The sequence below is a fragment of the Manihot esculenta genome, chromosome 18 (genome assembly GCF_001659605.2).
Source record: "Manihot esculenta cultivar AM560-2 chromosome 18, M.esculenta_v8, whole genome shotgun sequence".
Taxonomy (NCBI): domain Eukaryota; kingdom Viridiplantae; phylum Streptophyta; class Magnoliopsida; order Malpighiales; family Euphorbiaceae; genus Manihot; species Manihot esculenta.
In genome coordinates, this window is record NC_035178.2 from 15,299,864 (window position 1) to 15,371,952 (window position 72,089).

The 72,089-nt window shown below is 35.0% G+C and overlaps 2 protein-coding genes across 2 annotated transcripts; both read left to right on the top strand.

Annotated features, from left to right (window-relative positions):
- Nucleotides 1–8,490: 8,490 nt before the first annotated feature.
- Nucleotides 8,491–17,647, top strand: LOC122722369 (probable LRR receptor-like serine/threonine-protein kinase At3g47570). Its single transcript, XM_043952980.1, has 4 exons — nucleotides 8,491–10,753; nucleotides 15,652–16,261; nucleotides 16,369–16,798; nucleotides 17,534–17,647. Exons 1-4 carry the CDS (start codon nucleotides 8,675–8,677, stop codon nucleotides 17,553–17,555), a joined length of 3,141 nt encoding a protein of 1,046 aa, XP_043808915.1. The 5' UTR covers nucleotides 8,491–8,674; the 3' UTR covers nucleotides 17,556–17,647.
- Nucleotides 17,648–27,518: 9,871 nt separating this feature from the next.
- Nucleotides 27,519–29,214, top strand: LOC110606245 (receptor kinase-like protein Xa21). Its single transcript, XM_021744997.1, has 5 exons — nucleotides 27,519–27,636; nucleotides 27,765–27,840; nucleotides 27,972–28,159; nucleotides 28,524–28,682; nucleotides 28,742–29,214. The coding sequence occupies exons 1-5, from the start codon at nucleotides 27,519–27,521 to the stop codon at nucleotides 29,212–29,214; spliced, it is 1,014 nt and encodes a 337-aa protein (XP_021600689.1).
- Nucleotides 29,215–72,089: the final 42,875 nt, after the last annotated feature.

Sequence of the window (72,089 nt, forward strand, 5' to 3'; positions counted from 1 at the left end):
GCTGGGAAGAGGTAGGAGAGAAGGCTCTTGCAGGGCCAGAGTTAGTAGAGATTACCCGTAGAGTAGTGCCCATGATCAGAGAGAGAATCAGAACAGCGCAGAGCAGACAGAAAAGTTATGCAGACGTTCGCAGAAAGCAGTTAGAGTTCCAGGAGGGTAATTGGGTATTGCTGAAAGTGTCTCCAATGAAGGAAGTGGTTCGTTTTGGGAAGAAGGGTAAGTTAGCTCCACGATACATTGGACCCTTTGAGATTTTGCAGAGGATCGGAAATGTGTCGTATAAGCTGGATTTACCTGCTTCTATGGAGAGAATTCACCCGGTATTTCATGTTTCTATGCTACGGCAGTTTGTGTCAGATCCGAATTAGGTTCTGAATGAGCCTGAGGTGGAGATTCTTACAGATCTCACCTATATAGAGCAGCCAGTGCGGATTCTGGACACACAGATCAGACAGCTAAGGAACAAAGAGATTCTGATGGTGAAAGTCCTGTGGAACCACCATAATCTAGAAGAGTGCACCTGGGAGATGCGAGAGTCGATGCTCCAGCAGTATCCATATTTGTTTTGAGGTTAGTTTCCTCCTTTTTATGTGTTGTTATTTTTTTTAGGATCATTCGAGGACGAATGTTCTTAAGGGGGGGAGAATGTAATACCCGGCTAGAGTCCGGCATCGGAATTCTACTTTCCGATGGAGTTTCGGATGTCGGACGTCTCTAGAAGGGTTAGAGTTATGTTTTTCTGAAATGTTTTGGTACGTTTCATAGGTTTAAAGTATAAGGAAATGAGTTTTTGAGTGAAATGAACCAAGGCAGAAAAGCCAGGTTCGGCCGCCGAAGTTGAGGTTCGGCCGCCGAACATGCATGGCTTTCGGTTTCACGTGTGGCCACTGAAGGTGGTCTGGCCAGCCACCTATAAATGGCCCTCAGTCGGTTGAAGCGGTAAGAGCACCGTTTCTTTCACTTGCTGAGGTGAAACTCTGTCCTTTGTGAGTATTTCTTCATATTTTCATGAAATCATGCAAAGATTTGATTAGTTTTTATGTTATTTTGAAGGTTTTGAGCTTTAACCACAAAGTTGTGCATGTGGAGAGTTTGAAGAAGAGTTGCTTCAAAACTCCACGTTAGGATCATTCATCTACTTGTTTTCAAAAGGTAAGTGAAGATCCTGAGCTTGTTTTGATGTTTTCTGAAGGTTTTATGGGGTTTATGGAGAGAGGTGCATGAATAGGGTTATGTGTGAGGTTTTGATGATTTTATGCATAGAGCTTGTTTCTGTGTTGTTTGTGTTGTGTTTTTGGGGTTTTAAGGTAGTTTCTGACCCCTTTGAGCATATACATGAGTGTATGCAAGTGGAAGTATTGAGGTGTTTGAGGTGAAGTGAGTTTTGTGCATTGGGCGAGAGGCAGGGCAAGTTTCTGCCCTGCTGATAAACTCAGGTTCGGCAGCCGAAGGTGCATTCGGCCGCCGAACCCCTGAGGAGGTGTGAGGAGGTGGCTTCGGCTGCCCAAGCTTGCCCCCGAGCTTTTGGACTTTCGGCTCTGGAGGGAAGTTCGGCCGCCGAAGGTGCCGCCGAAGGTTAGAGACTTTCATCTCTGGAGTGCCTTTTGGCCTCCGAAACTTGCCCCCGAAAGGGTTCGGCAGCCGAAAGTGGAAGTTCGACCGCCGAAGGTGCTTGAGTTTCGTCTCTGGAGAGGACTTTCGGCCGCCGAACCTGCCGCCGAAAGTGTTCTATCCAGCTTTCCTTTGCATGTTTTGCATGGATGTTAGAGTGAGTTTAAGGGGATTCTTGGGGGGTGTCATAGAGTTGTTCATACGCTAGTTTGGTCCCTCATGTGAATCCATCTGTATAGGTACAGACCAGAGGAACCAGAGAGAGCAGCAGTGAGTTCTGCTCCAGTGTTTTTAGAGCCTGCAGAGTCAGTCCAGTTAGCCAGAGGTGAGTGGAACTAAACTTCATTCTTTTCCTTGCACAAAGGAATGTTTTCGCATATCTCATGCGTCATGATTATGCAATAGGTTGATTGCATTAGTACCCACGAATGTGTTGTATTGCATAGTTATTTGGTGATGTGAGTGAATGCTGAATGATTCAATAGTCTCAGACAGGAAGTCCAGGAGCCTTTGACTACGCCCTGGCAGGTATAGTAAAGACCAGAAGCCTTTAACTATGCCCTGGCAGTTATAGTAAAGACCAGGAGCCTTTGGCTACGCCCTGGCAATGGTAAGTACAGAGGTGTTATATACACATATACATATATGACAGGAAGACCAGGTGCTCGATTCTACGCCCTGGCACAGAGTTACTGGGACTATGTGGTGACAGGTTTACTCTTGATGTGAATTGTCTGTGATATGGTGCATTCCATGAGATCATATTTTACTGAGATGTTTTACTGTTCTACTCACTGGGCTATAAGCTCATCCCACTCCCTTAACCCCAGTTTTGCAGGTTCAGTGTACATTGTACAGGGACAGTCCAGCAGAGTACAGAGAAAGAGTAAAGAGATTTATAATGTAATAGCTTAGAGTGGACATGTAATATTAAAGAGATGTAATAGTTGTGTATAAAGTTAGAAATGTGCTTGACTTAGTGCTGTATGTTTTGTACATGATCTGTATATGTATATATGTTGTACTGTATGTGAAAAAAAAACCAGGCTTAACAGGTATGAGTTAACCCATCTAGAGCAAGCTCTAGTCAGGGGTACAGAGTACAGAGTACAGAGTACAGAGTACAGAGATAGTGCATGCACAGGCTAAGCCTTGGTTCAGAAAAGAATTTTTTTTTTTCACAGAAAATGTATGATCATGTATGAGTTTACAGGTTCACAGAGAGGATAGCAGGCTTGCTACGGGTTCTGGCGGCCTTAAGCCGACCTGAATCCTAGCGCCGGTGACGGTCCATTTTGGGGTCGTTACAATACCATTCTATCAATTGAGTAATGGAGCCTTAATGCAACAACCCACAGAATGATATTAACCAATAAACACAGGAATAATATAAATACCAAGGATAATTGAGTAAACTATATAATCACATAAATCTCACAACCAATTGAACTGGAACTTTAATTATCCTTTAACTGAAAAGAAGAAACTTAGCCATACATGTTCATGGCTAAGAATGGGAGATGAAAGATGAGATGACCTCAGATACATCAGAATACCCCCTTTTTATAGTGCTAAGAGTCCTAAATACAAATATCTAAAATCAAAATTGAGTACAGCTTGGTAAATGAGAGTTATCTGTTTGATTCCCGGATTTAAAGCTGGGCTCTGTTCGTTAAGTATATTTATGCCCATAACATAGTCCATAACACATCTCGTCTGGAAATTAGAGTTCAAATATGACTCTGTTCCTTATCCTTCTATAAACTTGATCATGACCACATTTGATCTCAGAATGTGGATTCCAAATTGGATTTTTCTCTTGTTATTCTCCAATACTACCAAGATAATAAAATTTTTACGAATCAACCTATTTTAAACGAAATCAAACTCAATATCTAAGTATTTTGTAATATTAAAGCTGCATAATTGTGTATATTATCAATTCCCTTAGACTTAGATCAGACTTGCCCTCAAGTATGTACTTATTAATCAGAAAAGACTCATAAAAGCTATCCATAATCAATGGCTCACAAAGTTAACTTAACTTATTTCAAACAACCAGCATTTCACAGCAAAATCTCATCAATGTATATAAATCATAAAAGAAATACCAACACAATCTTCGAAACTGAAATGTAGCAAACTCATTCTTAATATATGACCATGCAATTAAGTTCAATCAAATTCTTAAGTTAGTGCATAAAGAAACACATACCCAACCAACCAAGAAAATCTCTTAAAATTATAATTTTCACCAGAGAACCTAGGAATCCAGTTTTTATTTATTTTATCATTTTTATTTTTATTTTTATTTTTATTTTTATTTTTATGGTCTTGGTTCGAGATTTTTTTGCTCCTATGAGGGTATACTCTGTTAGGAAACCCAGAGATTACTATAACCCAAAACACGCAGCGGAAAATAAAAATCTTTGTTTCCCTTCCAGGATCCAAGTGCTTTGTTTATTTGGAAAGGAAGGATAAGAGACTAACCTGTTAGACTCGACGAGAAGATACAGTTCCGGACTGATAGTGCTGCTTCTGAAAAATGAACACCCTCAATGGTATCTACATGAAAGCTTCCGTCTAGAGTGTTAGCTCTCTCAACGGATGGATAAGCTATGTGCTCCCCAATCTGCAGCCCAGAAAAATGATTACTCCAAAAACCTTGCTTTCGCGATTGAAAAAAAAGTATTTTATTCATTTTTCAGTCTTTTCATTTTTCCACACTTCTTTTCATAAAAGTGTTGTGTTTATAACCAACTATCACAATCTCGCAGATACTCAAATATCTATGTGATAAGTCCATTTTGAAAAGGAAAACTGAAAAATCTTTTATCTGTAACAATTACAGATAGACTACAGATCTTTTAAATATTATTACCTTAGAATAATAAATAATTAATAATAATAATAATATCTTTATTATTATTAATTATACTAATGGGCTTTTAGCTCATTAATATGACATAGCACATCAACGATGTTTTTTTGTGTGCGACTCAATAGGCTCACATTAATTGGCAATAGACCCAGTTCCACAATGCCCATAAATCATAAGCGGCCTCTAGCAAGACATTATGACTACCCAATTAATATGAGGATTGATAGTCCGATAAAGCCTAATAAATAGAACATGTATTAATCCTTTTGTCACATTATATCTAGTTTGAACATAAGTCATGGTCAATGTCAAACTTATAATATTCAAACTTATGATTTCTCGATCTCTAAGCATACTGATAAAACCAAATGATATTGATCACACTATCAATTCATTTGAGTACGGCCATACATTTCTCAGTCTCACTTATCGAGGGAGCCAGAAGATATATCTCTCAAAGAAAGGGACAAATTATATCTTGATTGTTCAATATCCTCTACATAATTTCTATTATACTCAATCATAACCTTTATTATGGAGAGGCTAAACTCTTTTATTCAGTTGAAGGTTAATTAAATTGAGGTTTATTTAAAGTTGTGAGGTTTTATTCCTAATTTTTATTCATCTTATTTCTATTTTCAATTAATTTCTATTTTGGGAAAAACCGTCTATATTGTTACCTCTTAAAAATTCAAGAGACTTATTGAATCTCCTAGGAAGACAACATATTACTAATTAACCCAGGTAAATATGTAATTGTTTAATTGGGTTAATACAAATAGCAATTAGCATATTCGTTTATGTTAAATAATTAATTGATTTGATTTAAATAATTCACTTGTTATTATTGATCAAATTTGGATTATTCTCTCTTAAAACAGTTAATTAATTAAATCTACACGCTTAATGGGATTATTAATTAACTAAAAATTAATTTAAGTGCTACGCAGATTAATTTAATCGTAAAGAAGAATTGGTGGGATTCGCTTGTTTGAACACTATAACCAAACAATAGATAATTAAATGAACTATCTCTTTAATCAATGATCAATTGCAAACCTCTCAATTTCGATTTCTTTAGCTGAGTTTTCTTCATTAATTATTTGTTTCATAATTCCAATAGCATTATTTTTTTCTTCTTTAATTCTCCTTAAAATCTATTTCTCCTTAAAATCTATTTCTCCAAACAACAATTTTCTTGTTCTTTCTTTTTGTTTTAAACTGTTCTTCTTATTCTACTTGTCATTCAATTAAACAACTTTAAAGTCTATGTGAGATTGACACTCATTTACTCTATCTACAAAATCTTTTAATTTAAGAAACAAGAAAATTAGTTTTAATTGATGGATTCAACGCCCATTAAATTTTGGTGCAATTGCTAGGGACCTTTAAAAAGTTTGTTTTTATTTTTATGACTAGGTCTGATAATAGTAGAATCCAGTTTGATTCAAAAATCGAGAAGACCACAAAATGGTTGAGAAAAGCAACCAAGTTGCAAAAACAGGCCAATTTGGAAGCCTCTCAACTGCTTGGCCGAACCCCTCTACATGAGACCACCGAAGACCCCATGTCTTCAACACCAACCGAACCACCAGTTGAGCCCAACCGAAGAGACACGATAGCCGCAACTGTTGTCGAAGAGCAACCTCTTTGCATCACATACCCAATGTTAAACGCACTCCTGGAATTGCGAACAGGTATGATTCATATGTTATCAAAATTCTAAAGGTTGGAGAATGAAGACCCACATCATCATCTAAAAGAGTTTTACGGGGTTTGTTCAAGTATGAGACCATAGGGGATAATTGACGAATAAATCAGGTTAGTAGCTTTTCCTTTTACTTTGATTGAATTTGCTAAAGATTGGCTCTACTATTTGCCCCCAAGATCAATCACCACTTGGGCGAAAATTAGAGACTTGTTTTTAGAAAGATTTTTTCCGGCATTTAAAGAATCATCTATAAGGAAGGAAATAAGTGGAATCAAACAAAGTAAAAATGAAACTCTCCATGAATATTGGAAATGTTATAAGAAATTAATTGCAAGCTTTCCAAAATATGGAATCACTCCAAAACAAATCAACCTTCACTTCTATGAAGGACTTTTGCCATTAGAAAGGAGAATAATAGATTCTACTAGTGGAGGATCCATTGCGGAAATGAAACCTGAAAAAGGTAAAACTTTAATCTCAAAATTGGCTGCCAACTCTAGAATAGTATGGCCGAGATGAGGACATTCTTAGGAATGCGAATGAGGTAAGTATTGCATCTTTAGATTCTAAAATTTTACAACTTACCTTTGCAATTCAACAATTAGATGTAGAAAATAATGTATGGACTTGTGGCATTTACAAACAAGCCAACCATCCCACAGATATGTGTTCTACCCTTCAGGAAGGTGAGCAACAAGTTAATGACATTGGAAGGTTCAATGGACAACAAAAGAAGTATGATCCGTTTTCAAATACGTACAATCCAGGATCGAAAGGTCATCAGAATCTTAGTTATGAGAATAGACAACAAAATTTTCAGCCAAGACCAAATTATCAACCTGCAAAATCAAGTATGTCTCTAGAAGATATTGTACAATCTCTTGCTAATAGCACTCTTACTTTTCAATAAGAAACGAAATTGAGCATTCAAAATTTGGAAAATCAAGTGAGCCAACTTGCTACATCATTGAGCAAGCTGGAATCTTAAGGGAAATTGCCCTCCCAAACCGTTCCAAACCCAAAACAGAACACAAATGCAATTACATTACAAAGTGGGAAAGAATTGGTATAAGGCCCAAGACAGAACAACAAAATTGGTGCCAGAAGCAGAATTAGAAATTTCAGCAGAAAACCAGCCTCAGAAATCAGAGTAGAATATCCTGTAATTCAGGTAAACCATCCTCCTTTTCCTGAAAGACTTGCTCAATCCAAAAGGGAAAGGGAAGAAAAAGAGATCTTGGACATTTTTTGCAAAGTCCAGACCCCTTCCTGAAACCATAAAGCAAATACCCAGGTATGCTAAATTTCTAAAATATCTTTGCAATAATAAAAGAAAATTGTATGGGCATGAAAAGATTAAAGTAGGTGAAATAATGTCAGTTGTACTTCAAAGAAAATTACACAAAAATGTAAAGATAAGGGAATGTTTGCAATATCATGTAAAGTTGGTAACTTTGAAGTTAGGAAGGCAATGTGTGATTTAGGAGCTTCCATAAATATTATGCCTCTGTCTGTTTATTTATCTTTAGATGCAGGACCTTTGAATCAAATTGGAATTACACTCCAACTCGCTGATAGATCAATAGTATATTCTAAGGGGCGTATTGGAGGATGTCTTGATTCAAGTGGAGAAGTTAATTTTTCCAACTAACTTTTTCTTCTTGGAAATGGAAGATGATAGTTCATCCAACTTTACCAATTTGTTGCTAGGGAGACCATTCCTCAGCACAGCTAGAACAAAGATTGAGGTACATGAAGGCACGCTCACGATGGAATTCAATGGAGAAGAGGTAAAAAATTTCTATGATGCAATGAAATATCCTGATGATAATTGTTCCATTTGCAGTATACACATTTGTGAGGGTCTCGCCCAAGAAGTGTTTGAACTAAGCAATGAAGACAAGTTGGAAGTGGTTCTAATCGAAAACTTGACAATGGACTATCTTAGCAATGGCACATCACAGTTTGATGAAGAAATAGTCCGCTCATTGGATGCTTTCAGCTACAAGGCATCGAAACTCGATTTAAAAACACTTTCAGCTCATTTGAAATATGCATTTTTAAAGAGTAATAACACACTTTCCGTCATAATCTCCTTCAAGTCGAATCCTTTAGAAGCAAGGAAGTTGATTTGAGTGCTGAATGAATACAAAGATGGTAGTAGATGAAGCTTAGCATGTCACTAAAAGTCCGGCCTAGGACAGCAAACAAGGGAACTAATTGGGAGGTAACCCAAGTGATCAAGTATAATTTAGCCACATCTATTTATTAAGGTAGATAGAAGTTGAGCTGGTAGTCTTTGATCCTTTGACATATTCAACAAATATCATTATTATTCATCTATGAAATTTTCAACACTGGGCTTGGACTACTGAAATCGACTTTTAAAATAATTTTTTCTATATAGTTTTCCATGCATCTCACTTTTGGATTCACCCAACAATTCTACCACCTGCTATCTGCCTCTTCACATGAAGTTCAACAAACCCAGAAACTTTTATGCACTTGTATATCTATTAGTGTTTCTTTTCTTCTCTCTTAACTTTGGATGCCTTCGAGCCAATGCTTCATCTGGAAAAGAGATTGATCAACTTGCTTTGCACAAATTCAAACAAGGAATAATTAGTGATCCATATGGTGTCTTCAACTCATGGAATAATTCTCTTCATTTCTGCAACTGGACTGGAATCACATGTGGCCGTCGCCATCAAAGAGTCACCTCCTTGGTCTTAGAAGGGCATAATCTGGTTGGATCTATATCACCACATATTGGCAACCTCAGTTTTCTCAGATTCATCAACCTCCAAAACAACAGCTTCTATGGTGAAATTCCACAACAAGTTGGCAAGTTATTTCGACTACAAGAATTTCTTCTTGCAAATAATTCATTACAAGGTGAAATTCCATACAACTTGACTCGCTGCTCCCAACTTAAGATGATATATTTACAGCTGAATAATCTCACTGGAAAAATCCCAGCAGAAGTTGGTTATCTGACAAAGCTAGAGATGATTCAACTTAGTCGGAATAATCTGGTAGGAGAAATTCCACCTTCGGTAGGCAACCTTTCATCTCTTATGATATTTGCTGTTATGTTTAATAATTTAGAGGGAAGTATTCCAATTGAGTTGGGTCGATTAAAAAGCTTGAATATTTTCGCTGTTGGAGTTAATAGATTATCAGGTTTAATCCCTCCATCTCTTTTCAACATTACATCTTTGACTTATCTGGCAGTTACAAACAACCAACTTACTGGTAATCTCCCTGACAACATTTGCTTCACTCTCCCAAATCTTCAAAATGTCGTAATTGGTGGAAACTATTTCTCTGGCCCAATCCCAAATTCATTGTCCAATGCATCTCAGCTTCTAAGGGTTGATTTTTCTAGTAACAATTTTGTGGGACGAGTTCCCTCTAATCTTGGAAATTTACAGAGTCTGTTATGGCTGAACTTCGAGTTAAATAATCTTGGAAATAATTCTTCGAATGATTTGTTTTTCTTCACCTCCTTGACAAATTGTAGTAATCTAGAGACCTTGTCTATATACGATAATAATTTTGGAGGCGTTTTACCAAGCTCCGTAGCCAATTTTTCAACTAGCCTCATTAGGTTATATTTGGGAGTAAATGAAATCACTGGAGTTATTCCTGCGGCAATTGAAAATCTTGCCAACTTGATGGCATTGCATATGAACGAGAACCTCTTCACAGGTTTCATCCCTTCTCAGTTTGGAAAGCTTCAAAATTTGCAGTCACTATTTTTAAGTTATAATCAATTGTCAGGTCAAATTCCCTCCACCATTGGTAACCTCACTCAATTATCTGTTCTTGTGCTGTCAGGAAACAAATTAGAAGGAAGCATTCCTTCAAGTATTAGAAATTGCCAACATTTGTACAGTCTATATGTTGCAGAAAATAGACTAAGTGGAGAGTTGCCTAAGGAAGTTTTAGGACTTTCTTCCTTATCAAAATCATTAAACTTATCTCTAAACTCTTTCAGTGGGAACTTACCAACAGAAGTGGGAAAGCTTAAAAATGTAAATATGCTGGATATCTCCGAAAATAATCTTTCAGGCGAAATTCCCAAAGCTATTGGTGATTGTGTGAGCCTAGAATATCTTTATATGCGAGGAAATTTTTTCCAAGGAACCATCCCTTCATCATTAGCTTCCCTTAAAAGCCTTCAACGATTAGATCTTTCACGAAACAACTTGTCTGGACAAATACCCAAAGATCTCCAAGAAATCCCTTACCTTCATCTCTTGAATCTTTCTTTCCATGATCTTGAAGGAGAGTTACCAAAAAGAGGAGTATTTGCTAATGTCAGTGCGTTGTCACTGATTGGGAATAACAAGCTTTGTGGTGGTGTCCCAGAACTCGGTTTGCCAGATTGCCCGACTGGAATCATGAAGAAAGTGAAATTCCATGCTATTAAGCTATTAGTCATAATTGCTTGTGTGGTTCTATTTGTGCTTTTGATTCTCATCCTTTTTCTTATTCTTTGGATGAGAAAACTAAGAACCAAGCCTTCTTTTGCACCCTTAGAGACAAACCACTGTTAGTTATTAAACTTGTTTTGTTTATTTTATTTGCTGTCATAAGCTTCTGCTAAAAAATTGCAGCAGTAAGCATTTAGTTTTATTTGTTTGTTATTTCTCCATAATGTTAGGATTAGTTTGTTATGAGGTTGAACTAGTTTTTAGGAAGTGGAATTAGTGGAAGTAGTGATAGCTGAATTATAGCAGAACCTGTTTTGTTTTTCTATTATATAAAGAAAACGGTGTCAGTTGCATTGGTGCAACACACCACAAAAAGATTGAAAATATTGAGAGTCTTTGCTTGTTCTTTATTTCTATTTTTGCTAACATTTGGTATCAGAGCCACAAGATCAAGGCCTGTTTTCGTTGATGTCTCATTTAGAAATTGAGCGATCAAGAAGAGAGCAAAGAGAAAGAGAACAAAAACAAAGAGAAGAAAAGAGTGATACTGGAGATGGTACCTCGAATGAAGTAAGTGTGAGGATTCAAGAGAAGGAAGGGTCAGTCACGCTTAAATACCCAATGCTGACCAGAAGTAACTACGCAGCTTGGGCAATTAAGATGGAAGTTTTCATGATGGCACAGGGTGTTTGGGAAGCAATCGAAACACCTGAAATTGTAGATAGCCGCAGAGATAAGATGGTTTTGGCAGCCATTTATCAAAGCATAAGTGAAGATGTGCTGCTACAGCTGGGAGCCAAGAAAACTGCCAAGGAGGCATGGAACATGTTGAAAAACATGAATCTCGGTGCAGAAAAGGTGAAGGAGGTTCGAACGCAGACTCTCTGGCGTGAATTTGATGATCTCAAAATGGGTGACTCAGAAAGTGTTGATGAGTATTCTGGGAAACTCACTATCATTGTTAACAAATTAAGAGGCCTCGGAAATACTGTGGAGGACGTTAAAGTGGTAAAAAAACTTCTGCGATCTACCTCTGCAAAATTTCTTCAAATTACCTCTACAATTGAGGAGTTTAGTGATCTCAATTCGAAAACTGTCGATGAGATCATTGGATCCCTCAAAGCACATGAAGAAAGGTTGCAAGGTTTTGGAGATAAGGATGAGACTGTTCTTTTCACTCGTGCAGAATGGAAGGCACGAGAGAACTCAAATTCCTCGAAGAAAGAAGTAAGGGATCAAGGCAGTTCGCGAGGTGGCAGGGGTAGGGGTCGTGGAAGAGGAAGAGGCCGAGGAAGAAGTGATTCATACCAAGGAGCTGAAGGAGGGTCACAAACTCAGAAGAAAAAGTTTGATAAAAGTAAAATCAAATGCTACAGTTGTAAACAAATGGGGCACTTCGCATCGGAGTGTTCTAACAAGACTGAACAACTGAACCTGGCGGAAAAACAGAAGGATGAGGAGTCTTCACTGCTTATGATAGAAACGTGTGAAGTGCAAAACACACATGATGGACAAGCTGAGTTGGTGATGTTGAATGAAATGATCGTACCTCCACCTTCAAATACTGGAGCCGAAAATTCCTGGTTTTTGGATACAGGCGCGAGCAATCATATGTCTGGAGAAAGGAAGATGTTTCATAGGCTCGACACATCGATTGTGGGAAAGGTACGCTTTGGAGATAATTCTGTAATAGAAATCTGTGGTCGAGGGATAGTGCTCTTTAAATGTAAAACTAATGAGCACTTGATCTTGTCACAAGTTTATTACATACCCAAACTTAAAAGCAATATAATAAGTTTGGGTCAGCTGGATGAGAGTGGAAATAAGGTAGTTATTGAAAATGGTATAATGAAAGTTTATGATAAAGCCCGGAGCTTAATTATCATGGTGAACAGGCAATCTAATAGATTGTATGTAGCGAAGCTGAGTCTTGCAAAGCAGGTGTGTTTAATGGCGAAAATTGAAGATGAAGGATGGCTCTGGCATGCTCGGTATGGCCATCTGAATTTCCACTCATTGAGACAATTAACTAACAGAAGATTGGTAGAGGGGTTGCCGAAAATAACCCAAGTTAATCAGTTCTGTGATGGATGTTTAATTGGGAAGTTGCACAGAATTCCTTTTCCACGAACAGCAAATTATCGTGCAAAGGAACCGCTGGACCTCATTCATGGAGATTTGTGTGGACCGATTTCTCCAACAACATTTGGAGGTAACAGATATTTTTTATTATTGGTAGATGATTTTTCTCGTTTCATGTGGGTGTTCTTTTTGAAGTATAAGAGTGAAACGCTAGTTGTGTTCAAAAAGTTTAAAACCAGTGTTGAGGTAGAAAAGGGCAAGAAGATTAAAAGTTTCAGGACAGATCGAGGAGGAGAATTTGTGTCCACTGCCTTCAAAGAATTTTGTGAAAAGGAAGGCTTGAAGAGGTTCCTTACAGCACCATACTCGCCACAACAAAACGGTGTGGTGGAAAGGCGAAATCAGACAGTTGTGGAAATGGCCAGGTGCATCCTAAAGAGCAAGGAGATGCCCGCAAAATTTTGGGGAGAAGCTGTTAAAACTGCAGTCTACATCTTGAACAGATCACCAACGAAAGCTGTTGAAATAGGTACTCCATATCAAGCTTGGTATGACAAGACACCAAAGGTTCATCACTTTAAAATCTTTGGTTGTCTTGCTCATGTCAAAAATATCACTACACATCTTCCTAAACTTGCTGATAGCAGTATAAAGACAGTTATGTTGGGATATGAAGAGGGTAGCAAAGCCTATAGACTACTAGATCCATTGAAGAACATAATAATTGTGAGTAGAGACGTGGTGTTTGAAGAGGAGAAGCAGTGGTCTTGGAATAAAAACTCAACTGGCGTTGAAAAAGAAAGTGGAACGTTCACTGTTCATTTTTCAGAAAAACAGAGTAGAACAGAGGAGGAAAACAGCGAACAAATCGAAGTTGATCAAGGTGAAAGACAAACAGAGTCATCATCGTCAACTTCGACAACGCCAGAAATCACTACATCAGCTTCATCCTCAAGCTCATCAACACCGAAAAAGTTCAGATCTATAGAAGATATTTATAGAGAGCTGAACGAAGCAGAAGAGGCAGTCGTTGGTCTTTGTTTTCTTTCTATAGAAGAGCCAACCTCATATGAGGAAGCTTCTAAGAACGAAAACTGGGTAGATGCAATGAAATCAGAAATTTTTTCAATTGAAAAGAACGGTACTTGGGAGCTTGCAGATTTGCCGAAGAATCAAAAGGCAATTGGAATGAAATGGGTTTTTAAGTTAAAAAGAAATCCAGAAGGGAAGATTGTGAAGCACAAGGCGAGACTTGTGGCGAAGGGATATGCACAGCAGTTTGGTGTAGATTATGGCGAAGTCTTTGCACCAGTGGCCAGATTAGAAACAGTACGTCTAATTTTGGCATTTGCAGCAATGAAGAACTGGGATGTACATCACATGGATGTAAAGACAGCCTTTCTGAATGGCGATTTAAAAGAGGAGGTGTACGTTGTTCAGCCAGAAGGATTTGTTGATAAAGAAAATCCAAATAAGGTATTAAAACTCTATAAAGCCTTGTATGGATTAAAACAGGCTCCTAGAGCCTGGAATTTTAAACTTGATCAGAGTTTGCAGTTTCTTGGTTTTATTAGATGTCCACAGGAACATGCACTTTATAAAAGAGTAAATGGAGATGAAATGTTGATGATTGGCACATATGTGGATGATCTAATTATAACTGGCTCAAATAAAAAAGTTATAGCTCAATTTAAGAAGGAAATGCAGAAGCAATTCGAGATGAGTGACCTCGGATTATTGAGCTATTATTTGGGCATAGAAGTACGTCAGAATAGTGATTCAATCACTCTATGTCAGGCTGGTTATGCAAAGAAAATACTGGAGAAGCTAGGATTGGGGGAGTGTAATTCTTGTTCAATTCCCATGGAGCCGAAAGTGAAGATGAGCAAGCATGGGAATGGAGAACCTGAAGTTGATAAAACTCTCTATAGAAGTGTGATAGGAAGTCTACGCTATCTGGTTAATACACGGCCTGATATAGCCTACTCTGTTGGAGTTGTGAGTAGATACATGGAGGCACCTACAACCTCACATCTTGCAGCAGTAAAGCAGATTTTGAGGTATATTAAAGGTACTCTGAATTTTGGTTGTATCTATAGCAAGAAACTGTCAAATTTGGAGTTAGTAGGATTTAGTGACAGTGATATGGCTGGCGATATTGATGATCGGAAAAGTACAACTGGTGTATTGTTTTATTTGGGTGAAAATCCTATAACCTGGGTATCACAGAAGCAGAAGGTGGTAGCCTTGTCATCTTGTGAAGCTGAATACATAGCTGCCACGGCTGGTACTTGTCAAGGAGTTTGGTTGAGCAGAATTTTAAGAGATATTAGTCAACAACAGGTGAAACCGAAGCTTAATGTAGATAATAAATCGGCAATAGCGTTGGCTAAAAATCCAGTCTATCACGATCGAAGTAAGCATATCGATACCAGGTTCCATTTTATCCGTCAATGTGTTCAATCTGAAGTTATTGAGCTAGAGTATGTAAATACAAATGAACAGTTAGCGGACATTCTGACCAAGCCGTTAGCAAAACAACGGTTCTTGGAGTTGAGGGAGAAAATTGGTCTGAAGAAGATTGAGACAGTATAGCCAACAAGTTTAGGGGAGTGAATGTTAGTTATTAAACTTGTTTTGTTTATTTTATTTGCTGTCATAAGCTTCTGCTAAAAAATTGCAGCAGTAAGCATTTAGTTTTATTTGTTTGTTATTTCTCCATAATGTTAGGATTAGTTTGTTATGAGGTTGAACTAGTTTTTAGGAAGTGGAATTAGTGGAAGTAGTGATAGCTGAATTATAGCAGAACCTGTTTTGTTTTTCTATTATATAAAGAAAACGGTGTCAGTTGCATTGGTGCAACACACCACAAAAAGATTGAAAATATTGAGAGTCTTTGCTTGTTCTTTATTTCTATTTTTGCTAACAACCACCTGCTAAAGGTATCTTATAAAGACCTTTATCAAGCAACAGAAGGGTTCTCTTCTACAAATTTAATTGGTTCAGGGAGCTTTAGCTCTGTGTATAAAGGATTTCTACCTCAAGTTGAAAGACAAGTAGCTATTAAGGTACTCAACCTCGAGCAAACGGGTGCCATTAAGAGCTTCATGGCTGAATGCAATGCACTGGGTAATGTAAGGCATCGAAATCTTGTTAAGCTCATAACTTGTTGCTCCAGTTTAGATTATAAATCTAATACATTCAAAGCCTTGATTTTGGAATATATGGGGAACGGAAGCCTAGAAAAGTGGTTGCATCCATGTGAAAGTGGTGAAAATCAACCAAGAAGCTTGACCCTTCTTCAGAGGCTTGATATTGCCATTGATGTGGCATCAGCATTACATTATCTACATGATCTTTGTGATAAGCCTACCATTCATTGTGACATAAAGCCAAGCAATGTTCTTCTTGATGATGATATGGTTGCTCATGTAAGTGATTTTGGTCTAGCAAAACTTTTCACAACAAATGACGATTCATCTCTAAGTCAAACCAGCACGATTGGAATCAAAGGAACCATTGGCTATGTTGCTCCAGGTAATTAACAACTATATAATCTATCTTCATCTATTCTTATTCCTTTTTTTTTTTCTTTTAAGTTATTAATATTCATGCTAATGTGATTATTTTTATAATACATGCAGAGTATGGAATAGATGGTTTAGCTTCAAAAGAAGGAGACGTTTATAGCTTTGGGATTCTTGTACTAGAGATGTTATCAGAAAGAAGACCAACAGATGAAATATTCAAACGGGGATTAAATCTCCATGACTATGCAAAGGCAGCATTGCCAAAAAGGGTTTTGCAAATTGTGGATCCAACCCTTCTCCCTATAGAAAGATCAAGTGAAGAATATGAAGACGATGAAATAGTGGAAGCAGAAGGAACCAATCACCATGGGAACTTGAGCCAATGCCTAGTTTCAATGTTGGAAATTGGAGTTGCATGTTCAAAGGAATCTCCTATGCAACGAATGAATATGGCAGATGTCATCAAAAAATTGCACTTGATAAAGAAAACTTTTCTAGATACTCGGATATTTAAAAGCAGAGCAAAAGAGAAAGTGATTGAAAGGTAATTATCGAATTTAACTTAATGATTAAATATATCTTAAATTAATTTTGCATATTTTTTAATTATATTCCATTTCTAATGTTATTAATTTATTAATTTTGTTTTTAATTATTATCCCGTCTAGAAAATATGGGCACAATTCTATTTTGACTTGCATTAAGATTATCAAAAATATTGAATCTTAGTGCATTGAACATCATTCTGCCATGGAAGTTCTTATAAGGCCTAACAACAATAAAAATTATGACCTTTACGTTATTTTATATCTTAAATCTATAAATTTTAATTTCAGCATAATAAATTAACTTTTAAATCTTCATTTATTTACAGAAAATAATTTATATTTAAAAAATATTTCTTTTGAAAAATATTTTTTAATGAATTAACTTATTTATTATTACTTAATTTTCATTTAAAAATAAAATTTATTAATAAATTTATATAAAGAGACCTTAATAAAGATCTAAAGACACAAAAAATAATTTTATTTTTCTATTAATCAGAAAAATATTCAGTTAACTAAATTTTTTGAGCGTTTCAAACGTCAGAAAATACGAAAAATATTAAACAAATTTTATGTAGTTTGTATTTAAAATATATATATATTTTGTTAAATTTTTATTATTTTTTTTAATTTTAAAAAAAATGATGTATATATATATATTATGTCAATTTTTTTTTATTAGACCTTCGTTTATTTACTTTACTAACTTTATTTACTTACAAAAACTACAGGTGCTTATCCTTTCAAGACTAAGTCGGACTGAACAAATGTTCACTTTTTTAAATTGTGATCAATGCAAAATCTATGTTCCTTTATTGTTCTCAAGTTTTGTCTTGGTTCTTGTTTTTGTTTTTCCTCAATGCTGAATACTGGTGCTAATAAATTAATATTGATGCTTTACTGAATAAGTTGTCTCATGCAATTTACTAAAATGCGTTTGGTTCCATTTTATTCTACAAAATTACATGAAATTTTACTATGTAAACTTTTTGAATTAAATTATATGTAAACTTTTTTAATTTACTTCCTTAGCCAACGTGGGATAGAATTCTATATCATTACCATCACCAATATCACCGTTGCTGCTTGCAGTGCTACCCCCCCATCAATACTACTCTACCACTGGCATTATCGATGTCAGTACCACTACTGCGACCACCATTTCACTATCTTTATTATTGTCTTCCTTGCCATAACCGTTGGCTGACACCTCTACAGAACTTAGCCATTACCATCATACAAGTCTACCGCCATTATTCCCGCAACTAGATCCAGACATATGTTGATTTGATCATGAACTGGACAAAAAATGTAAAATTATTTGTAGAGTCCAACTTAATTCAATATGCAGGGAAGTCCAGCTCAACCCTATAATTAATCAAAATAGCTCATCTCATCAAAGTTTTTATTTATAAAATTATTTAATATAATAATTTAATAGCATCATATCGGAGCTCTAAAAATAAAATAAAATGAATAAATTACTTAACAATACAATCCAAAATACTGAAAAAAAATATAGGTTAAGACTTTAAAAGAAAATGCTCTACTAGCAATTTGAAAAAAATTATTAAAAAGGATAATAGATTAGATATTGAATATTAAAATAATTTATATATATATATATATACGACTGACACGACCTAATATAAAATATACATGTAGATATGACACAAATAATACACTAAAACTCACACAAAGATAATAAGAAACCACACGCGTACTCACACATGCATACATAATATATTAAATACATATGGGAGTTGACTCCGACTACAACTCTATTAATACAACAAGTCTAGTGATATTAACTCAAAGTAATTTCTATTAATTCCAAAGGATAACGAGTTCAACGCAGATCGATCCACTCTGACTTTCAATACTTATAAGAACTAGATCTCAAATGAGATTAACTCAAGCTAGCCTATCTATCCAAACCATATTTATAATATACTATATATACACTCATGCACCTAACTCTAAATTATCTCAAAGCAACATCCATAATTAATATTGATAAATAATTATGCAACAAGTATGATGTTTCTAACATATACATATTATGATGCATGAGTGTGCCAAAAATATATAAATAATATTGAAATTATAAGAATATTCAATATCTAATTCACTAATTTATCGATCCATTGCTATTGGTTTGACCGAAAAGAAAAAGATGACCGACACTGATACCAATAAAGATATATCGATTTCAATAAAATACTAATTATTAATAGAATAATAAAACTACAAAAATAAGAATAAAAATTTTAAGATTTTGCTAAAATTTCAGCAAAATTTTCTCTATACCTAAGACCAAACCTGTGCGAAAATACAATTTATATATATTAATAAATTTAATGGCTTCAGGCCCACAACACAAACTTATATTGTTTATCAAGAGCCTCCTAAAACTATATTACTATTGCAAAATTTTAATTTTAGCTCAAATACTAGACTTCTCTACTATTTTATAAATAATAAATACATTCTAAAATTTTAAAAATATTCATTAGAGTAATTAATTATAATATCTTGTAATTGCAAGTAACTTTACCCAATTATAGTCATATAATAATATTTAATTATGCATCAAAGTAAATATTAATATTATGATAAAATAATAATTTTAAGTTCAAGCTTACCAATACTAATTCTGACACTTGAAACGCATTTGGAGTGTCTAAAAATATTAAAAATGATTATAATATTGACCATCTTCGGAAGTTAGTTCGGGAGCTTGCATGTCTGGACCAAAATTGCAGTCTCGAGCCTAGGTGAAATTTCTCTTAAATGAAGGTATCTACGCAAAGCCTGTAATATTGCAAATAAGCTTATATTTTTATTTTATTGAAAATACGACTCTAAAGGATAAAAACTCACCGTTAAAATTATGGGTCTCTGAAATTTTAAGGTATAATAATTATAAAATTAGTATCAAATCTAAGCCCTCAACACGAGTAGTCCAATAATGGTTTTAAATTGTTTAGGTAATTTCTAATTTGACCTCAATCTAAAAGTAACTGTTATAGACTAAAAAATTTTAAACGCGGGTACTCACAAACTAAGATTATAAATCGCCAAAATTGGTTTTAAATCAAAATTTGAACCGAGAAGAATCTATAGTGATCAACCTCGCTGGAAAATGTGGTCAAAGTTGTAGAAAAATGATGAAAAATATTGTTGCCCTTGTTTTACGATTCTCACCAGAGAAGCACCATTTTTTGCCAGATAAATGGCAAGTGGGTGATAGAAAAAGTTGATGGAATTGCTTGGGTGGAGAGGAAGTTTCGAGGGTAGCCAAGTGGAGCTCCCATGGCTAAAGAAAGGCATGTATGAGGGGTAAGTTTGGTAGCTGAAGTAATCCGATGAACCTCCTATCAAATATCCGGGTCCTTGTAGATAGAACATGTACTAAGGTGAATAAGTTGATCCTGAGGTCTGAGAGTCTCCTATTCCTCCTTTAGACTCTCCCACACTATCTCTTTCTGAAATCATACCCAAATTTCCATCCTTCCTCTAATAATCTCCTATTGATTCTCTATCATATGGAGGCATGTTACCGAATTTTTTCTCCTTCTACTTACATCAAAATATTAGAATCATATGGTTCATGTAAATACATATGAACCCATAAAAATATAACATCTCATTAATGTACATGTGCATGTTCATGGCATTACACCTAATCATGCATTCATAACAGAACAGGATATTATATAATGTTCCTAATAGATATGTATTTTTCCTAATTATGCTTGCCCTATAATATCTATGAGTCTGACACTCTAAGTCTGACCACTCTGATATCAATCTATAACGATCCAAAAATCAAACTGCTACCGCACTTATATCGACTTAAGATTGTCAAAATCCATAGCAAGTCTACTATATATCCTAGTACACCTAATAAAATTTCAACACTATCTAAAAAATATATATAAAATATTTCCATAACGTGAACCAAACTCGATATGTGCATACATATATAATTATAAATATAAACCTATATTAGAGCCATCATCAAATGCTCCAGTATAGTCATCATTACATATGACAGTTTGATTCAAACATAACATAAATTTTAAAACTTTTACATACTAAGATCATCGATAAGGGGATCATAAAAGAATTTTCAGGCAAAGTACAATACTAAACTATAATAATATTACATGTCCACAACTAACTATTACACAAAGAACTATACCCAAGGAATCTATTGAACTCGCATGCTAACTATGATCTTGCAAACTTGGAGTTAGAAAAAAGGGATTAGCTACTATAGCCTAGTGAGTAGAAATATGGCATAAAACGGCTTAATAAAATATATGCTCATATATATATATCATAAGACAAACAAATCACAACAAGATGGACTTGTTACCAATAACCCTCTATAAAATCCAATAGTGCCCAGCTCACAACAGGTCCTCCTCAAGACTTTCTCTTAAATATAATATATTCATAATACCAGGGGCATAGAATGGGCATCCTAATCTTTCATTTACATAATGTCAGGGGCGTAGAATGGGTTCCGACCTAAACTTCCATATCCATCATACATAAATATATCGTATCATATCATGAAGGCTAATAGGTCATCCAATATCCATCCACAATAACAAGTAAATATGCAATGCATCATGTTCGTGAATCTAATGCAGAACAACCTATTCAAATATACATGCCATTCATAATACATGAGCATGCTTAAAACATTTGGTTTGATTAGATAAGAGTTTAGTTTGGTTCTACTTATCTTTTGTAGACACAAGCCTCACTCTATGGCAATTACCTTATTGCTGGCCTTTATGGTCTCCCAAGTCTAATTCTGTATAGACGGACCTGAATGAGGTACTAAAAAAAACTTTTACAACTCTTAAAACTAGTCTAAAAAACCTCTAGAAGTATATAAGAAATACATAGAAAAAATATTTAAAATAGCTAAATAGGAGATTTTTAGTAGCAGGTTCGACGGCTTAAAGTTCCCTCACAATCTTGAAAGTCCATCCTTCGGAGGCAGATTAGGCTGCAAAAGGTGACAACCTTTTCTAGTAGGTTCGGCGGCTGAACCTAGGTTCTTCTACAAGAAGAATCCAATTCTACCTTAATGCATCAACCCCTAAACTCAATCACAAACACATGCAAAAGCTAGAAACCATATTTTACAACATAGAAGGCCTCAAATCACTCAAACCTACTCTAATATTCAACATGCATTTATCAAAATGAGAAATCCACTAAATAATCAAATTTTAAACTTAAACCCTAGCCTCAAGCTTTGCATGCATTGGTAACTCACTTAAAACAACTTTACAATTGTCCTTAGAACTTCAAAACAAAATAGAAGAAAGATTTTAAACTTATCTCTTTGAAGAAAATACGATCACAACTAGTAAATTTGGAGGAGAAAGAGAAAAGCTCTAAAAGGGTTCCAATTGTAAGACTTAAGATTACCAAGCTAAAATCTTCGACCTCCAAGCAAGACAAGTTAAAATAATTTAGAGTCTGGCCATTTGAAACTTAAGAAGTAAGAAAATTTCAGAGAAAAAGATTAGAGCTCACCTCCCAAAATAGAGGAAAATATTTCTCCATTTCAAGTTGGAACCCTTTTATAGGTTCATTGAAAAAGGCACCTTTGGTGACTAAACATTTACCTTTGGTGGCTAAAGGTGCATTTAATTTTTATTTTTTTATTTTTTTTATAAATTTAAAATTACATTTTCAAAAGTACTAAAAATTCTTTTACAAAAAACTCATTTCACTTTTCTAAAATTTCTAGTTCCGAAATTCTAGATTCCAATAGAAATTCCATCAGAATTTGAATTTTCAACATCGAAATTTAGACGGGTATTATAGGTACTTCTGATTTTTAAGATTTCAAAAGTTATGAGTGGTTGATTTCTTTTGTTCTAGTGAAGAAAGATTGAAGTTTTAGTTCTACAAAGATTTTGAGATCTAAATCTCATTGTTAATCTTTATTTTTTTCTAATATTTATCCAATTTCAATTCTTTTATTATTATTATTTTGTTGATTGATCAATATGACCCGTTGTTCTTATTAGTAAGGTGATATATTCTTAGTTTAGATGCTTAAGTCCATAATTGTTTGAATTATTCAGAAATAAGTAACAAATTAATATAACCCGCTAAGCAATTGCATAATCTAACTTAAATTTACTATGTGGTTTGATTTGTTAGTTAGAATTAGATATCTCTTATTCTTACAACAGTTAATAAATTAAATCCAAAAGACATTCTTTGGGTTGTTTATTGATTACGATAATTAGTAAACCTTTTTTTAATTAATTTACAACTAAGGAGGGATTAATTGTGAGGAGTGTATCCCATAACTAAAATTAATTTATTGGAATGAATAAAGATTTAATTTTTTCAATAATAAATTTTTATAACTGAAATTAATCCTATTCTTTAACTGAAATTAATCCTATTATTCAATTGAAATTTATTTGTATGATTTTCTCTCAAGTTAATTATTTGGTTTTCTCTCATTACTGTCTTCTTGAATTGCATTGATTTTTATTTTAGTTGAATTCTTAATCAAAACCTCTCTTTTTTTCTTTCATTGATTTGTTTATTTTCCTAGTTAATGTTTAGAATTTTTAGTATGAATTCTATATAAATACGATATTATTCATCCTATATGCAATTTATATTTATTGAATTTAAATAAGTTATTTTTTATGGCTTTGATACCCATCAAAAAGTAGCTATTAAGGTACTCAACCTTGAGCAAACAGGTGTTATTAAGAGCTTCATGGCTGAATGCAATATAGTAGGGAATATAAGGCATCAAAATCTTGTTAAGCTCATAACATGTTGCTCGAGCATGGATTACAAATTTAATGGATTCAAAGCTTTAATTTAGGAATACATGGAAATAGAAGCCTAGAGAGGTGGTTGCATCCAAGTGGAGGTGGTGAGAATCAACCAACAAGCTTGAACCTTCTTCAGAGGATTAATATCACCATTGATGTGGCATCAACATTACATGATCTTTTTTATAAGCCTACCATTCATTGTGATCTAAAGCCCATCAGCACTCTTCTTGATGATGATATGGTTGCTCTTGTAAGTGATTTGGCCTAAGAAAACTTTTCACAATAAACAATGATTCATCTCTAAGCCAAACCAACACAATAGGAATCAAAGGAACCATTAGCTATGTTGCTCTAAGAAATTAACAACTATATAAGCTATCTTCCTCTATTTTTATTCTTTTTCTTCTACTTTTTCCACTTCCATTAATAGTCTTTTTTCTACTATGTCAAGAAAAAATATATGTTTTCCAATTACACTTTCTTATTTACAAAGCATAGAATTAGATAAATTTCCATTAATTATAGAAGATATCATAGACTTTTTTTTTCATATCCAACCCCATTTGTAGTTATGTGTTAGAAACCAAATAAATGTATATAACTTAAACAATTCTATTCTCACTATTAACTTTAACCTCTACCATCTCTTTTGCAAAGATTTATGTGTTAGTACAAATAATAAAAAATAATAAAAAAATGGTTTGTACGTGAGATTACCGTCTTTTAAAGAATTATATCCCAACTATATGGCAAATTGTTTTCAAGATTGATACAAAACCAATAAAATTCTATATTATGAACATAATAGAAAATAGTGTCTGAAGGAGATAAATTTGATAAAAATGAGTTATATCAAATTATCTAATTAATACATGTATTTATATTCCTAATTTGGACACAACTGTTTATAATAGTATTCAATTAAACAGATATGTCTTTTGGGACATAACTAATTTATAATAGTTATTAAAGTAACAGACATACGATTTAAGAGATTGAACAGTTATAAATATAAGGATTCTGTCATAAACTTTAGATGTGAGTTTGAGATGTGATTATATAGCTTTACTAACTATATCCAATGTTATATTCCTTACATGTTAATTTATTTTTAGTCAACAAATGGTAAAGTTATGAATGCTATGTTAATTTGATTACTTTTATAATTAATACATGCAGAATAAGGAATGGACGGTTTAGCTTTAAATGAAGGAGATGTTCTCAGAAAGAAAACCAGCAAATGAAATTTTTAAAGAGGGTTTAAATGTCCATGGTTTTGCAAAGGCAGCATTGCCAAAAAGGGTTTTGCAAATTGTGGATCAAACCCTTCTCCCTGTAGGAAGATCAAGTGAAGAAAATCAAGATGACGAAATGGTGGGTGCAGAAGAAACCAATCACCATGAGAAATTGAGCCAGATTATGGCAAATGTGAAACGGTTCCAAGCTTCAGTATTGGAAATTGGAGTTGGATGTTCAATGGAGTCTCCTAATTAGCAATCAATGGACTTCACTTGACACATCATTAATTAAAATTACAGGTACTTTTTGTAAACTCTCTTTGATATATCCAAACTAAAGAAATGCTGCTGGAAACTGTTGAAACTTTTCATTCATTGTCACATAGATGAAGACATATTATTTCCATTTTTTAATTTAGAATCTGAATAAATTTTCTTCAATTTTAGAAAAATTAGTATATATATTACGTCAAAATTCAAACTTATCGACGAAAATGTAAAAGGATACAAAAGTCAGGATTTTTATTGGCATAATTAGACCTTGCTTTATTTATTTAACTAACTTTATTTACTTTCAGGAGCTTATCGTTTCAAGAGAAGTATTAAATAAATTTTTACTTTTCTAGTTGTAATTTGTTTTCAGAAAATCATTTATATTTAAAAATGTTTTTATAAAAAATATTCAATTTATATTTTATTTTTTAATTTTAATTTAAAAATAAAATATATTAACAAATTTATATATATAATTTTTTAAATATAAAAAATAATTTTCTTTTTTCAAAAAAAAAAATATTTTGATCTGAAAATATTTTATATTAAATAATTTTTCTTAATATCTCTAAATAATAAAAATTATAAAAAATATTTTCTTAAAAATGTTTTAAGTGAAACAGACGCCTTATTGTTGTTATTTTTGTCTTTGTTTTTCCTCACTGTACTAAATTCTGATGCTAAGAAATATAAATGCTTTATTCAAATAAGTTGCCATGCATAAAGGTGTTTGGTTAAATTTCATTATATAAAATTTAAATGAATTCTATTTATCATATGATAATATAATTTAAAATATAAAATTTAATTAATTTACATATTCCGACAAAAAAAATTAAATTACATTTTAACTTTGATGTAAATATAATATTAATTTTTTAATTATTTATTTTAATATCACAATGAGATCAATGATTTTATACACATAAATAAAATAAATACTCAGAAGTTTAACTAAAACTCATCACAAGATTAATACAATAAGATCAATCTTATAAAAATTTGAGGATATTTTAATAAATTTTTAAAAATTTATAAATAAATTTATAATAATTGACCATCTTTAAAGACTAAGTTATAAATCACCTTGACTACTACGGCTTGACTAGCTTTTCCTCACTTTTGGCTAAATTTTTTTTTTTTTTTAATTACAGCTCTATTTACGATCGTTGCAAAATTATAAAAATGCTATTTTATTATAAATTTAACCTCAAATTTTAATTTAAAAACAAAGTAGTTTATATATATATATATATATATATATATATATATATATATATAATTAAATCGCATGATAATACTTATAATCAGAGTATTTGATGTTGATATTTCGTTTATTTCACAAAAAATAAATTATATGTAAAAATATTATAAGGAAAAATAACTTATTATTAATTGTTTGATTATAATTTTTAAAAATAAAAGATATTAATGAAATTAGTTATATATAGAAAGTTTAATAACGTTAATAAGATTTTAAAAACGTACAAAATTACTTTTTCTTTTAAAAGAAATAAATTATTTTCTTAAAAAGATTTGATTTTCTCCATAATCAGAAAAAGTAGTTTTTATTTATCAATTTTTTTTCATCTCTTATATTAAAAAATGTAAACATATTTTCTTATAAATTTCTTTTCGTGTAACAAATCATAGTTATTTTAGAATAAAAAATATATATAATTGGTACCCACACCAGCTTGTGGTTTTTTATTTAATATATTTATTAATTTTTCAGCAGACCTTGATTATAGTAGCCAAAAATAATAATCTAATAATTTCTTTATCTTTTAATAATAAAATATCAACTTTGATAATTTTACGATTCATAAAAAAAATAATATTAAAATTTAATGATCAAATTATAAAAAAAATAATCAGTAAAATAAATTATTTACAAATACTAATCTTTAAATTACAAACAATTTATCAAATAATAACATAATTTTTTTTATTTTCTATAGAGTAATTAATATAAATATTTAAATTTTTAATTAAATAAAAATAAAAACGCAATCAAATTCCATATCTGCAATCTGATATATCTGGACCTATGGACTATTGACATATCTGGACCTTTGGGGCTTGTATTCCTATCTCATCAATGAACTGAATTATTTTCTAGAAAAAAAAAAAAAAGGTTTTATTTCATTAATATTTTTGAGTTGGTTAAAAATCAGTTAGCCAAATTTTTTAATAATACTAAAAAATTCCCAATATATTTAAAAATTAATTATAAATTAGCGTCCATTCCTGTCAATATTCTGGGTAATCATTCTGGCTCTCTGCAAGCCTATGCTTCTCCAGATCACAAATTGATCAACTTGCTCTTCTCAAGTTAAAACAAGGGATAATCAGCGATCCACATGGTGTCTTCAACTCATGGAATAATTCTCTTCATTTCTGCAGCTGGACTGATATCTCTTGTGGTCGTCGCCATCAAAGAGTCACTGCCTTGCCTTGGTCTTAGCAGGCCAGGATCTGGTTGAATCTGTATCACCACATATTAGCAAATAGCAACCTTAGTTTTCTCAGGTTCATTGACCTCCTAAACAATAGCTTTCCCGGTGAAATTCCACAAGAAGTTGGTAAGTTATTATGTCTTGGTATAGACTATTTCTCTGGCCTAATCCCAGATTCCTTGTCCAATGCATCTCAACTTCAAATATTTGATATCTCTAGCAACAAGTTTGTTCGACAAGTTCCCACTGATCTTGAAAATCTGAAAAGTCTCTCATGTTTGAACTCCAAGATAAATAATCTTGGAAGTAATTCATCAAAAATGACTTGGTTTTCTTGACATCTTTGACAAATTGCAGTCATTTAGAAATGTTATCTTTTTCCATGGATCATTTTGGAGGTGCTATACCAAACTCAATCACCAATTTGTCAACTAGGCTCAATTATTTGTATTTGGGAGAAAATGAAATCACAGGAACTGTTCCTGTTGGGCTGGAGAATCGTATCAACTTAATTGGTTTGGCTATGGAAGACAACTCTTTCACCGGTATCTTCCCCTATCAATTAGGAAAGCTTCAAAAGCTACAATTATTATCCTTATTTAAAAATAAATTGTGAGGTCAAATCCCATCCTCTATAGGTAACCTTACTCAGTTATCCCTTCTAGACCTATCAAATAACAAATTGGAAGCAAACATTCCTTTAAGTCTTCAAAAATTGCCAAAAATTGAATCTTTTTGATATTTCATCGAATAGTTTCAGTGGAGACTTATGTAAAGAAGTTTTCAGCCTTACTTCCATATCAAAGGGACTAGACTTGTCTCAAAACTCTTTCACTGGGAACTTAGCAGCAGCAGTGGGAAAGCTTAAAAATGTAAATGCACTTGATATCTCACAAAACAATCTTTCAGGCGAAATTCCTAGAACCATTGGAGATTGCTTGAACCTAGAGTATCTTTATATGCAGAGAAACTTTCTCCAAGGAACCATCCCTTCATCTTTAGCTTCCCTTAGAGGCCTTCGATATCTAGATCTTTCACAAAACAACTTGTCAGGACAAATTCCGAAAGGTCTGCAAGAAATCCCTTTTATCTCCAATACTTGAATCTTTCTTTTAATAATCTTAAAGGAAAGGTACCAAAAAGAGAAGTATTTGCTAATGTTAGTGCATTGTCACTGATTGGGAATAACAAGCTTTGCGGTGGTGTCCCAGAACTTGGTTTGCCAAAATGCCCAACTAGATTCACGAAGAAAGTGAACTCCCATACTCTTATGCTAGGAATTGCAATTGCTTGTGGGGTTCCATCTGTGGTTTTGATTCTGATCCTTTTTCTTATTTTCTGGATGAAAAAGTTAAGAAGCAACTCTTCTTTTGCATCCTTAGCATTGAACCACCTTCTAAATGTATCATATAAAGATCTTTATCAGGCAACAAATGGATTCTCTTCTTGCAATTTAATCGGCTCAGGTTTCTTTAGCTCTGTGTATAAAGGATTTCTACCTCAAGTTGAAAGACAAGTAGCTATTAAGGTACTCAACCTTGAGCAAACGGGTGCTATTAAGGTACTCACTGGGGAATGCAAGACATTGAAACCTTGTTAAGCTCATAACATGTTGCTCAAGCATAGATTATAAATCTAATGAATTCAAAGCTTTAATTTTGGAATATATGGGGAGTGGAAGCCTTGACAGGTGGTTGCATCCAAGTGAAGGTGGTGAAAATCAAACAACAAGCTTGAACCTTCTTCAGAGACTGCATATCATCATTGATGTAGCATCAGCATTCAATTATCTACATGAACTTTGTAATAAACCTATCATTCATTGTGACCTAAAGCCCAGCAACGTTCTTCTTGATGATGATATGGTTGCTCATGTAAGTGATTTTGGTCTAGCAAAACTTTTCACAATAAACAATGATTCATCTCTAAGTCAATCCAGCACGATTGGAATCCAAGGGAACTATTGGCTATGTTGCTCCAGATAATTAACTATTTTTTTCCTCTACCTATACTTTCTTTAATAGTCTTTTTCTTTTTTATCATTTCAAGAAAAAATGATATGCTTTCCAATTGCTTTCTCTTTTATTAGTCCGTTTAGATAAATTTCCATTAACTAAAGAAAACTTTATAGACTACTATTTTATATGCATCTCTAACTCATTTTTAATTAAAAAATTTACTATATAGTCCTTATATTATGGAGAGACTCATTAATTGATTCTTCTATTTTAAAAAATATATTAAAATGTCTGTCATTTTAAAAAATCTACTAATAAGTCCTTCCATTAACTTTAGCCATTCAGTATCCTAAAAAAGCATAAAGTACCCCTAATACGGAGGGGAGGGACTAATTTAATAACCTTTTAAAAATTTGAGAGACCAACTAATGAGTTTTTTAAAATTATAAGAATTAAATGATAAAATACTTAACAAATAAAATTAACAAAAAAACAAATTAGTAAACTTTTTAAAATGTCAGGTATATCTTAATGTAATTTTTAAAATTAAAGAACTAATTAATAAGTTTTCTCATAGTATAAGAATTAAGTAGCAATTTTTCTTTTTTAATTCTGTATAGAAGCCAAATAAATGTACATAACTTGGAATAATGTTCTTCCTATTAACTTTAACCTTTACCATCTTTAATAAAGACTTATATTCCTCATTTCTTAATTTTTTTTAGGCAACAAATGATAAAGTTATTAATGCCGTGGTAATTTGATTATTGATCATTAAGTATTTTATTATATAGTTTTTATAATTTTAAAATATTTATTAGTTTTTCAAATTTTTTAAAAAATTTACTTATTAGTCCTTTCATATTAGGAGCATTTTAGATTTTTTTATGATAATTATGATGAGTTGCAAAATTCATATTTTTTTTCCTCATTTAATTTCTTGATTTTACTATAATTTTGATATAAATATTTAAATTTTAATTTGAATTTGATTTTGAACAGGTTAGTGAGCAGAAGTTGAGAAAATGAAGAAAAAAAGGCTGAAAATTAAAGGATTTTTATACTGGGAAGCTACAATCGATGGGAAGATAAAGATAGATTTTGCCACCTAAGCAATGATAAGATCAGATTCAAATGGGTCAAGTTGAAACAAACTCAATCAGATGAGGATAGAGATAAGATGATGATAGAGATAAGATTAGGATAGAGATAAGATAAGAATAATATATTTTAATTATTAAGCTTTATCTTTTTGTGCCTATATAAAGGCCCCTAATATTCAATCTAGGGGATAGATTCTACCTCTCACTCTCATTTTCTCTCTTGCTGTCCTCCACCTTCTTCTCCATTTTCTTTTTCTTCTTCTTTTACTTAATTGTTATAATTTTATTATGGTCATGAGTGGCTAGACAATTATTTTTCAGTTGAAGGTTAATTTAATTTGAGGTTTGTTTAAGTTGTGAGGTTATGTGCTTTAATTCTCTACATCTTATTTTCTATTTTCTATTAATTTCTGAATTCGAGGAACACCACCTCCATTGTTATTTTCTTGAGAATTCAAGGGACCCATTGAATCTCTTGGGAAGACAACATATTGCTAATTAATCTAATTAAATTCGTAATTGTTTAATTGGATTAATAATAAGTAGCAATTAATATATTAGTTTATATTAAGAAATTAGTGGATTTGATTTAAATAAAACGCGTGTTTTTATTGATCAAGTTTGGATTCTTCTCTCTTAATGCAATTGACTAATTAAATCTACACGCGTGTTGGGATTGTTAGTTAACTAGGAATTAATTTAAGCGCGAAGCGGATTAATGTATTCATAAGGAAGAATTAGTGGGATTTGCGTGTTTGACCACTATAACCAAACAATAGATAATAATATGAAATATTTTATTTCTAACCAATGATCAACTGCAAAATACCTCAATTTGATTGCCTTCAGCTGAAAGTTTTTATTAATTAGTTGTTTCTAAATTTTCAATTACATTATTCATTTATTTATTTTTCTCTTAAGTTTATTTTTATTGGCTTGCCCAAGGTACAACCATTTTCATAGAAAAGAAAAATCTCTTCTTCTCACTTTTTCATTAAACTATTTCTCTATTTCAATTTGGTCATTTAAATTAAACAGATTTAAGGTCTCTGTGGGATCGATACTCACTCACCCTATCTTCAAGTTCTTAACAATCAAGAGAAGGGAAGTAAATCTTAAATTGACGGATTCGGCACCCGTCAAATTTTGGCGCCGTTGCCGGGGACCTCTAACAATTTGTTTTTGTTTTTATGACCAGATCTGAGAATAGCAGAATTCAGTTTGATCCAGAAATCGAGAAGACTGCAAAAAGGTTGAGAAAAGCAACCAAGTTGCAAAAACAGGCCAATTCGGGAGCCTCTCAACCATCTGCCCGATCTCCTTTGCGCACCGAAGAGACCTCATCTTCAACACCAACTGAGCCTCCAATTGACACAAACCAAAGAAACAATATGGTTGCAGCTGCTGCCGCTGAAGAGCAACCTCTTTGCATCACATACCCAATACTAAATGCACCATTGGAATTGAGAACAGGTATGATTCATATGTTACCAAAATTCCAAGGCTTAGAGAATGAAGACCCTCATCGTCATCTAAAGGAGTTTTATGTGGTCTGTTCAAGTATGAGACCACAAGGTATAACTGATGAACAAATAAGGTTGGTAGCTTTCCCTTTCACTTTAATTGAATCTGCTAAGGATTGGCTCTACTATTTGCCCTCAGGTTCAATCACCACTTGGGCGCAAATTAGAGACTTATTCTTAGAAAGATTTTTTCCAGCGACCAAAGTATCATCAATAAGAAAGGAAATAAGTGGAATTAAACAAAGAAAAAATGAAATTTTACATGAATATTGGGAAAGGTATAAGAAATTAATTGCAAGTTGTCCAAAACATGGAATCACTCCAAAACAACTTAATCTTCACTTTTACGAAGGACTTTTGCCATTAGAACGAAGAATAATAGATGCTACTAGTGGAGGAGCCATTGCAGAAATGGAACCTGAAAAAGGTAAAACTTTAATCTCCAAATTAGCTGCCAATTCTAGACAATATGGCCGAGAAGAGGACATTCCAAGAAATGCCAATGAAGTAAGTATTGCATCTTTAGATTCTAAAATTTCACAACTAACAGCTGCAATTCAACAATTGGCTGCAGGGAACAATACACGAACTTGTGGCATTTGCAAACAAGCAGATCACCCCACAGATATGTGTCCTATCCTTCAAGAAGGAGAGCAACAGGTAAACGCCATTAGAGGATTCAATGGACAACAATTCAATGGACAACAAAGGAAGTATGACCCGTTTTCAAGCACTTACAACTCGGGGTGGAGAGATCATCCAAACCTCAGCTATGGGAATAGACAGCAGAACTACCAACCAAGAACCAACTATCAAGCTGCAAAATCAGGTATGTCTCTAGAAGACATTGTTCAATCCCTTGCTAATAGCACTCTTGCTTTTCAACAGGAAACAAAGTCAAGCATCCAAAATTTGGAGAATCAAATGAGCCAACTTGCTACGTCTGTGAGCAAACTAAAATCTCAAGGGAAACTACCCTCCCAAACCATACCAAATCCAAAACAGAACGTAAGTGCAATTACACTGCGAAGTGGGAAGGAGTTAGAATCTGCCAGCCCAAAGAAGCTTGCCCAAGGCAGTAAGGTAGACCAGAAGATAGAAGCAGAAATAGAGATTCTAGAAGAGAAACAACCCCAGAAATCTGAGAAAGAACAATCCCCAATGCAGGTAATACGTCCACCTTTTCCTGAAAGATTTGCTCAATCAAAAAGAGAAAAGGAAGAAAAAGAGATCTTGGAGATTTTTCGCAAAGTCCAGGTAAACATACCCCTTTTTGAAACCATAAAGCAAATACCCAGGTACGCAAAATTTTTAAAAGACCTTTGCACTAATAAAAGAAAATTGTATGGGTACGAAAAGATTAAAGTAGGGGAGAATGTATCAGCTGTACTCCAAAGAAAAATTGCACAAAAATGTAAAGACAAAGGCATGTTTGCGATATCATGTAAAGTTGGAAACCTTGAAATCAAGAAGGCAATGTGTGATTTAGGAGCTTCTATAAATGTTATGCCTCTATCAGTTTATTTGTCTTTGGATCCAGGTCCTTTGAAACAAACAGGAGTTACACTCCAACTCGCCGATAGATCAATAGTTTATCCTAAGGGCGTGTTGGAAGATGTTTTGGTCCAAGTGGGAAGATTAATTTTCCCAGCTGATTTTTTTGTCTTGGATATGGAAGATAACAATTCATCCAACTCTACAAATTTATTGCTAGGAAGACCATTCCTCAGCACAGCTAGAACGAAGATCGATGTGCACGAAGGCACACTTTCAATGGAGTTTGATGGAGAAGAGGTAAAGTTTAATGTTTATGATACAATGAAGCATTCTGATGATAATTTTTCTCTTTGCAGCATAGATGTAGTTGATCCTCTCGCTCAAGAAGCCTTTGAACTAAGCAAGAAAAACAAGTTGGAGGTAGTTTTAACCGAAAACTTGACAATGGGCTGTCTTGACAATAGCACATCGCAATTTAGTGAAGAAATCATAGAAATAATCTACTCATTGGATACTTTGAATCATAAGGCACCAGAACTTGAGTTAAAATTACTTCCAGCTCATTTAAAATATATATTTGTGGAAAGTAATAACACATTTTCAATCATAATCTCCTCCAAGTTGAATCCTTTAAAAGCAATGAAGTTAATTTGGGTGTTGAATGAATATGAAGAGGAAAGTGGACGAAACATAACATGCCACTGTCCAGCCTAGGACAATAAACAAGGACGCTGCTTGGGAGGCAACCCAAGGTTACAGGCTTGCCCAAGCCTGTAGAGTCACAAGTAAGTTTTCATTTAGTTTTTAATTTTAAATTAATTTATTTGTTATTTTTGGAGCAGATTGGATTTTCTAGGCAATTTGAGACTTTAGGGAACTTTTTTGGAGATGGCCTCCATCGCCTCCTCCAGCGCCGCCTCCGCCGCCATCCACTTCCTTGCCAGATGCAACCCACCACCAGCTTGAGTTCTATGGACTTACTCCTCAGGGAAGTTTTTTTTTAACTTACTTTTATTTTATTTTGTGGACTTCCCCATTTGATTGAATTTTTTCCACATTGAGGACAATGTGAGGAGTAAGTGTGGGGGAGATGTGGTATGGAAATAGAAGTTTTTTTTGTGATTGATGAGATTGATTGATGATTGATGAACATTCTGAAATTTTTGGAAATTTTTATTCTTTTTCTGTCATTTTTCTTTTGAGTTTTTGGTGTTTGATTCTGTTTTTATGATTCTCAGCAGTTTCTCAGCACTTGCACTTTAAATTGTTTCTCATATTTAATTTTTTATGATTTTCAGTATTTGCATCATTTAAAAAAAAATAAAATAAAATAAAAAATGACAAGTTATTTTAAAAAATAAAAAAAATATTTTTTATACAGCTCCTTACTTACCATAGGAAATTGATATGTCCTTTATCGTAGAATACAAGTTATTATGCCACTTGTATGCTAGTTTAAATAGAATAAATTTATCATTGTTCATTTTATTAGTTTTATTTTTAAGACTTATTTTGAAAGCTCATGAAGTATGATCCTTATTTAAATAGTTGGGTAAAAAATGCATGTTCTTTTAAATGAGTTGTTGCCCTTTATTAAGAATGAATTAAAGGATATTTTCTAGACTATATATTTATGTGAAAATTAAGGGGTGTTAAAAAAAAAAAAAAAAGAGAAAAAAAAAAAGAAAAAAAGAAAAATCAGAAATAAATGCACTCCTATGACCCATTCCTCTAGTTGCTTGATTAATTGGTTACCAACCCGATGGCCCAAGTAGTACGGTACTTGGTGACCCCTTAAGGTAATTCTGTATGGAGAAATCGGTGTTTGGGAGAGTATCACCCCTTTTTGGGCCGTTTAAAAAACTCGTCCATACCTTTTATTGGGTAATTATGAGTGGAGCTAGTAGCCACCTGAGCTGAATAACCTGGGGCAAGTGGCTCAGTAACCATTTGTTTCACGTTCACTTTATCGGTTTCAGGCAAGATATAGTGGGAAATGTAAATAATAAATAATAAACCCCCAAATCTTTAAATTTTATTGGTCTAGTCAATAGTTCTAAGATTCTATTCTTTCAAAAGGGCAGTTTAATATTATATGGCATTCTAATATTTTATGTGTTTGAAATTGAATTGAGGACCAACTTTATGACTTGAGAAATATATTTTAAATATGAAACTTGTTGAAGTGAACTTTGGTGAAATTAAGCTATTTCTGCTATCATCCTATTGCATGACAATTTGGTTCTTTGTTTTGGATAAATTAAATTTCAGATTGGTTAAGGACAAGGCTGTATTTCATTGCTTCATTTTAATTTCTGTGCTTGAGGACAAGCAAAGGTGCAAGTGTGGGGGAATCTGATGAGTTGCAAAATTCACTTTTTTTTTTCTCATTTAATTTCTTGATTTTACTGTAATTTTGATATAAATATTTAAATTTTAATTTGAATTTTATTTTGAACAGGTTAGTGAGCAAAAGTTGAGAAAATGAAGAAAAAAAGGCTGAAAATTAAAGGATTTTTATACTGGGAAGCTACAATCGATGGGAAGATAAAGATAGATTTTGCCACCTAAGCAATGATAAGATCAGATTCAAATGGGTCAAGTTGAAACAAACTCAATCAGATGAGGATAGAGATAAGATGATGATAGAGATAAGATTAGGATAGAGATAAGATAAGAATAATATATTTTAATTATTAAGTTTTATCTTTTTGTGCCTATATAAAGGCCCCTAATATTCAATTTAGGGGACAGATTCTACCTCTCAGTCTCATTTTCTCTCTTGCTGTCCTCCACCTTCTTCTCCATTTTCTTTTTCTTCTTTTACTTAATTGTTATAATTTTATTATGGTCATGAGTGGCTAGACAATTATTTTTCAGTTGAAGGTTAATTTAATTTGAGGTTTGTTTAAGTTGTGAGGTTATGTGCTTTAATTCTCTTCATCTTATTTTCTATTTTCTATTAATTTCTGAATTCGAGGAACACCAACTCCATTGTTATTTTTTTGAGAATTCAAGGGCCCATTGAATCTCTTGGGAAGACAACATATTGCTAATTAATCTAATTAAATCCGTAATTGTTTAATTGGATTAATAATAAGTAGCAATTAATATATTAGTTTATATTAAGAAATTAGTGGATTTGATTTAAATAAAACGCGTATTTTTATTGATCAAGTTTGGGTTCTTCTCTCTTAATGCAGTTGACTAATTAAATCTACACGCGTGTTTGGATTGTTAGTTAACTAGGAATTAATTTAAGCGCGAAGCGGATTAATGTATTCATAAGGAAGAATTGGTGGGATTCGTGTGTTTGACCACTATAACCAAACAATAGATAATAATATGAAATATTTTATTTCTAACCAATGATCAACTGCAAAATACCTCAATTTGATTGCTTTCAGCTGAAAGTTTTTATTAATTAGTTGTTTCTAAATTTTCAATTACATTATTCATTTATTTATTTTTCTCTTAAGTTTATTTTTATTGGCTTGCCCAAGGTACAACCATTTTCATAGAAAAGAAAAATCTCTTCTTCTCACTTTTTCATTAAACTATTTCTCTATTTCAATTTGGTCATTTAAATTAAACAGATTTAAGGTCTTTGTGGGATCGATACTCACTCACCCTATCTTCAAGTTCTTAACAATCAAGAGAAGGAAGTAAATATTAAATTGACGGATTCGGCACCCATCAAATTAACGATTAAAATTAACGTTGAGACTAACTATTAGACTTTTAAATATCAGCAATATTTTAATATATTTTTCAAAATTAAAAAATTCAAAATTAAAAAATCAACTATTGAATTTCTCAGTACCATAAGGACCAAGTCATAATTTTATTTAAAAATATTAAAAATTCAACCTTAATTAGTTTATTGTTTTATTTAGCCATGAAAGTTTTTTTATAACTTAATAACAATAAAAATCATGAATTTTTGTGTATTTTACATTTTAATCCATAAATTTCAATTTTAGAATAACAAATTATTTGTTAACATATTCAAAAATTGAAATTAGAGAGAATATCTATTTGCATAGCAAGTAATTGGCATATTTTATTAGTAATCAATGAGTCTCGACACGTTACTTATTAAAATTAAGGGTACTTTTGTAAATTCCCTTTTAATATGTATAACCTATACCGTTGCTGCAGGAAACTATTGAAACTTTTATTTGAAATTATTTTTTGTAAAATTTTAACAATTTTGATCAGATTTATTTTTAGTTTAAAATTAATTTTCACAAAAATTCATGAAAAATGAATCATTACATTATTGATTTTATCAGATATAAAAATTTTAAAAATAAAATTCATTTTTTTTAATTTCTTTCCATTCAAGTAAGGGTTATAAAATTATATGAAAATTAATTGAATTGTAGATTAATTTGATTTGAAATGAAATCTATTATTTAACATAATATAATTTAAAATGTAAAAGTCAATTAATTACATATTCTATAAAGAAAAGAATTAATTTCTATATAATTCATATTTGGTACAACCTCGTAATTCATATTCAATTTAAAATTTTAATTTTCTACGTTATTAATAAATTTTATATTTAATAAATTTATTAATAACTAATAAATATATATATCATTAACAATCTATTTATAAATATAAAATAAAATTATTTAATCCGGTGAAAACTTACATCTGAATAAATTTGAAAGATCTCATATTCTATTCCCTTTAATTTCGAATTTCTCATTTCAAAAAATATATATATATAATAAAATTATATCTTGAAGATTTATCTAACAAAAGAAAAGTCCAAATAAATTCTTGTACTTTATATTAGGGATCGGATGAACCCAATTTAATTTACCATCATCCCTTTTACTTCTTTTCAAGTGTTGAGAGTGAGAAATCATTCTCATTTTCAACTGAAGAGGGCTTTATATAGATAAGAAATCAATGTTACTTAATTCGGAGTTCATTATGGTATTAATAATCTGTGATATTGATAGATAAACTTAATTATTACGATATACAATATGGTAAAACATATTGATATATTTATTTTTAGATTATATCTATAAAAAAAAATATACAAATGAGTTATTTTACAATTTAAGAAGCATGAGTATATAAAATTAATGGAATTTAATTCCAAAATACTATTATCTAAAGTTATAATAGATATATTTTAGTCTTTATTGTTTTTTGGGTATAATCCTCTAATTTGAGTATTTTGATACATAAATATATGGTATTTGAATACAAAAAATTAGAAATATAATACTAAAAGGCACTATTATATGTTAGAGTTTAGTATCATAGCAACTATTACAATTATTATTGTTTTAATAATCCTAAAATAATAGTTTGATATTAATTTAAAATTATTGTGATGAGAATTTAATATTTTGCTATTTATGATAAATATATTTTAATAAATAATTTATTTTATATTTAACAAAATTATAATTTTAACTATATTTTTTATCCATCATAAAAAAATTACGTAAACTATTACTTTATATTATAGCAGCAAAAACTATTGCAATAACTACAATTTAAGTATATAAAAGATAATAATTTCTAATCCTTGTTTTAGACTTATTTTTATAATAGTGAGGTATGATATATTTAATAATACCATGAGAAATTATGCTTTTTTCTTCCTTTACCATCTCTAATAGCTTACACTATTTTGATGAAAGAAAACAGAGTAAAACAAAAGACAAAAGGTTAAACTTCCTTCATCTTGGAACTTTGAAATCGACATCTAGGCTTAAATCGTATATGATAATACATAAAAAGTTTCATGAGCTAGGCCATCCGATCTAACCAAGTAGTGGAAAAGTATGATCAATAAGATCAGGACTCCAGCTCTCCAAGCTTCACCATTGCCCGGAACAAGTTGAACGACCAGTTCAAGACTCATACTATAAACGAGACAATCGAATACAGAAACAGCCACCTCAATGACCGGAAAGAACTTGCTTTTATATAGGTCGGATGAGCCGGGCATAAATTTGATAAAACCAAAATAAGGTGCCGACCTTCAATACGATGATCGACCCCTTTATCCCTCTCCGAAGTATTAAATGTACGTGTAGAAAGGTTGTCTAGCCGCCTGACATACCTACGAAAAGGTATGGGAAAACTGATTTTTTATTGATTAGTTAAACTGTCAGTCACCTAACATACCGGTCACAACACACCATTATCCAATCTGATGGGACATAAGGCAGAAAATCAAGATATAAATATTCCAGAACCAACCACTTTTAGGGGATGGCCTCTTAGAAGCTCTCTTTCTCTTTCTCATATACTAACTCACCGAAAGTTAACCACGCTATCTCTGATACACTTATGAAAGAACTCCCAAAAATATATGTCCTCCAAATAATTCCTTTGAATATTTTGTTATTATTTATTTTATTTTATCTTTATATTAATAAATTTCAAATAATTCTTGATCATTATAGTATCAGAAGATTTGCACCGGAGTATCTCCGGTGAATCTCTTATCGTTTTCTTTTATATTACATATTTCCTTCTTCAAATACTACTGGAACAAGATTCTTTACTGACCCATCAACATCAACTTTTTTAATTTATAATTAGAATTTCCCTTTCTGTAACATTTCATGGGATTGTTCATAAATTTCTTTATAGATTTACAGAATGTTTTGAAATTTATACAAATATTTTCTTTACATTACTATTTTATATTGTGTAATAAATATTTACTTGTGTAATTCTTTTTATGCTTATTATAATTATTGAGCTATGTTGCCAGAGCGATTTAGCTTAATTCTTGAGCTTTTTTTTATGAAGTCTTTCTCGTGTTGATTGATGTATGGATGATTTTGAAGAATATTGAAAGGATTGTTTATTTTTATTATCTTTATTTAACTTAGAATGATTTTATTATTTTAGGTAAATGTACATGGAAATAATTTCTCCAGCATCTCACCAGTACTGAAACAAATTTACTAGACTTCGTGAGGTGAAATTTTCATATGCATATTTAAAAAATCTGATTTAGGCTTTCTTTGTTTTTACTCTTAGTAAAATCTTTAATATTTTTTTTTATATTGAAATTATTCTTTGCAATCCGTTTGAGCCTAATTTTTATTTTTATTTTTATTTTTATTTATTTCACATATTTTATCTGTTTATCTATTTTTTTTAAATGAAAATTAGAGATTAGAGAAATAGAACCGAGATCTCTCAAATTTACTCTATGCACTTACCACCAGATTAAATATGTGAATGCTTATCTGTCTATCCTCAAAAGCAAACATTAATTTTATCCTTATGATTTGAAATTGAATGTTATTGTTTAGATGCATTTATGTTAAAAAATAAATAAATAAAAGAAAATGAGTTCAGCTATTGAGATAGAACACCTAGTCAATAGTTTAACAATAAATTATTAAAAATTTTAAAACTTAATAAATTTAAATTAAATTTCAACTTCTATGCAAAGATGACTCTTTAGTAATATATGAATTTAATACGTAATTTTAATTTTTTTAATTATTTATTCTAATATTATTAACTTGATCTACTACTTCACCATCAGCCCTCAATAATTTATCGCGAGGAAGACCATCTTATTATTTAAATATTATAAAAGTGTCCGAGGTAGAGTCAAGGAAGGTGGCTAATTCAAAGTTAGAAATTTCCTTGCATTTTAAAGCACAAAAGAAGGAATTTTTTTTTAGGTAGAAAGAATTACTATTAAATTCTTATATTTAAAAAAAAAATTATTAATTTATTTTTATTTTAATCAGAGAGGTTAAATAATGCAAATATTTAAAATTATAAAAACTATAATCTACATATAATTAAAATTATAAAATCTAAATAATATAAATATTTAATATGGATAACCGCTTTTTAACAAAATAATTAAAGAATTAAATTTTATAAAAGTTACACATGTTTTAATTGATTAATTTTGAAATAAAAATGAATCATTGAATTTTCTAAAAATTCCGAAATCCGATAATAATTCACCCTTTTAATATTATATTATAATTTTTACCATTAAAATTTTTAAATTCATTTAATCTTTTCTCCATAATTGTAACTAAATAAATTTTAGAAGTTTTAGCCATGTAATATGAGCAAAGAAAGTAGTACGATACTTCAAAAATTTAAAATGAGAAACTCCTGACGAATTAAATTATCTCGTTTAATTTAAAACTTACGATATGAGAATTATATTTGGAAAGTATGAGAGAATAACGAATCATACTCTCCTCAACACATGTGAACGCACAATACAATTTCAGATCGTGTAATGCATGTATGGCCAAATTACATTTAGGTCAGTTTTATTATTTTGGTATTTTAGTATTTTGTGAGATTTTATCCATAATTGTAACTAAATAAGTTTTAGAAGTTTTAGCTACGTGATATGAGCAAGAAAATAACAAGATACTTCAAAATTTTAAAATGAGAAACTCCAAATCATGAAAAATCAAGTTACTATCGCTTAATTCAAGACTTATTAGATAAGAACTATATTTGAGAAGCATGGAAGAACAAGGAAATAAGTCACACTCTCTTCAACATATGTGGACGCACAATACAAATTCAAATCGCGTAATGCATGTATGACCAAATTGCATTTAGGCAAGTTTTATTATTTTGGTATTTTAGTATTTAGTGGAATTTATTTTAAATTAATTTGGCCTATATTAGATGTTAAATTCGTGCAGCTCATTTAAAAATGAGATTTCTCCAAGATAATTTAGGAAAATGATCTTTAATGTAATTTAAGTTTGACTATTTGACTAGATGTCTTTCCTATATTGTAATTACATATTCTATAATAGAATTAGGGTTTTGAAGGCTATAAAACACCCTTAAGTTGACAGCCACAACTAGCCAATGAATAAAAATGATGTTATGAACAATACTTGACTCTTCCCCATTATTTAGCAACTTATTAAGGTTTAACATTGTGGCGTTCTAATATGGATCTCCTCAATGCTTAGTTAACTTATCAATAATTTCTTGTGGCGTTCTCGAAACTGAAATCACTTGATTATCTATATTTCTAATCATATTGGTTGGTTAGAGATATAGTAGAACAATCTTTCGCTTGATTATCTATATTTCTAATCACATTAGTTGGTTAGGGGTGAAGTAGAGCAACTTTTGCTCTATTATCTATATTTCTAATCACATTCATTGGTTAGGGGCGTAGTAGAACAACTTTCTGGAAAATATTTTTATCTTAATTTTTGTAAAGTTGTGTGACGAAATTTTTTATTATATATTGATTCTTGGTTCCGCATCACTATGAATATGGCAATATATGCATTAATGCAAAAATTTAGATTTTTTAACTCAAATATACCTTAGTTGTATTATTATTATTATTAATATTATTATTATTATTATTATTATTATTATTATTATTATTTTATGCAGCTGAAACATACTATAATTTTTCATTCCTTATTGAAAAAGAAAGTAAGACGATTAGTGTGGAAGAATAAATTTTTATTAATTGAATTTTTAATCAACAATGCTAAATATTGCATTTCATTGAAATTACAAGAAAATAAAATTTAATTCAAACCCAAAATATTTAGCTCACGAAAATAATCAAACTGCATATGTTGTCATCACTGTTATTTATTAAAAAATAACATGTCATAATAATAATTGATATAACATAATAATAATTATTATTATTATTTAAAGTAGGCTGTATATAGAGTCACATAATAAGAATTTAATTAAATTTAATTAGATAATACTCAGTCTCATTAAAAGTCTGTCTAGCTATTGTCAAGACTCGCTCTCTCAATCAACATGCGAGATTTATGAAAATTATCCATAAAGAATATTATATATTGAATTTCCATTACGCCTACAATTACGAGATCTATTTTCTATTACTCGATACTAATTGGATTTCTAGAAAAATCATTAATTAACTCTATTTTTTTTAATATAAAAACTAATCATCACAAATATTAAAGTACGCAATTTTTACATTAATTACTCTTAAATTTAAAATATTACATTACACTCGTCGGTTTTTCAGTTTAACAAAATTTTTACACAACTACTTTTAAATTTAAAATATTACATTACACTCGCAGTTTTCTTCGGTTTAACAACTTGAACGTCAAAGTATCTACCAGTAGCAATCACCTCGTATTCTCTTTCTTATAGATTGACCAATCACAATATAATTATTTTAGTTGCATCAATAATAATATCAATAAATTTATAAAATAATAAGTGTAAATAATGTATTATCAATAAAGTTATAGTTGGTTAAATCAAAATTAATGAAACCTACTGCATAAAATTATAAATAAAAAATTTCAAAATTACAACAAAACAATATAATCAAAAGTAGTATTTATCAAAATTAATTGAATTTCATCGATTTGGTATATATATATATATATATATATATAATTATAAGATATTTTTACCGATTAAAAATAAAAAGTTGAATAATATAATAAGTATCACATAATTATAATTCTATAATGTAAATTTATTATTTTAAAAAAATAAAACTAGTTAATACCAAAGTGTAATATCCGGCTAGCGTCCAGCATCGAAATTCTACTTTCCGGTAGAATCCAGGATGTCGGAACTCTCTAGAAGGGTAAGCTTTATGTTTTTTTAAAGTGTTTTAGTAAGTTTTCATGTGTTAAAGTGTAAAGGAAATAAGTGTTTTGAAAGAAAAGAGCCAAGGAAGAAATGTAAGGTTCGGCCGCCGAAGGTGAAAGTTCGACCGCCGAACATGCATGAGTTTTGGTTTCACATTAGGCCGCCGAAGGTGGTCTGGCCAGCCACCTATAAAAGGCCCTAGGTCGGTGAAATGGATAAGTTTCTTCCATTTTCACAGACAGAGGTGAGATCATGAGCTTCCTTGGGTGATCTTCATGTTTTCTTTAACTCTTTCAAAGTTGTGATGAGTTTTTATGATTTTTGAAGGTTTTGAGCTTTAAACCAAAGTTTTGAAGTTTGGAGGCTGTGGGAGTGATTTCTCCATATCTCCACGTTGGGATCATTTATCTTCTTGTTTGTAAGAGAAAATTGAAGATCCTGAACTTCTTTTCATGTTTTATGAAGATTTTATGGAGTTTTATGGGTAGAGATGCATGTTTAGGTTAAGTTGAGTTTTTGGTTGATTTGTGGTCAAAGCATGCTTATGTGTTTAGTTGTGTTGTTTGTTGGGGTTTTAAGTTAGTTTTGGACCCCTTTGTGTCTATACTTGTGTATATGCAGCTTGTGGACTTGTGGTTTGCATGTTTGAGGGAAGTTTGGGTACGTTTGCATGAAGCAGAACACGTTTCTGCCTTACTGGAGAATCCAGTTTAGCCGCTGAAAGAGGGTTCGGCTACCAAACATGCTAAGGAGGTGGTTTTGGCTGCCTAAGCTTGCCCCCGAAAGTTTGGACTTTCGGCTTAGAGGGGGGTTTCGGCCGCCGAAGGTGCTGCCGAAGGTTAGGGACTTTCGTCTCTAGAGTGCCTTTCAGCCCCCGAACCTTGCCCCCGAAAGGGTTCGGCTGCTAAAAGTGAAGTTCGGCCACCGAAGGTGCATGAGTTTCGGCTCTGGAGAGGACTTTCGACCGCCGAACCTGCCGCCGAAAGTGCCCTGTCCAGCCTTCTTTTGCATGCTTTATGTGATTCTTTTAGGATGTTTTAAGGGGGTTTTGAGGAGTTTTATAGAGTTGTTCTTGCGTTCGTTTGGTCCCTCATTTGAGTCTACCTGTGTAGGAACGAACCAGAGGAACCAAAGAAATCAGCAGTAAGTTGTCAGAGTCAGTTCAGAATTAGCCAGCCTGCTAAAGGTGAGTGGAACTAAACTAAACTTAAGCTTTTAATATGAGAACTTAAATGTTTGTAGCATGTTTCATGCACCATGATTATGCAATAGGGTTATTGTATTAGACTTCACGAAGATGTTGCATTGCATTTTATGTTGTTGATGTGGGTGATAGTGGATGATCCATTAGTCCCTGAGCAAGACCAGGACCCCATTCTACGACCTGGCACGGTAGATAAGGAAGTCCAAGACCCCATTCTACGGCCTGGCACAGTATATGGTAAGGTCTTATGATGTGTACAGGAAGACCAGGACCCCATTCTACGGCCTGGCACAAGTTTAGGATGTCGAGACTATTTGGGGACATGTTCACCTGAGATGCTGTGAATTGTCTGTGATATGATGCATTCCATGAGAGCATGTTTAATAACATGTTTTATTGTTCTACTTACTGGGCTAGTATAGCTCACCCCTCTCCCTAAACCCCAGTCTTGCAGGGTCAGAGTTCAGGGGAGGTCAGCAGAGGACAGAAAGAGTAAATAGTTTTGTAATAGCATAGTGTGGACATGAAATATGAAATATTTGTAAAGAGATGTAATGGTATGATATAGAGTTAGTATTGTGCTTGACCCATATGTTTTGTAAATCCCTTTTTGTATACATGGTTTGGTTTAGTGATATGAATGTTTGTTGATGAGCATGAAAACCAGGTTGAACTGTTATTGTGTGGACCCAACTAGAGTGTTTTTTATGAGGGCTCTAGTAAGGGGGTCTGTGCACAGAGTACAGAGGTAGTGCATGCACAGGTTGAACCTTGGTACAGAGCAAAGTTTTAATTTTTTTACAGTAAAGGTATGATCATGTATGGGATTGTACAGGTACACAGACAGTAGAGCAGGCTTGCTACGGGTCCCGACGACCTTAATTCGACCTGGATCCTAGCGCCGGTAGCGGTCCGATTTCCGGGTCGTTACAGATTGGTATCAGAGCCCTAGGTTCATATGGTCGAACCTATAGAGAGAGTGTCGGGCTCATAGAGTGTAGGTCAAGCACAAGAGGAAATCATGTCCACTAGGATAGGATGTTGAGTCCTGTCTATATGCTGATGTGTAATGCCATGCTTTATGTATGTGCCTTCTTGTTATGTGCTGTTTATTTGTTAATCTGTGCTGTTATGTGTTGTTTTTCAGTAAGCTAAGATGGGAGAAACTCGTCGATCTGCACGATTGACTGGAGTCCCACCAGAAATTGAGGGTACAGCTGCTTGTCCTCCTGCGTTGTCAAGGGCGAGATCTCAGAGATCAAGCAGGAAGGGTACGTCAAAGGACCCTAGAAGGTCTGTTGACGAGACCAGAAGAGGAACAGACAGAGGAGGAAGGTCAGAGGAAGTGAGGGAAGCTATGGATGTGGATCAGCCAGGAGAGGAAAGCATGGGTATGGACAGGTCGAAAGAGGGTATGGGAGAGTCTCAAGGAGGCACTCAGGCCTCGGGGTTTGGTTATCCACCCCATTATCCACCCTTTCCACAAGGCACGGGGTATCCGATGGGGGGTACGTTAGATTACTCTGGTTTTACCCCATATCCTACCTACATGCCTTACATGCCTTATCCTCCTTTTTACCCACCATATCCCATGTATCCATCCACACCTTTCCATCCCAGTTCAGCATACCCAGATTCAAGTTCAACACCTCCTCCACCACCAGAACCAGAACCAGTAGCCCCTGTTGTCCAAGTACCTCAACCTAGCTCAGCTGAGGGAAGTAAAGTGAAAATGACAGAGTATTTGAAGTTGGATGCTCCCAAATTCAATACGGGAGATGATCCATTTGAGTACCTCAGAACGGTTAAGATGATAACCGATGAGTTAGGAGCTGATGATAGCAGAGCCATTGAGATGGCAGGGTTCACACTCAAATGTAAGAAAGCTCGAGAGTGGTTCAAGAATTATGTGGACCCCAGGATGGACAGCATGTCGTGGGGAGAGTTCACCAATGAGTTTGCTGGGTGGGCTTTTCCTGACAGTTCCAGGGAGCTGAAAGTGATAGAATTTGAGCAGTTGAGGCAGACCGAGGAGATGAGCGTAGATGAATACACAGACAAGTTCCTAGATCTGCTTCAGTATGTGGGTCAGGCTTATGATACTGACCAGAAGAAGGCAAGGAGATATACCATGAGACTTCATTCCAGGTATTCCTCCTTGATTCTTCCAGCAGAGAAGGAGAGTTTCCACTCTATAGTGGATGCCGCCAGGAAGATGGAGGCGAGTGCCATTATTCAGGGAACAGTAAAACAGCAAGTGGTACAGCCTTCGGATTTGAAGACTCCCAGTGCATCAGCTTTAGGCAGCAAGAAGTGGGGAAAGGCAAAAGGTACAAAGAATAAGTTCTGGAGCAAGATCAAGTCTGGTCTGGGAATGGGTAGTGGCTCAAGCTCTGGCGCAAGCAGTCCAGTATGTGGGAGATGTGGGAAACCGCACAAAGGATTTTGTCGGTTGGAAACTACAGCCTGCTTTACTTGTGGGCAGGAGGGGCATTTTGCACGGGAATGTCCTCAGGCGACCTTCACGGCACCATCTCAGCAGATGACTTCTGGCAGTGTGGTTCAGCCAGCAGCTTCAGCCATGCCTCAGAGTAGTGGTAGAGGTAGAGGGAGAGGGTCAGCCTCTTCTTCAGCAGCAGGTTCCCGAGGTGGAGGTCCTGTAGCCCCAGCACGGATCTTCACTGTGACTCAGGAGGAGGCAAACACGTCGAACACAGTGGTGTCAGGTAATCTCATCATTGGGTGTTCTGATGTGTATGCTTTGATGGACCCCGGTGCTTCTCACTCTTTTATTGCTTTGAGAGCCGTGGAGAGAGTGGGTCTGATGATCTCTGAGTTAGAGTGTCCTCTCTGGGTTAGTGGACCCAAGTGTGACCCATCAGTGGCAGAGTCAGTCTGTCGCTTCAGTCCAGTGTTCATAGAGGGTAGATGCCTTCCTGCTGACCTTGTGGTTCTAGATTTGATGGATTTTGATGTCATTCTAGGGATGGATTGGCTATCTACATATGGAGCTACCTTGGACTGTAGAGACAAGGTAGTTAGTCTCAAAGACCAGGATGGGTCAGAGTGTGTCTTTAGAGGAGACAGGAGGGGGATACCTAGAGGTTTGATATCAGCCCTTCAGGCTCGTCGTTTGCTTAGGAGGGGTTGTCAGGGGTTTCTAGCTCATGTGAGAGAGCTAGATAGACAGGTTTGGGAACCAGCCTCAGTTCCTGTAGTCCGAGAGTTTCTAGACGTTTTCCCAGACGAGCTTCCAGGACTACCACCTGATAGGGAGATGGAGTTTGAAATAGAATTGCTGCCTGGTACCAGACCTATCTCTATTCCTCCCTACAGAATGACGCCAGCAGAGTTAAAAGAGCTGAAAGAGCAGTTGCAGGACTTGGTAGATAAGGGTTTCATCCGCCCTAGTACCTCACCTTGGGGTGCGCCAGTACTGTTTGTCAGAAAGAAGGATGGATCCCTCCGACTTTGTATCGACTACAGGCAGTTGAACAAGGTCACTACCAAAAATAAGTATCTCCTACCTAGGATCGATGATCTATTTGACCAGCTAGCTGGAGCAGGTTGTTTCTCCAAAATAGATCTGAGGTCCGGGTATCATCAGCTGAGAGTCAGAGAGGCAGATGTGCCAAAGGCAGCTTTCAGGACCAGATATGGGCATTATGAGTTCTTAGTAATGCCGTTCGGGTTAACTAACGCCCCTGCAGCATTCATGGATCTCATGAATAGAGTTTTCAGCGAGTATCTGGATCACTTTGTTATTGTCTTCATCGATGATATCTTAGTGTACTCCAGAGATACAGAGGAGCATGCCCAGCATCTGAGGACAGTTCTGCAGACACTGAGAGAGCATGGCTTGTATGCCAAGTTCTCTAAGTGTGAGTTTTGGTTGAGAAGCATTTCCTTCTTGGGACATGTGGTATCAGCAGAAGGTATTGAGGTAGACCCTAAGAAGACAGAGGCTGTAGCTAACTGGCCCAGACCCACATCAGTGACAGAGATCAAAAGCTTTCTGGGTTTGGCAGGTTACTACAGGAGGTTCGTACAGGACTTCGCCAAGATAGCTGCTCCTATGACCAAACTGACTAAGAAGAATCAGCGGTTCGAGTGGTCGGACCAATGTGAAGAGAGCTTCGAAGAGTTAAAGAGAAGATTGACATCAGCACCGGTTTTAGCTCTGCCTGTTAGTAATGAGGACTTCACAGTGTTTTGTGATGCGTCCAGAGTAGGATTGGGTTGTGTTTTAATGCAGAACGACAGGGTGATTGCTTATGCTTCTAGACAGTTGAAGAAGCACGAGTTGAATTACCCCACCCATGACCTAGAGATGGCGGTAGTCATCTTTGCACTCAAGATGTGGAGGCATTACCTTTATGGGGTTAAATGCGAGATCTTCACCGATCACAAGAGTTTACAGTACATCTTGAGTCAGAAAGAGCTGAATTTGAGGCAAAGAAGATGGGTAGAACTGCTCAGTGACTATGATTGCAGCATTCAGTATCATCCGGGTAAGGCGAATGTTGTGGCAGACACCCTAAGCCGGAAATCACTTGGCAGTTTGTCCCATATAGCAGTAGAGCGGAGACCAGTGGTGATGGAGTTTTATAAGCTCATCGACGAAGGGTTACAGTTAGAGTTATCTGGTACAGGTGCAGTGATAGTACAGATGAGAGTGATACCAGTGTTTCTGGAGCAGGTGGCTCAGAAATAGCATGAGGACCCTGAGTTAGTTAAAATTGCCAGGACTGTTCAGTCAAGCAACAATGCAGAGTTTAGATTTGACAGCAAAGAGATCCTTCACCATGGGAATCGACTATGTGTACCAGATGACATAAGTCTGAAAGGAGACATTATGAGGGAAGCTCATAATGCAAGGTACAGTGTTCACTCAGGAGCCACCAAGATGTATCAGGATCTGAAAAGAGTGTATTGGTGACCAGCCATGAAGAAAGAAGTGGCACAGTTTGTGTCCGCCTGTGAGGTTTGCCAGAGGGTGAAACTGGAACATCAGAAGCCGGCTGGAATGCTTAACCCACTGCCAATTCCAGAGTGGAAATGGGAGAATATAGCTATGGATTTTGTAGTGGGCTTACCGGCAGCGTCCAACAGGATAGACTCCATATGGGTGATTGTGGACAGACTCACGAAATCTGCTCATTTCATCCCTGTTAGGAGCAACTACTCTGTGGACAAGTTAGCACAGGTGTATGTGGACGAGATAGTACGGTTGCATGGGGTTCCAGTGTCTATAGTGTCAGATAGAGGACCTCAGTTCACCTCCAGATTTTGGCGGAGTCTGCAGAGTGCTATGGGTACAAGGTTGGATTTTAGCACTGCTTTCCATCTACAGACTAACGGTCAGTCAGAACGGACCATCCAGACCATAGAGGATATGCTCAAAATGTGTGTGTTAGACTTTGGCAGTTCTTGGAGGCAGCATCTACCTTTGGTGGAGTTTGCCTACAATAACAGCCATCATGCTAGCATAGGGATGGCCCCTTATGAAGCTTTGTATGGAAGGAAGTGCAGATCACCTGTTTGCTGGGAATAAGTAGGAGAGGCGGCTCTTGCAGGGCCGGAGCTAGTAGAGATCACCAGCAGAGTGGTGCCCATGATTAGAGAGAGGATCAGAACTGCTCAGAGCAGACAGAAAAGCTATGCAGATATCCGCAGGAAGTAGATAGAGTTTCAAGAGGGTGATATGGTATTGCTGAAGGTGTCTCCAATGAAGGGAGTGGTTCGTTTTGGGAAGAAGGGTAAGCTAGCTCCACGATACATTGGACCCTTTGAGATCCTGCAGAAGATCGGGCATGTGTCGTATAAGCTGGATTTACCTACTTCTATGGAGAGAATTCACTCGGTTTTCCACGTTTCTATGCTCCGAAAGTTCGTGTCAGATCCGAATAAGGTTCTTAGTGAGCCTGATGTAGAGATCCTTGGCGATCTCACCTATGTAGAGCAACCAGTACGGATCCTTGACACACAGATCAGAAAGCTAAGGAACAAGGAAATTCCAATGGTGAAAGTCCTGTGGAACTACCATAATCTAGAAGAGTGCACCAGGGAGACACGGGAGTCTATGCTCCAACAATATCCCTATCTGTTTTAAGGTTAGTTTTCCTCCTTTTTTATGTGTTTTTGTTTGAGGAACATTCGAGGACGAATGTTCTTAAAGGGGGAAGATTGTAATACCCGGCTAGCGTCCGACATCGGAATTCTACTTTCCGGTGGAATCCAGGATGTCGGAACTCTCTAGAAGGGTAAGCTTTATGTTTTTTTAAAGTGTTTTAGTAAGTTTTCATGTGTTAAAGTGTAAAGGAAATAAGTGTTTTGAAAGAAAAGAGCCAAGGAAGAAATGCAAGGTTCGGCCGCCGAAGGTGAAAGTTCGGCCGCCGAACACGCATGAGTTTTGGTTTCACGTTAGGCCGCCGAAGGTGGTCTGGCCAGCCACCTATAAAAGGCCCTAGGTCGGTGAAATGGATAAGTTTCTTCCATTTTCACAGACAGAGGTGAGATCATGAGCTTCCTTGGGTGATCTTCATGTTTTCTTTAACTCTTTCAAAGTTGTGATGAGTTTTTATGATTTTTGAAGGTTTTGAGCTTTAAACCAAAGTTTTGAAGTTTGGAGGCTGTGGGAGTGATTTCTCCATATCTCCACATTGGGATCGTTTATCTTCTTGTTTGTAAGAGGTAAGTGAAGATCTTGAACTTTTTTTCATGTTTTATGAAGGTTTTATGGAGTTTTATGGGTAGAGATGCATGTTTAGGTTAAGTTGAGTTTTTGGTTGATTTGTGGTCAAAGCATGCTTATGTGTTTAGTTGTGTTGTTTGTTGGGGTTTTAAGTTAGTTTTGGACCCCTTTGTGCCTATACTTGTGTATATGCAGCTTGTGGACTTGTGGTTTGCATGTTTGAGGGAAGTTTGGGTACGTTTGCATGAAGCATAACACGTTTCTGCCTTATTGGAGAATCCAGTTTCGGCCGCCGAAAGAGGGTTCGGCCGCCGAACATGCTAAGGAGGTGGTTTCGGCTGCCTAAGCTTGCCCCCAAAAGTTTGGACTTTCGGCTCTGGAGGGGGGTTTTGGCCGCCGAAGGTGCCGCCGAAGGTTAGGGACTTTCGTCTCTAGAATGCCTTTCAGCCCCCGAACCTTGCCCCCGAAAGGGTTCGGCTGTCGAAAGTGAAGTTCGGCCGCCGAAGGTGCATGAGTTTCGGCTCTGGAGAGGACTTTCGGCCGCCGAACCTGCCGCCGAAAGTGCCCTGTCCAGCCTTCTTTTGCATGCTTTATGTGATTCTTTTAGGATGTTTTAAGGGGGTTTTAGGGAGTTTTATAGAGTTGTTCTTGCATTCGTTTGGTCCCTCATTTGAGTCTACCTGTGTAGAAACGGACCAGAGGAACCAAAGAAATCAGCAATAAGTTGTCAGTGTCAGTTCAGAGTTAGCCAGCCTGCTAAAGGTGAGTGGAACTAAACTAAACTTAAGCTTTTAATATGGGAACTTAAATGTTTGTAGCATGTTTCATGCACCATGATTATGCAATAGGGTGATTGCATTAGACTTCACGAAGATGTTGCATTGCATTTTATGTTGTTGATGTGGGTGATAGTGGATGATCCATTAGTCCCTGAGCAAGACCAGGACCCCATTCTACGGCCTGGTACGGTATATGGTAAGGTCTTATGATGTGTACAGGAAGACCAGGACCCCATTCTACGGCCTGGCACAAGTTTAGGATGTCGGGACTATTTGGGGACATGTTCACCTGAGATGCTGTGAATTGTCTGTGATATGATGCATTCCATGAGAGCATGTTTAATAACATGTTTTATTATTCTACTCACTGGGCTAGTATAGCTCACCCATCTTCCTTAACCCCAATCTTGCAGGGTCAGAGTTCAGGGGAGGTCAGCAAAGGACAAAAAGAGTAAATAGTTTTGTAATAAAATAGTGTGGACATGAAATATGAAATATTTGTAAAGAGATGTAATGGTATGATATAGAGTTAGTATTGTGCTTAACCCATATGTTCTGTAAATCCCTTTTTGTATACATGGTTTGGTTTAGTGATATGAATGTTTGTTGATGAGCATGAAAACCAGGTTGAACTGTTATTGTGTGGACCCAACTAGAGTGTTTTTGATGAGGGCTCTAGTAAGGGGGTCTGTGCACAGAGTACAGAGGTAGTGCATGCACAGGTTGAACCTTGGTACAGAGCAAAGTTTTAATTTTTTTACAGTAAAGGTATGATCATGTATGGGATTGTATAGGTACACAGACAGTAGAGCAGGCTTGCTACGGGTCCCGGCGACCTTAAGTCGACCTGTATCCTAGCGCCGGTAGCAGTCCGATTTCCGGGTCGTTACACAAAGTATCACATTAAATCATTGCATAAAATTAAATGCTAAAAAAATAATACAAATCCTAAAAATATAAAATAATATCATAAGATTTGAAAAATTATTAATAATTAAAATTAAAAAGACATAAAAATTAAAAGTTAGTAAAATATAAAGTAAACATATAATATAAAAATAAAAATACATCTAAGTTAATAAATCTAAAAGTTTTAAGAGAAAACTAATTTAATATATATATAATTTTTAAATTTAGATAGGAGGAAAATTAATTTTAGATTATATAACAGAAAATCATGAGATCGGTTCAACTTAATTTTAAAAATAATTATCAATCAAATTTTTAGTAGTGGATATAAAATTTAAAAATAATTATTAATAAAACTTTTGTGCCCATTTAATAATAACCAATAAATTTTAATGTTTCAATTTAGTTATAATAAATATGTCATAAATTATTATGAACTAATAAAAATGTGAAGGAGTCAATTAAGGAAAAGATAAAATTTATTGTAACTATTTAATAATTTTTTAATAAATTTTCTGGAGAAGCCAATAAAAAAATTCAAAAGACTCTTTAATAAACAAAATAAATTTCAATCTATCTAATTAAAAATTAAAAAAAATATTTAAGGGTCAAGACTCCTCGTGCACACCTATCTCCGACTCTAAAGTCCACCTTAACTCTTTAAATTTTTAATCCATTAACTTTTTTTTTAAATATATATTTTATTAAATGAAAAAATATTTTTTTTCATTAAAAGATATTCTTTCTCTTATATATATATAGCATAAAATTTATAAGAGTAGAGGACTATATTAGGGATAAAATTTATGGGTTTTAAATGAAAATATTTATTTTAAATAATTAAAAATAACTATTTTTTTTTTATATAAATGATCCGATATACTGTATTCATAATTCAAATTTAAAATTTTTATGTAAGAGAAAGAGAAATTCGTGCCATCTTATATCAATTTAATAATAATAATTAATATATGATTACTACAAATATTTTAAAAGGTGATCACTTAAAAATTTTATTTTCAATGATTTAAATTTTATATTCAAAGAAGACACAGATGCATGTGGTTCCCAAACGTTAGGAAATAATTTCTTTAATTATTATTCTCTAAAATATATTTCTCTACTTTTATTAAACTAATAAATGAAAGCCAATTTTTTTTATACAAATGAATGCCAAATTTTTAATAAATAAATAAATAATATTTAATACCCATCTGTCTTATAATTTTTATTTATTTTTTTAAATTCTCCTAAAATTTTTATTTATTTTTATTTTTTATATTATAGTAACATGTAAATTAACTATTATAACTCTATTTAATTTTTAAAAATTTTTAATATTTAATAAAGTTAATATTTTTAAGATTAATATAATTTAAAAAAATATTTCTCTTAATATATATGAAAAAATAAAATAACAAAAATTATGGAACAAAAGAGTATATTAATAATCCTAAATATTTAAGAAGCAGCAGGGGACTGCATTAGAAAATAAGTTAATATTTATGCTTCTCAAAATTATTTATTTTAAATTATTGAGAATGACTATATTAATAATCCCATTTGTATGATAAATAATATACTGTTGGTTCATAAGATCATAAATTAATAGATAATTGATATTAAAAAGTACAATGTTTACTGGTAATTTTATACAAACGTTTAAATTTTAATAATTTAATCTAAAATTAAAATTTTTTTTTATAAATTTTATCAAAAATTAGAATTAAAAAAATGTGTTCGTGGTAATATATTTATACTTTTTTTATTATTAAACGTGAATTCTATTTGACATATAGTTTAAAAATAATTGACATTAAAAAGTTAAGTTTTGGCGATTTTATTCAAATTTTTTAATATTGATAATCTAACTTAAAATTAAAATTTTTACACAAATATTATCTTAATTTGAAATTAGGAATAAGAGGAGTGTGTTATTAATAATGTGGCACTATATCTGGCTTTTTAATTTTGATAATTTAACTGAAAACTGACCCACTCACACTCCTTTTAAGGTCTTCGGGAATAAGTATCATGCTGAGTCAACGATCAGGGCCTATCCATTTATCAAACTACCAATTCCTCTACTCAACTAAGGGCGAGCGAGCTATAACACTAGGAAGGATTCGGAGGGTTGCAGCTACTAGAAAGACAGAAGGGTTATGGGCTTAGGGTGCCTTACCTATTATGTCTTTTATTAGGTCTTTTATGGGTCCCTTCCCACAGACCTATTATGTCAACGGAGGAAGCAATCTATATGGCAGGAGAAGGAGATGGATAATCAACATCTTCAGCAGTAGGGAACTTTTTCTCATATTCTAGAAGTTCTAATCGCCTCTAAGTCCAATAACGGCTGTTGCTCGATGGCCATTTAATACCTATCCAAATTTTGCAATACATTAATAATAAATTAAAATTAATTTAATAAATTAAAATTAATTTAATCAATTAAAATTTTTTAATCTCTCTCATTTTCTATTCGCTCTCTCTTTCGACTTTCTTTCACATTTACCATGCTTTCCTTTATATATACTTTCTTCTTACCATCATTATGGACGATGCAGTTGATATGGCGAAGTAATCGAAACTGAATCATTTTTATCTTCACTTCATTCCACCGAAATAATTACATTTATATTTGCAAATTTGCTGGATAATGAAAGGAAATCAAGAGATTAAGAGAGAATGAGAAATGAGGGAGACAGATTAAAAATGTATTTTAATTAATTAAAGTTTATGTGTTAGCAAGATTTATTTAGATATAAAATAGATCCCACTTTTAATAATATTTCATAATTGATGTGCTATATGTGATATATGTTTATTCGAATGGTATGATAATTGATCTGTTTAATTCATTTTACATATGATGTTGAAAACGACAGATTTATATGTGATATGAATTAATGATATCTGTAAGTTTTATGTGAAAATCATTTTCATACAGTACACATACGTTTTTTTATTAATTGGATTAACAAGATATTATTTCGACTATAAGTGTTAATATGGTTAATATGTTATTCGATTAAGAGTTTCAGAATGATGTTAATGGTGATTAACACATATGCGTTACTGTTGTTTGTTAATATGATTAATAAACGATGGTATCGTTTTCTGTATAGTCAATGATTATTTGATATAATCAAACAATTACTGATTAGATTAGTAAAATCGTTTTGACTAGTATGCAGAATAAGAGAATTAAGACACTTTACTGTTAATGTGATTAATGGTTCTATTTAGCTTTGAGGTGCGTTGCCTCTCAACCCTGCCCAGGGGCGCTGCCCCTTTGGAACCCCTCCCGCTGACCGGGCAGCAAGATCCCCCCCCCCCGCTAATCGGCTAGTGGGACTGTTGTGTGCGTAGCGCCTTAGATATCGTTCCCGCAATAAATAAGCTTTAACCTAATAAGTTTATAACATGTTTATATGAAATATGTTGTGATGATTATGTGAAGTCTTGACATGGTGCATAGCATGACCTTATTAACCTATGTGATTGGTTATTGTTATCTTTATATGGGATGTAATTTTTAAATACGACCTACGTATCATTTATTTTAATGTAATAGTATAGGTTTTCTTTTATTTTATAAATAGAGATCCATAAGATGGAGGATAGAAGACCCGTACTTCCATGGTGATGGTGGAGTTGCCTTCCAATGACGAGTAGATTCCATAGTGTGGACAAGCAAGCTCAAGATATAAAGATATATTCCATTGCAACTAATGTAATAGGATCACACCTAGGTTGCCCTTATGATCTTTATATTAGCTCATGAAGATTATTTTTAGATTTTGGCTATGCTATATCACGTTTATATATTTTTGTCATATATTAGTATTTGATACTATGTATGATAGTTTATATATATATATGCATATAGGATGCCATGATATATAAATGCAAGACAGTATAATTAAAATTGAAAGTTGAACCCTCACTATAAATTTTAAGTTTTAATGTCACCCATGTATTAAATGCCTATCAAGACTAAGATCACAAAAATGTAGGTTTTGCTAAAGTAAGGTACTTAGGTTGTCTTAGTAAGGTAGGATGAGTAATAGTTACTCATTTATTTAATTTGGTTGGACTTAATTAGGCTATCAAAATGGTTTTAGGCCTAAAGCATTAGATGGGGTAAAACATACTTTTGACATATGATGTCAACACCTCATAATCTAAGAGTTACATTAGATGTAATTGGTAAGGAGTTACCTATCTAAACAACTTAATTTTAAGCATCATGCCAAAGTTGACTTGGAATTAGGTAAAATATGGATCTTAGCCCACTAAAATATTATTATTATAATAATTCAATTTTGTTGAGGGTTATATTTTAGTGGGAGATTATTATCACCTTAATATTAATTTGTTTACTAAATTATTTATATTTGCATATTTTTGTAGATCATTATGACTGCTAATAACAATTCTATTTTATCATTGCGATCCATCCTTGAGAAAGATAAACTGAAAAAAAATGGAACCAATTTTGATGACTAATTTAGGAACTTGAGAATTATTCTCAAGTAAGAGAAAAAGTCCTATGTGCTTGATGAAACTATCCCTGAACCACCTCCTGCTGATGCTACTAATGCTGTTAAGAGCAAACATAAGAAGCATTTGGATGATTCCAATGACATTGAATGTCTTATGTTGGCAACACTGCTTTGAAATTCATTTTAAACCTGCAAAAAAAGTATTAAGATACATTCAGAGTACCAAAAATTTATAGTCCTTTACAAAAGACACACTGTTGTGAAATTGCTAGGTTTTACTGATAATGATTGGGTTGAATCATATGATGATATGAAGAGCACTTCAAGGTATTATTTTTTAATTGTTTAGATGTGGTGTGCTGGAGTTCAAGAAAGCAAAGCATGGTAGCTCAATCAAAAGCAAAAATTGAGTACATTGCTATCTCAACTGTTGTGAATCAAGCTTTCTGACTTAGAAAGATTCTTAAAGATTTGAAGTAGCGTCAAAGTAAAGGTATTGAGATATTTTGTGACAACAAGTCGACAACTGTCATTGTGAAAAATCATGTGTTTCATGGCAAAATTAAACACAGGACGATCAAATATCACTTTATAAGAGAAGCAATAAGGGATTAAGAGGTGCAATTGTTACATTGTTAAGATCAGTTAGCTGATATTTTTACTAAAAGACTACAAAAAGGATTGATTTTTGGGAGAAGAGGAGAACAAGGTATGTAATTGAGACTAAATTATCTTATAACAATTCAATCAAATATAACTGAAAAATCTAAAAAAAATCACAAAAATCTGAACCTTAACTTAAAATCTTAGCAAATCAAAATAATAATTTAAAGGAGTTGGGTGGCAGAATCGGGTTCTGCCTTACTGGAGAACCCAGGTTCGGCCGCCAAAGCAAGGTTCGGCTGCCGAACCTGCTTGTGGAGGCAGCCTTTTGGCCGCCTAACCTGCCCCCGAAAGCATGACTTTCGGATCTGTGATGGGGTTTCGACCGCGGAACCCGCCCCCGAAAGTCCCTGACTTTCGGATCTGTGAGGAGGTTGGGCCGCCGAACCTGCCCCCGAAAGTCCCTGACTTTCGGATCTGTGAAGGACCTTCGGCCACCGAACTTGCCGCTGAAAGTCCCCTGCCCAGCTTTCCTTTGCTTGTTTTATGTGCGTGTTTTGTTATGTTTTAGGGGATTTTTGGGGAGTTGTTAGAGTCATCTAATAGTCATGTTTGGTCCCTCATTTGAGTCCATCTGTGTAGGATGGGACTTGGGAGACCGAAGAGGCCTACAGTAAGATAGTTGCGTCAGTGTTAGGCGAGTGTCAGCCAGAGGTGAGTATAACTGAACTATCTTTTTAAAGTAACTAAACTTTTAAGCATGTTCACGCATCACGAATGCCATGTATATGTATTAGGTTGTTTTGCATTAAAATTCACTAATATGATGCATTGCATAATTTACTGTTGTTGTGGATGGATATTGGATGACCCACTAGCCCTCGAGATGATATGATATGATACGATATGGAAGTCCAGGTGAGGCCCATTCTACGCCCCTGGCAATATGTAAGGGAAAGTCCAGGTGAGGCCTATTCTACGCCCCTGGCATTTTGGATATGTTATGTTATGTTTAAGCGAAAGTCCTGAGGAGCTCTGTCGAGGGCCGGGCACATTGGATATGTAGAGGGTTACTGGTGACAAGTCCATCTTGATGTGAATTGTTTGTTTTGTAACGCATTTCATGTGAGCATATGTTTATTAAACTGTTTTTATGTTCTGCTCACTAGGGTCTTGTAGCTTATCTCTTTCCCCTAACCCCAGGTTTGCAGGGCCCAAGATAGCTCGGGAAGTCGGCATAGTAGCTGGTATAGTTTAATGTAATAGAATAGTTATGGACATGTATTGTATAATGGATTAGAATTATGCTTTGCCCTAGACTTTATCTTTGTAATCCATGTTAACATGAACCTTATGTGAAAGTTTTAATTATGAGTTATGTTTGAACCAAGCTTGAGACATGTAATGTTTACCATACTAGAGCATTTGATGAGGGCTCTAGTATGGGTTTTATGTTTTCAGTATGATGCATGTACAGGTTGAGCTTGGTTTCATGGAAATATTTAAGTTTTTGTTATAATGTTTAATCATGTATGGGATTCTATCAGGTACACAGGATATATAGTAGGCTTGCTACGGGTTCTGGCGACCTTAAGTCGATCTGAATCCTAGCACCGGTAGCAGTCCGATTTTCGGTTCGTTATAGAGTGGTATCAGAGCCCTAGGTTCATATAGTCGGACCTAGAGAGTGTCGGGCTCATAGATGTTATAAGAGGGCAAGCACATTAGGAAAAATATGCCCACTAGGATAGGATGTAGAGTCCTATCTTGATCAAAGTATGATGATGTGTGATGCCATGACTCTATGCATATGCATTAATGATATGTTATGTATATGTTGTGGGTTCATGTGTGTCCACATGAACCATATGATGCTAATGTTTATGTTATATATGTTGTTTTTCAGAAGACAGGATGTGAGGCTCACGTCGATCTGCACGATTGACCGGAGTTCCACCTGAGAATGAGGGCATGGATGCCCTTCCTCCTATTGCTCCGTCAAGGGCACGGTCGAGTAGGACCAATAGAGGAGAAACATCAAGGGACCCTAGAAGGTCTTTCGATGTAAAAAGAAGGAGAACAGATCCAAGAAGGATGTCTGCGGATGTTAGGGAAACGGTGGAGGATGATCAAAGAAGGGACAGAAGTCTGGGTGTGAGTTTTTCGATAGAGGGTGTGGGAGAATATGAAGGAGGCATTCAGGCCTCGGGTTTTGCTTACCCACCTCAGTACCAACCCTACCCACAGGGACCCAAGTATCCGATGGGAGGCCCATCGGATTTCTCTAGCTACCACTCGTACCCCTCACACATGCCCTATCCTCCTTATTACCCATCATATCCCATGTTTTCACCTCCACCCTTTTATTTCTAGAATCCAGCAAACCCTAATCTAGGGAATGCTGCACCACCTCCTCCCCTAGTAGAACCATAAATTTTTGAAACCCAACCACCCAAACCTAACCCATCAGCAGGGAGCAAGGTGAAAATGACGGACTACTTGAGGTTGGATGCTCCCAAGTATAAAATAGGTGATGATCCGTCTGAGTACCTCAAGACGGGGAAAATGATAACTTATGAGTTGGGGGCTAGTGACAGTAGAGCCATTCATGTAATACTCGGCTAGACTCCGGCATCAGAATTCCTATCGTTCGGCGGAATCTCGGATGTCGGAACCCTCTAGAAGGGTAGAATAAAGGTTTTCTAAAATATTTTTAATTATTTTATGGTTTTAAGGAAGAAAGGAATTGAGTTTTGAAAGAAAAGACCAAGGAGGGAAAATGCCAGGTTCGGCCGCCGAACCTCATGTTCGGCCGCCGAACATTGGCCTCATGTGGAGGCACCTTCGGCTCCCGAAGGTGGCATGGCCAGCCACCTATAAAAGGCCCCATGTCCGAAAATGGGCGAGTTTTCTTCTCCATTTTCGGGCTAAGGTGAGTCCATGCCCTTCCATGGTTAGTTTTGATGATTTCCTTCAAATCTTTCAAGTTTTTAACAAGCTTTCATTTTGGTTTGAAGATTTTAAGCTAAAGATCAAAGTTTGGAAGCTTGGAGACCCAGGAGCTTGTTTCTCCTAATCTCCAAGTTTGGATCGTCTCTCCTCTCGATCTTCAAGAGGTAAGTGTAGATCCTCCCTTTCTTTGATGTTTTAAATGAGTTTTACGAAGGGTTATGGGGTTCGGATGCATGATTAGAGTAAATGTAAAATGTTAGGGCTTATGTACCTTTTTTGTTAAATGTATGTTTGATGTGTTGTATGTTGGGGTTTAGGCTAGTTTTATGCCCCTATATGCTTGATGATGTGTTTATGCATGTTTTAGAAGAGTTGGATGCATGTGATGGGTGTTTTAGAGAGGTTTTGGAGGCTGGAGGCATGGGGCAGAATCGGGTTCTGCCATCTTGGAGAACCCAGGTTCGGCCGTCGAAGCCATGTTCGGCCGCCAAACCTGCCTGGAGGCAGCTTTAGGCCGCCTAAACTGGCCCCCAAAAGTTTGGACTTTTGGCTCTGGAGGGGAGTTTCGGCCGCCGAACCTGCCTGGCTTGCGGCTCTGGAGGGACTTTCGGCCGCCGAACCTGCCGCCGAAAGTGCCCTGTCCAGCCTTCCTTTGCATGTTTTCTATGAATGTTTTATGATGTTTTAAGGGGTTTTTGGGGAGATGTTTAGAGGCATATCAGAGTATGTTTGGCACCTCATTCGAGTCCACCTGTGTAGGATCGGACCCGAGGGACCGAGGAGCCCAGCAGTGAGACAGCTGCTACAGAGTTTGTCCAGAGTTAGCTAGAGGTGAGTGGAACTAAACGAATCTTTTTATTCCAAGCAATCAAATGTTTTAAGCATGTTCATGCATCATGATATGTAATAGGTTGTTTGCATTAGAATCCACGAATATGCTGCATTGCATTATTCATTGTGGATGTGGATGGACAACAGGACGACCCATTAGCCCTCTGGATATTATGTTATGTAATGAAGTCCTGAGGAGCCCCACCGAGGGCTGGGCACAAAGCTTATGTATGTAATGAAGTCTTGAGGAGCTCCTTTAAGGGCCGGGCACAGAGCAGAGGGATTTTTGGGTCAGTCCATCTGTGATGTGATTTACTTGTGATGTGATGCATTTCATGATGGCATATATTTTATTTAAATGATTTTATAGTTCTGCTCACTGGGCTGTTGAAGCTCACCCGTCTCCCCTAACCCCCAGGTTTGCAGGAGCACAGGTAGCTATGGGAAGTCAGCAGAGTTATGGTTATGTTAAGTAGTAGAGTTAGTGGACATGTAAAGCAATGTAATGTAATGTAAAGATATGTAATGAAATGTAATGGATAGAGTTGTGCTTTGCCCTAGTTATGTATGGTTAATCCCTGTTGTACATGATCTTTATGTAAAAGAGATAAATGTTTTAATGATATGACAGGATGAACCAGGCTTGACATATGATATGTTGACCCAACTAGAGCATTTGATGAGGGCTCCAGTAAGGGGTTTTATGTTTACAGATATAGTGCATGCACAGGTCAAGTTTGGTATATGGAAAGTTTAAAAATTGTATGATCATGTACAGAATTTATCAGGTATGACAGGATGTATAGTAGGCTTGCTACGGGTCCCGGCGACCTTAAGTCGATCTGGATCCTAGCGCCGGTAGCGGTCCGATTTTCGGGTCGTTACAATTCAGATGGTGGGGTTCACTCTTAAATGCAAGAAGGCAAAGGAGTGGTTCAAAAATTATGTGGACTCGAGACTGGACAGCCTATCTTGGGATCAGTTTGCAAATGAATTTGCAGGATGGGCTTTTCCAGACAGTTCAAGGGAGTTGAAGCTAATAGAGTTTGAGCAGTTGAGACAGACTTAAGAGATGAGCATGGATGAGTATACAGATAAGTTTCTGGAGCTGCTTCAGTTTGTGGGTCAGGCTTATGACACTGACCAGAAGAAGGCTAAGAGGTATACTATGAGACTCCACTCTAGGTATTCCTCATTGATTCTAGCAGCAGAGAGAGAGAGTTTCCACACTATTGTGGATGCGGCTCAGAAAATGGAGGCTAGTGCCATCATTCAAGGAATAGTTAAACAACATGTGGCACAATCCTCGGGTTCCAAGACCCCGGGTACAAGGAAAATTGATCTCTCCTCTCTAAATACAGCCGCCACAAGAGGTAAAAAGTGGGACAAATCCACTAGAAAGCCAAAGAAGAACAAGTTTTGGAACATATTGAAGTCCAACCTGGGAATGGGTGGTGGTTCCAGCTCTGGTTCGGACAGCTCTGGATGTATGAGGTGCAGTAAGCCGCATAAAGGGCTTTGTCGGTTTGGGACTACAGCTTGTTTCAGATGCGGACAGGAGGGGCACATGGCTCGTGAGTGTCCCAATGCAGCTATAATGGCACAGTCCCAGCAAACAGCTTCTGGTAGTGTGGCTCAGCCAGCAACTTTAGCCACATCTCAGGGCAGAGGGCGAGGTTGAGGGAGAGGGACAACCTCTTCTTCAGCAGGTTCCCAAGGGGAAGGTCCTTCAGCTCCAGCACGGATCTTCACCATGACACAGCAGGAGTCTAACACATCAAACACGGTGGTGTCAGGTAAACTCACTATTGGGTGTTCTGATGTGTATGCTCTTATGGACCCTAGTGCCTCTCATTCTTTTGTTTCTCCGAGAGCCGTAGAGAGTTTGGGTTTGATAGCTTATGGGCTAGAGTGTCCTCTTTGGGTCAGTGGGCCCAAGTGTGATCCATCTGTGGCAGAGTCAGTCTGCCGGTTCAGTCCAATTTTTGTTGAGGGTAGGTGCCTTCCAGTTGACCTTGTGGTTCTAGATTTGACTGATTTTGACGTCATTCTATGGATGGATTGGCTCTCTACTCATGGTGCTACCTTGGACTACAAAGATAAGGTAGTCAGGTTCAGAGAACAAGATGGATTAGAGGTAGTCTTCAGAGGAGACAGAGTAGGGATGCCTAGAGGTTTGATATCTGCCCTGCAGGCTCGTAGGTTGCTTAGGAGGGGTTGTCAAGGGTTTCTTGCTCATGTCAGAGAGTTAAATGGTCAGATTAGGGAACCAGCTTCAGTGCCAGTAGTCAGAGAGTTTCTCAATGTTTTCCCAAACGAGTTACCAGATTTACCACCTGCTAGGGAGATAAAGTTCAAAATTCAAGTAATGCCCGAAACCAAACCCATCTCTATTCCTCCCTACAGAATGGCACCTGTAGAGTTAAAGGAGTTGAAGGAACAGTTGCAAGAATTGGTAGATAAGGGTTTCATCCGACCTAGTACCTCACCCTGTGGTGCTCCAGTTTTGTTTGTGAAAAAGAAGGATGGATCCCAAGGCTTTGTATCGACTACAGACAGTTGAACAAAGTCACTACCAAGAACAAGTATCCGTTACCCAGGATCGATGATCTGTTTGACCAGCTAGCAGGGGCCGGTTGTTTTTCGAAGATAGATTTGAGATCTGGGTATCATCAGTTGAGAGTCAGAGAGGAAGACGTACCCAAGATAGCCTTCAGGACCAGATATGGGCACTATGAGTTCCTAGTGATGCCGTTCGGGCTAACCAATGCCCCTGCAGCATTCATGGATCTCATTAATAGAGTTTTTAGTCAGTTTCTGGATCACTTTGTTATTGTTTTCACTGAAGATATCTTGGTGTATTTCAGAAACGCAGAGGAGCATGCCCATCATCTGAGGATAGTGTTGTAGACCTTGAGGGAACACGGCTTGTATACCAAGTTCTCTAAATGTGAGTTCTGGTTGAGGAGTATCTCTTTCTTAGGGCATGTAGTGTCAGAAAAGGGAATCGAGGTAGACCCCAAGAAAGTAGAAGCTGTAGCTAACTGGCCCAGACCCACTATAGTGACAGAGATTAAGAGCTTTTTAGGTTTGGCGGGTTACTACAGGAGGTTTGTCCAGGATTTCTCAAAAATTGTCTCTCCTATGATCAGATTGACCAAAAAGAATCAGAGGTTTGTTTGGACAAAACAGTGTGAAGAAAGTTTTGAAGAGCTAAAGAAGGGACTGACATCAGCACCGGTGTTAGCTCTGCCTACAAGTGATGAGGATTTCACAGTGTTTTGTGATGCATCCCGAGTGGGACTAGGTTGTGTGTTAATGTAGAATGAGAGGGTAATTCCTTATGCTTCTAGACAGCTGAAGAAGCACGAGTTGAATTATCCTACACACGATCTAGAGATAGCAGCTATGATTTTTGCACTCAAGATGTGGAGGCATTACCTGTATGGGGTAAAATGTGAGATCTTTACAGATCATAAAAGTTTGCAATACATCTTAAGTCGAAAAGAATTGAACCTGAGGCATAGGAGATGGGTGGAACTGCTTAGTGATTATGATTGCAAGATCTAGTATCATCCGAGTAAGGCAAATGTAGTGGCAGATGCCCTCAGCCAGAAATCACTTAGCAGTTTATCCCATATTACAGCAGAGAGAAGACCGGTGGTGAGGGAATTTTACAAGCTCATTAATGAGGGTTTACAGCTAGAGTTGCATGGTACAGGTGCACTAGTGGCTCAGATGAGAGTGACACCCGTGTTTCTGGAGCAAGTGGCCCAGAAACAGCACGAGGACCCAGAGTTGATGAAAATAGCGAGAACTATTCAATCAGGCAAGAATGGTGAGTTTAGACTCAACAACAAAGGGATCCTCCGTTACGGAAACAAATTATGTGTACCAGATGACGTAAGTTTGAAGGGAGACATTATGAAAGAGGCTCATAATGCTAGGTACAGTGTTCACCCTGAGGCCACCAAAATGTATCAGGATCTGAAGAGAGTTTATTGGTGGCCAGCTATGAAGAGGGAAGTGGCGCAGTTTGTGTCTGCTTGTTAAACATTTCAGAGGGTGAAGCTAGAATATCAGAAGCCAGCTGGGATGCTCAACCCACTACCAATTCCATAGTGGAAATGGATTTCGTGCTAGGATTACCAGCAATGTCCAACAGATTAGACTCTATATGGGTAATAGTGGACAGATTGACCAAATCTGCTCACTTTATTACTGTCAGGAGTGGTTACTCTGTGGACAAATTGGCGCAGGTATATGTAGAAGAGATTGTCAGGCTGCATGGGGCGCTAGTATCAATAGTGTCAGATAGGGGACCCCAGTTTACCTCCAGGTTTTGGCGGAGTCTGCAAAATGCTATGGGCACGAGGTTGGACTTTAGCACTGCCTTTCATCCATAGACTGACGGATAGCAAGAGAGAACCATCCAAACGATAGAAGATATGTTAAGAATGTGTGTACTAGACTTTGGCGGTTCTTGGAGGCAACATCTACCATTAGTGGTGTTTGCCTACAATAACAGTTACCATGCTAGTATTGGGATGGCTCCTTATGAAGCTCTATATGGGAGGAAGTGCAGGTCACCCGTCTGCTGGGAAGAAGTAGGAGAAAGGGCCTTAGCAGGGCCAAAGCTAGTAGAGATCACCAACAGGGTAGTGCCTATCATTAGAGAGAGGATCAAAATAGCTGTGAGCAGAAAAAATAGTTATGCAGACATCCGCAGGAAGCATGTAGTCTTCCAGGAGGGAGATATGGTGTTGCTTAAGGTGTCTCCTATGAAAGGGGTGATTCATTTTGGGAAGAAAGGTAAACTAGTTCCAAGGTACATCGGACCTTTCAAAATTTTGCAAAAGAATGGGAATGTATCTTACAAGTTAGATTTGCCTGCTTTTATAGAGAGAATCCATCCAGTTTTCCATGTTTCCATGTTACGAAAGTTCGTGTCAGATCCAGGCAAGGTTCTTAATGAACCTAATGTGGAGATCCTAGGAGATCTCACCTATGTTGAGTAGCCAGTGCGGATTATAGACACGCAAATCAGAAGGTTGAGGAATAAGGAAATTGCGATGGTGAAAGTCCTTTGGAATCACCACAACATGGATGAGTGCACCTGGGAGACCCGGGAGTCCATGCTCCAGCAATACCCCTATCTCTTTTAAAGTAAGTATCTTATGTTTTCATGTGTGTTCTTAATGTTTATGTTTGATTTTTTGAACATTCGGGGATAAATGTTCTTAAGGGGGGAAGAATGTAATACCCGGCTAGACTCCGGCGTCGAAATTCCAATCTTTCGACGGAATCTCCATTGGAACCCGGAATCTCGAAGCTGGAATCTCCTTAGGATGGGTAAAACATAGTTTTTATAAAATGAATTTTGAAAATTTTAAAGTTTTAAGAAAGAAAGAAAAGAGTTTTGGAAGAAAATAGTTTTGGAAGAAAAACCCAGGTTTGGCCGCCGAACCTTAAGTTCGGCCGCCGAAGGTGGTGCCGCTGCGGGACCGGCCCCCGAATGTGGCTTTGTCCAGCCACCTATAAGAGGCCTTCAGCCCGAAAATGAGAGAGTTTTTCTCTCCATTTTCGAGCAGAGGTGAGTCTTTGCCACCCTTTGATGCTTTTGTGGTTTTTCCTTCAAATCTCTTAAGAAACTCATGAGTTTTGTTTTGGTTTTTGAAGATTTGATCTTGAATCTGAGTTTTTAAACCTTGGAGACCTCCGGAGATAGTTTTTCTCTCATCTCCAAGTTTGGGTTGCTGTTACCCTTAGATCTCCAAGAGGTAAGCCTAGATCATTGTTTTTCTTATGTTTTTAATTAAGTTTTAAGAAGGGTTAAAGGGTTAAAAAAGCATGACTGGTTAGATCTAAAGTTTTGGGTTTTATGTTGAGTTATTAATGAATAGTTGCTCTTGTGTTGTTTTGATGGTTGTTTGTTGGGGTTTAGGCTAGTTTTTATGCCCTTATGTTTGATGAGTGAGTATGCATGTTTTTGAGGAGTTGGGTGTGAGAATTTGAGAGTTTTGGAGGCTGAGTACATAGAGCAGAATCGGGTTTTGCCTTACTGGAGAACCTAGGTTCGGCCGCCGAAGCAAGGTTCGGCCGCCGAAGCAAGGTTCGGCCGCCTAACCTGCCCCCGAAAGCATGACTTTCGGATCTGTGATGGGGTTTCGACCGCCGAATCCGCCTCCGAAAGTCCCTGACTTTCGGATATGTGAGGAGGTTAGGCCGCCGAACCTGCCCCCGAAAGTCCTTGACTTTCGGATCTGTGAGGGACTTTCGGCTGCCGAACCTGCCGCCGAAAGTCCCCTACCTAGCCTTCCTTTGCTTATTTTATGTGCATGTTTTGTTATGTTTTAGGGGGTTTTTGGGGAGTTATTAAAGTCATGTTTGGTCCCTCATTTGAGTCCATCTGTGTAGGATCGGACCTGGGAGATCGAAGAGGCCTACAGTAAGAAAGTTGCGTCAGTGTTAGGCGAGCGTCAGCCAGAGGTGAGTATAACTGAACTATCTTTTTAAAGTAACTAAACTTTTAAGCATGTTCACGCATCATGAATGCCATGTATATGTATTAGGTTGTTTTGCATTAGAATTCACGAATATGATGCATTACATAATTTACTGTTGTTGTGGATGGATATTGGATGACCCACTAGCCCTCGAGATGATATGATATGATATGATACGATACGGAAGTCCAGGTGAGGCCCATTCTATGCCCCTGGCAATATGTAAGGGAAAGTCCAGGTGAGGCCCATTATACGCCCCTGGCATTTTGGATATGTTATGTTACGTTTAAGCGAAATTCCTGAGGAGCTCCGTCGAGGGCCAGACACATTGGATATGTAGAGGGTTACTGGTGACAAGTCCATCTTGATGTGAATTTTTTGTTTTGTGACGCATTTCATGCGAGCATATGTTTATTAAACTGTTTTTATGTTCTGCTCACTAGGCTCTTGTAGTTTATCCATTTCCCCTAACCCTAGGTTTGCAGGGCGCAAGATAGCTTGGGAAGTCGGCATAGTAGCTGGTATAGTTTAATGTAATAGAATAGTTGTGGACATGTATTGTATAATGGATTAGAATTGTGATTTGCCCTAGTCTTTATCTTTGTGATCCCTGTTAACATGATCCTTATGTAAAAGTTTTAATTATGAGTTATGTTTGAACCAGGCTTGAGACATATAATGTTTACCATACTAGAGCATTTGATGAGGGCTCTAGTATGGGTTTTATGTTTTCAATATGATGCATGTACAGGTTGAGCTTGGTTTCATGGAAATGTTTAAGTTTTTGTTATAATGTTTGATCATGTATGGGATTCTATCAGGTACACAGGATGTATAGTAGGCTTGCTACGGGTTCCGGCGATCTTAAGTCGATCTGAATCCTAGTGCCGGTAGCGGTCCGGTTTCCGGGTCATTACACAAATATTCAATACTCCTTGGCTTAGAAACTGTAAACTTTGAATATTGTGAAGTAACTTTTCTGACACACATTTATTGCATTTTACATCTGCCCTTCACCGAATCTTGTGTTATGATTGATATTTCTACAATATTTTTACAAAGGTGTATGATCTTTATTCTTATTATTGGTTATGGATGTGAATGTGGATATGGTTGTTAATGTAAATGTGAATGAATTTGAATATGGTTGTGAATATGAATGTGAATATGAAATGGAAAAATCCTCTTCTCTTAGCATTGGCTTTGAATGTGAACATGATTGTGAACGGAGAAATCCTTTGTATATAATTGTAAATAGAGAATTATTCTCCTCTTGACATATGGTTGTGAATGGAGAACTTTTTTTCCTTCTAGCATATGGTTTTGAATGAAGAAGTCCTCTTCTCTTAGCATTACTTGGCTTTTATTTTTTTTTTCATATGCAAATTGAAAATAAGAACATTGCATACATGCCTTTTCTCAATTTATGTAGCATTTTTATCTCTATCTTCTTTCTCTTTTTATTTCCCCCTATTTTTCCATCTTGATCTCTCTCAAATTCGCAGGCTCTTAAGAGTATTGGTTTTTAGGAGGAGAGGAGAACAAGATATGTAATTTAGACTGAATTATCTTATAATTTTAATGATCATATTACTATTTATGCAGTACTGAAAAATCTAAATAAAATCATAAATGGTTTAAATCTTATTTAAAATCTTAACAAAATAAAATAATAATTAAATTTGAATTATTTGATTTAGCATATCTTTCAAGAAAGATATAATTAGTTTGCAGTTTATTGAGTCAAATATTCAACATAAATTCAGATTTGAGACACTAAGAGAAAAGCTTTCAATTTGCAGCAAGTGTGTTAATAAGAGTTATGATATATGCTATTGTTAAAATAGAATTACTTTTGTCCATAAACTCCTTGAGAATTCTGCAAGTTTTTGCTTTGGGCAATTGATTTTAAAAAGGCAAACCTTTATGCATTTTGGCTACTTTATCCAAATATTTCAATTTTGGTAATTTAGTTCAAAATTGAAAGGTTTTGCATAAATTTTATTCTAATTTAAATTTAGGATTAGGAAAGTGTGCTTCTGATGATGTGGCACTGCATATGAGTTTTATTATTAAATATCAGTCCCAGTTGACATATAGGTAAACGATCAATTTTAAAAAATCAACCATTAAATTCAACAAAAATATCCCTTACCGTCTCAAAATATATATTTTGCAAGTGTTGAATATGAAAGAAATGGGGATTTATAATAAGTATCTTGGCTAGCCTTTTGTTTGGGGAAGGTCCAAAAGTCAGGCCCTTGAGTTTGTCAGAGCGAATTATGGCAAAAATGAAGGCTTGGAAAGAATCTCTTTTATCACAAGCAGGATGAGAGGTACTAATCAAAGCTGTGATTAATACAATTCCTACATATTCAATGGTCGTGCTTAAATTTCCTAAGACTTTTTGCAATAAATTAAATAGTTTGATGTCAAACTTTTGGTGGGGTTGTAGAGAGGCTGAAAGAAGAATTCATTGGGTTTCATGGAAGCAATTATCTAATATTAAAGGTAAAGGCAATATTGGCTTTCGAGATTTGCACCTCTTTAATCTTGTTTGCCTTGGTAAGCAATGTTGGAGACTGATTAATAATCCTTCATCTTTATGGGCAAAATTATTTAAAGGGCTTTATTTTTCACATTCAGATTTCTGGAATGCGAGGAACTCCAATAGAGGATCATGGATCTAGAATAGTTTGTTGGCTGAAAAGGATGTCTTAAAAGATATATTAAGAATCAATGTTGAAGATGGAAAAAGTACCATGATCTGGACAAATTCTTGGGTGTCACAGCT

Excerpts from the sequence above, each read along its gene's own strand:
- LOC110606245 (XM_021744997.1), top strand. The coding sequence starts at position 27,519 with ATGGTGTCTTCAACTCATGGAATAATTCTCTTCATTTCTGCAGCTGGA. Across the intron at positions 27,841-27,971 it reads TTTGATATCTCTAGCAACAA|TCATTTAGAAATGTTATCTT; the intron begins GTTTGTTCGACA and ends GACAAATTGCAG. Across the intron at positions 28,683-28,741 it reads GTCAGGACAAATTCCGAAAG|GAAAGGTACCAAAAAGAGAA; the intron begins GTCTGCAAGAAA and ends ATAATCTTAAAG.
- LOC122722369 (XM_043952980.1), top strand. The coding sequence starts at position 8,675 with ATGAAGTTCAACAAACCCAGAAACTTTTATGCACTTGTATATCTATTA. Across the intron at positions 10,754-15,651 it reads CTTTTGCACCCTTAGAGACA|AACCACCTGCTAAAGGTATC; the intron begins AACCACTGTTAG and ends ATTTTTGCTAAC. Across the intron at positions 16,799-17,533 it reads AAAGAGAAAGTGATTGAAAG|GTGCTTATCCTTTCAAGACT; the intron begins GTAATTATCGAA and ends CAAAAACTACAG.